The sequence below is a fragment of the Capricornis sumatraensis genome, chromosome 11 (assembly GCF_032405125.1).
Source record: "Capricornis sumatraensis isolate serow.1 chromosome 11, serow.2, whole genome shotgun sequence".
Taxonomy (NCBI): Eukaryota; Metazoa; Chordata; class Mammalia; order Artiodactyla; family Bovidae; genus Capricornis; species Capricornis sumatraensis.
This window is the reverse complement of record NC_091079.1, coordinates 42,644,302-42,716,390: the sequence shown is the minus strand read 5'-3', so window position 1 is coordinate 42,716,390 and position 72,089 is coordinate 42,644,302. Positions and strand designations below refer to the sequence as shown.

Below are 72,089 nucleotides of genomic sequence, written 5' to 3'. Positions count from 1 at the left end.
TTTTTTAATACGTTCAGTATTTGTGTCATTATCAAAATGGTACTTCAGTGTGTCTTCTGGGTTATAAAGATGACCCTTTAAGTGCAATTTTGAAGCCACAGCTTGGGTTTAAGTGTGGGATGGCACATAGATGTCAGCCCAGGTGTCAAGTGTGGTTAATATCTAATGAGGGTTGGGACTTCACCTTCCAGTGCAGGGGCTGAGGATTTGATCCTTGGTCAAGGAACTATAATAAGCTCCCACAAAAGCCTCTCATCAAAAAACCAAAGCATATTATTACAAACTCAATAAAGACTTTTTAAAAAGTGGTCCACATTAAAAAAAAAAGAAAAAGAAAAGAAAAACTAGTAAGCGTTGAAAAGATCTAGTCCATACCAGGGTTCAGTAGCTACTGGATAGTGATACATGTCATGGCGTGGGTTGGGGGAATGGCTACCAGGCACCCCTTATTTATTTATTTCAAATCTCAGATTTCTTTTATTTATTTTTTAGTTGTGCCATGTAGGATCTAGTTCCTGAACAGAGATTGAACCTGAGCCCCCTGCATTGGGAGTATGGAATCTTAGGCAATGGACCCCCAGGAGGTCCTAGGACCTCTAATTTAGATCAGAGGCAAGCTTGCACAGGTGAGGAATGTTGGCAAATCACCCAATGGAATGGGAAGGCACAGACAGCAAGAACAAGACAAGAATGCCCACTAGCATCACCACCATTTACCAGTGTCCTGGCGGCAGCAGTCAGTGCATTTTACAAGAGAAATCACAAGTGTGAGAACTGGAAAGAGATGAAACTACACCTATCTACAGATGGTAGAAGTGCAAGGGACTTTCCTGGTGGTCCAGTGGTTGGGAATTCACCTTGCGATGCAAGGGACATGGGTCTGATCCCTGGTCGGGGAACTAATATCCCACATTCATTGGGTTAACTAAGAGGGAAGCTCACATGCCTCCATGAAGATCCTGTGTGTCAAAATCAAGACCCGACATAGCCAAATAAACAAATATTTTTTAAAAAGAGAGAAAGCAATGCACGGATGTCAACTGAAAAGCGACAGGAAAGTCACTAAGAAAAAAAGCATATAAAGTTAATGTAGAGAAATTTATACTATAATATAAAGTCTGTTAGAAAATATCACTAAGAGAATACAGGCCTCACATAGGAAAACTAGACACCCCTAGCTGTTCCACAGGGGGGCAAGGCCAGGGGACTAATTCCAGTGCAAGGTCAACTGTGCATGACTTTATTGATGGTGGCACCATCGCAAAGAATCAGCCTGGCCCGCTGAGTCGCCTGACCCACCTAGGTCTTTGCAAGAGTGATAGACAGGTCTTAACTGTATTTTTGTGACTAAGCTGTACAGCTTACTTTTTTTCATAGTACAGCCTCACTTTTTATATTTAGTAAGTTCAGTTCAGTCACTCAGTCATGTCCGACTCTTTGCAACCCCATGGACTACAGCACCCCAGGCTTCCCTGTCCATCATCAGGTCCTAGAGCTTGCTCAAACTCATGTCCGTTGAGTTGGTGATGCCATCCAACCGTCTCATCCTCTGTTGGTCCCTTCTCCTCCTGCCCTCAATCTTCCCCAGCATCAGGGTCTTTTCAAATGAGTCAGTTCTTCACATCAGGTGGCCAAAGTATTGGAGCTTGAGGTTCAGTATCAGTCTTTCCAATGAATATTTAGAGTTTCAATCAATATTCAGGATTTCAACTGAATATTCAGGAATATTCAATCATTCATTCAGGATTTCCTTTAGGATTGACTGGTTTGATCTCCTTGAAGTCCAAGGGACTTTCAAGAGTCTTCTCTAACACTGCAGTTCAAAAACATCAATTCTTCAGTGCTCAGCTTTCTTTCTGATGCAACTCTCACATCCATACAGGACTACTGGAAAAACCATAGCTTTGACTAGATGGCCCTTTGTTGGCAAAGTAATATCTCTGCTTTTTAATATGCTGTCTAGGTTGGTCATAGCTTTTCTTCCAAGGAGCAAGCATCTTTTAATATCATGGCTGCAATCACCATCTGCAGTGATTTGAGAGCCCCCCAAAATGAAGTCTGTCTCTGTTTCCATTGTTTTCCCATCTATTTGCCACAAAGTGATGGGACCAGATGCCATGATCTTTGTTCTTTGAATGTTGAGTTTTAAGGCAACTTTTTCACTCTCTTCTTTCACTTTCATCAAGAGGCTCTATGGTTCTTCACTTTCTGTCATAAGGGTGGTGTCATCTACATATCTGAGGTTATTGATATTTCTCCTGCTAATCTTGATTCCAACTTGTGTTTCATCCAGCCCAGCATTTCACATGATGTACTTTGCATAGAATTTAAATAAGCAGGGTGACAATATACAGCCTTGACATACACTTTTCCCAATTTGCTACTAGTCTGTTGTTTCATGTCTGGTTCTAACAGTTGCTTCTTGACCTTCATACAGATTTCTCAGGAGGCAGGTAAGGTGGTCTGGTATTCCCATCTCTTGAAGAATTTTCCAGTTTGTTGTGATCCACATAGTCAAAGGCTTTGGCATAGTCAATAAAGCAGTATATGTTTTTCTGGAATTCTCTTGCTTTTTCTGTGATCCAACGGATTTTAGCAATTTGATCTCTGGTTCCTCTGCCTTTTCGAAATCCAGCTTGAACATCTGGAAGTCCTCGATTCACACAATGTTGAAGCTTTACTTGGAGAATTTTGAGCATTACTTTGCTAGCATGTGAAATGAGTGCAATTGTGTGGTAGTTTGAACATTCTTAGGCATCGCCTTTCTTTAGAATTGCAATGAAAACCGACCTTTTCCAGTCCTGTGGCCACTGCTGAGTTTTCCAAATTTGCTAGCATATTGAGTGCAACACTTTAACAGCATATTTTAGGATTTGAAATGGCTCAACTGGAATTCCATCACTTCCACTATCTTTGTAGTGATGCTTCCTAAGGCCCACTTGACTTTACATTCCAGGATATCTGGCTCTAGGTGAGTGATCACAGCATCGTGGTTATCTGGGTCATTAAGATCTTTTTTTGTATAGTTCTTCTGTATATTCTAGGCACCTCTTCTTAATATACTCTGCTTCTGTTAGGTCCGTACCATTTCTGTCCTTTATTGTGCTTTGCATGAAATGTTCCCTTGGTATCTCTAATTTTCTTGAAGAGATCCCTAGTCTTTCCCATTCTATTGTTTTCCTATATTTGTTTGAACTAATCACTAAGGAAGGCTTTCTTATCTTTCCTTGGTATTCTTTGAACTCTGCATTCAAATGGGTATATCTTTCCTTTTCTCCTTCGCCTTCGCTTCTCTTCTTTTCTCAGCTATTTGTAAGGCCTCCTCAGACAACCATTTTGTTTTTCTTTTTCTTGGGGATGGTTTTGATCACGGCCTTCTGTACAATGTCACGAACCTCCATCCATAATTCTTCAGGCACTCTGTCATTCAGATCTAATCCCTTGAATCTATTTGTCACTTCCACTGTATAATCATAAGGGATTTGATTTAAGTCATACTTGAATGGTCTAGTGATTTTTCCCTACTTTCTTCAATTTAAGTCTGAATTTTGCAATAAGGAGTTCATGATCTGAGCCACAGTCAGCTTCTGGTCTTGTTTTAGCTGACTGTATAGAGCTTCTCGATCTTTAGAGACGTCCTTCAAAAGGACTTATGCCAGCACTGTTGTATTCTTGGAGGGCACAAATAAATCCTTGTGCACACCAGGACCCAGGAGAAAAGAGCAGTGACCCCACAAGAAGAGACTGAGCCAGACTTGCCTTTGAGTGTCTAGAAGTCTTTGGTTGAGGTGTAGGTCGACAGTGGCCTGCAGTGGGGTCAGGGGCACTGAATAAAACAGTGCTGGCATAAAGTAAGTATACTCTTATGAAAAAAAAAAGAAAGAAAAGGAAAAAACAGTGACAGAGAGATGTGCCTGCCATGTAAGGTATAGCCCGGGCTGAGGCAGAAAAAGGAAAGACGACCTCAACAGAAGTCGGTTACCTTTATTCAGGCAAGGAGGGGTGACAGTTGGCCTAATGACCAGACTGAGCATGGAGAGGGATCAGGGAGGCTCCATATTTATAGGGAGGTTTGTGGAAGTGATAAGGGAAACGTTAATCAGGTGGGATGTTTTGGGTATTCTTTAGTTGAGATGGCATTTGTAGTTTTGCAGGGGGTGATAAGTCTTCTGGGCAGGTGTAATGGGTGGAAGGTTTCTGGACAGGGGGTGATAAGTCCCAGATAGATGCAACCGGCCTGGAGCATCAGGGCAGGACCTAAAGTTCTGTTTTGTTTTCTCCAAAGTTAAATGATTCAGCAAGGGCCTTTGAGACTGTTGTTTTCTTTTCTAGGCCCAAAAGACTCCTTCATTCTAGACCCTGAAATCATAAAAAAAATGGGAAAAGGGGCGCTGTATCTCTCTGGTTACTTTCTGCTGAATGGGGCAACAGTTTTGGGTCTGGAATGGAGGATCGTCCTAGGGCCCAGGGTCTCCTTTTTCTGAGCTTGGGGTGAGGCTCTTGAGAAGAAGAATGGTCTTGACCTGATCTCAAGAGATGGCCCGAATCCGTTCTTGGAGAAAGCTTTGAAAGAGATTGAAGAGACAGGGTCCAAATAAGAGGAATAGAATGGTAAGTACCAGTGGTCCCAGGGAAGGGAGCAACCAAGGGAGGGCCTGTTGGAACAGGTTTTCAGGACTGTAAAGGTTTTGTAACTCTTTTCTGTGGCATTCAATTCTGTCTCTAAGTTCTTTGACTCTGCCCTGGATTATGCCCGTTTCATTAACAAAATAGCAGCAGTCCTCTCCTAGGAAAAGGCAGATCCCTCCCTTTTCTGCATTGAGAAGGTCCAGGGCTCGCCTATTTTGTAGGGCCACAAAAGCTAATGAGTTAATTTGTCTTTGGATTGAAATGAAGGACTCCACTACCTGCTCCATGTCTTCATTAAGTTCTTGGGACAGCTTGTAGTAGAAATGGGCAGAGGTCGAGATGCCTCCAATCCCGGTGCCTAGGGCTGCTGCTATGCCAGTCCCAATCAGGACGGGGGCTATGATGGCTCATCTTTTCCTGTGGGAAAATTCCCCTTGGGGGTACACTATTTGTTCTACCTCTTCTTCTTTGAGGAATGTTAGGCCCGGGGTCAGGAAGACCAAGATGCAAGGTCAGCGGGGTCCAAGGGGAGACATGAATATGCATAGGTCCCGCAGAGAAGAAGATTCCTGGATTGATGCAATTATTGGTGCTGTTCCAGAGAACCCAAGTGGAACAGAAGGAGGGAGCGGAGTTTGTAAGAACAGTGTAGTTGGGACCAGAGTAGTTAATACAGGTTAGGTTTAAAGGGGTTGAGAGTAGGACATTGTCAGAGACTGGCCCAATGAGTTGTGTAGTTTTTGTTGGGAAGGGGAGGTATAGTTGCCCTGTAACAGTCAGGTTGAAGGTAAAGGAATCGCTATGTGCAGTGAGGGAGACAGTGACATGCATATCCAACCCTGGGGTGTGTGTTATGTGCACTGGAAGAATTGGAAGGAAGAGTTGAGACGGTGGGTAAGGTGTTGGTTGCCAGAGGAAGGTTTTAGGAGAGGCCATAATTGGGAAAGGAGGTCAGGCATTTATAAGGCTCAGGGGTTGCCTGTAACCAGGAAATTATGTTCTTTATGACTTGTTCTTGTTTTTTTTCCCGATTTTGATCTAGTACCCCACCCTTGTCTGTGTACCCCCAGTGGGTAATGGGATAGAAACATATGTTTCTTCCATTTGGCTTATGCCAGGTATTCACGAAACTCCTTCTCTTTCGTACTTTAACAGGGAGTAAGGATTTGGACTGCCCGCCCCCGAGGTTCATGGTGCATGGTTTTGGAGCTGTATTATAACATGAGGAATGTACATAGGAATAAACGTCATAGCAGGGGCAGGGAGTAGCCAGAAGGCTCCGGAGTGCAGCAGGGATAAGGAACAGAGGCGTCATGGGGCTGTTAGATAGGCAGCACAGAGGAAATAGCACCCTAGGAGTAGAACACAGCTAGCAATGCAGGCGATACCTGCAGAAAGACGAAGGATAGGTGGCCAGTCCTGAGGGGAGACAGTTACTAGGCCTATAGCAAGGATTAAGATTAAGCATGCAGTTATAGTTAGAGAGACAGGGAGAGGTCAGTTAGGGCGAGGGGCAAAAGGCCCGAAGTTGGTGGTTGTTTGAATCTGAGGAGGAACAGTGTTCATTAGGATGTAGAATGAGGCAGAGAATGAGAGTAAAGAAATCAATTTCATCTGGAGCCACAGTTGAGACTTCAGTGTAGTCAGGTCTTTGAAGGAGGTTCCTGTCGGGGCGCTGGTCCAGAGGTCTTGTAGCAGTTCGGTCGGGAACAGTTGTAGTTAAGGAGTGTCCAGGTAATTCAGTGTCCTCTCGGATGGTTGACAGAGGTTGTCACCGGGTGAATTTTAAGATAGGTCCTGTGAGGGAGACCTGTCATTTAAGGCAGGCAGTGCAGGATCGGAGGTGACCCGTTTCAGGGGAGAGAGGTGTACCCAGGAGGTGACCTTCTCGAGTTTAGCTACAGTTGGGGCAAGGAGGATGATTTTGAATGGTCCCTGCCACTTTGTGGTTAGGTCACCCTGGGATTATCAGACAGACAGACCATGTCCCCAGTTTGTAAAGGAGGCAGGGAGGCTTGGGGGTCAGGGGCAGGCAAGTTGTGGTTGACATATTTCCAGAGGGCATTGCAGAGTTCCACCAGCAGAGGGGAGAGTAGGAAGCTTGGTATGGGAGGAGGTTCAGGGTGGGGGGAGTCCAGGAGGGAGCATGGGCTTTCCATACATCACCTCAAAGGGGCTCAGCCCCAGGGGCTTTCTGGGCAAAGCCCGTATTCTGAGGAAAACAACTGGCGAAAGTTTAGTCTAATCAAGATGTACTTTGAGGGTTAGTTTGCTAAGGGTTTCTTTGATTATTCTATTCGTCCTTTCTACCTTTCCTGAGAACTGGGGACAGCATGGAATGTGTATTTTCCAGGGGATCTGTAAGAATTGGACAAGTTGTTGGGTGACCTTGGATGTAAATTCCAGGCCATTATCAGACTGTAGGGATGAAGGCAGGCCAAACTTGGGGATAATTTCTGTGAGGAGGATTTGGGCCACAGTGTGGGCTTTTTTGTTTGTAGTGGGAAATGCTTCTACCCATCCCAAAAAGGTGTCTACAAGGACCAGGAGGTATCTGACTCTCCAGACCAGGGGCATATAAGTAAAGTCTATCTGCCAATCCTGTGCTAGGAGGCTGCCTTGCATTTGATGGGTTGGAAAGGATGTCGGTTTAAGGTTGGAACTGGGGTTAGTACATTGACATGTTTGACAAGGGCGAGCTCAGTTCAGTTCAGTTTAGTCCCTCAGTCGTGTCCAATTCTTTGCAACTCCATGAATTGCAGCACGCCAGGCCTCCCTGTCCATCACCAACTCCCGGAGTTCATCCAAATCCACGTCCATCGAGTCGGTGATGCCATACAACCATCTCATCGCTGTCGTCCCCTTCTCCTCCTGCCCCCAATACCTCCCAGCATCAGAGTCTTTTCCAGGGAGGTGAGTCTTTTTCAACTCTTCACATGACGTGGCCAAAGTATTGGAGTTTCAGCTTTAGCATCAGTCCTTCCAAAGAACAACCAAGACTGATCTCCTTTAGAATGGACTGGTTGGATGTCCTTGAAGTCCAAGGGACTCTCAAGAGTCTTCTCCAACACCACAGTTCAAAAGCATCAATTCTTCGGCACTCAGCCTTCTTCACAGTCCAACTCTCACATCCACACATGACCACAGGAAAAACCATAGCCTTGACTAGACGGACCTTTGTTGGCAAAGTAATGTCTCTGCTTTTGAATATGCTATCTAGGTTGCTCATAACTTTTCTTCCAAGGAGTAAGCGTCTTTTAATTTCATGACTGCAATCACCATCTGCAATGATTTTGGAGCCCCCAAAAATAAAGTCTGACACTTTCCACCATTTCCCCTTCTATTTCCCATGAAGTGATGGGACCAGATGCCATGATCTTAGTTTTCTGAATGTTGAGCTTTAAGCCAACTTTTTCACTCTCCACTTTCACTTTCATCAAGAGGCTTTTGAGTTCCTCTTCACTTTCTGCCATAAGGGTGGTGTCATCTGCATATCTGAGGTGATTGATATTTCTCCCAGCAATCTTGATTCCAGCTTGTACTTCTTCCAGTCCAGCGTTTCTCATGATGTACTCTGCATAGAAGTTAAATAAGCAGGGTGACAATATACAGCCTTGCCGTACTCCTTTTCCTATTTGGAACCAGTCTGTTGTTCCATGTCCAGTTCTAACTGTTCCTTCCTGACCTGCATATAGGTTTCTCAAGAGGCAGGTCAGGTGGTCTGGTATTCCCATCTCTTGAAGAATTTTCCACACTTTATTGTGATCCACACAGTCAAAGGCTTTGGCATAGTCAATAAAGCAGAAGTAGATGTTTTTCTGGAACACTCTTACTTTTTCGATGATCCAGCGGATGTTGGCAATTTGATCTCTGGTTCCTCTGCCTTTTCTAAAACCAGCTTGAACATCTGGAAATTCACGGTTCTCATATTGCTGAAGCCTGGATTGGAGAATTTTGAGCATCACTTTACTAGCATGTGAGATGAGTGCAATTGTGTGGTAGTTTGAGAATTCTTTGGCATTGCCTTTCTTTGGGATTGGAATTAAAACTGACATTTTCCAGTCCTGTGGCCACTGTAGAGTTTCCCAAATTTGTTGGCAGGTTGAGTGCAGCACTTTCACAGCATCATTGTCCAGGATTTGAAATAGCTCAACTCGAATTCCATCACCTCCACTAGTGTTGTTCGTAGTGATGCTTTCTAAGGCCCACTTGACTTCACATTCCAGGATGTCTGGCTCTAGATTAGTGATCACACCACCATGATTATCTTGGTTGTGAAGCTCTTTTTTGTACAGTTCTTCTGTGTATTCTTGCCACCTCTTCTTAATATCTTCTGCTTCTGTTAGGTCCATGCCATTTCTGTCCTTTATCGAGCCCATCTTTGCATGAAATATTCCCTTGGTATCTCTAATTTTCTTGAAGAGATCTCTGGTCTTTCCCATTCTGATGTTCCCCTCTATTTCTTTGCATTGATTGCTAAGGAAGGCTTTCTTATCTCTCTTTGCTATTCTTTGGAACTCTGCATTCAGATGCTTATATCTTTCCTTTTCTCCTTTGCTTTTCACTTATCTTCTTTTCACAGCTATTTGTAAGGCCTCCCCAGACAGCCATTTTGCTTTTTTGCATTTCTTTTCCATGGGGATGGTCTTGATCCCTGTGTCCTGTACAATGTCATGAACCTCCATCCATAGCTCATCAGGCACTCTATCTATCAGATCTAGTCCCTTAAATCTATTTCTCACTTCCACTGTATAATCATAAGGGATTTGATTTAGGTCATACCTGAATGGTCTAGTGGTTTTCCCTACTTTCTTCAATTTAAATCTGAATTTTGCAATAAGGAGTTCATGATCTGAGTCACAGTCAGCTCCCAGTCTTATTTTTGCTGACTGTATAGAGCTTCTCCATCTTTGGCTACAAAGAATATAATCAATCTGGTTTCGGTGTTGACCATCTGAGTAAGGTTATCTAAATATTGCTGGTCAGCATTGGATATGGGTAAGTGGTTACGGAGGAACTGTTGGAGTGTCTTGAATGAGGGATGAAAAAGTGAGTGTAGATAAGAGAAGATTTCTCTGGTGGAGGGAGGGTCAGGCGGAGTCAGAGCTAAGATGACAGGGGACTGGAGGGAAGGATGCCTTCTGGTCTGCAGCATTGTTGTAGGATGATATGAGTCTTCCTTTTTGATGTCCCCTACAGTGGAGGATGGCGGCTTTGTTTGGCAAGAGTGCTGCCGCTAGAAGTTTGTGGATCAGGTCTGAATTAATAATGGAGGATCCTTGTTAGGTTAGGAAACCTCTTTCTCTCCATATAAGGATGTTTGAGTGAAGTATGTTATCGGCATATTTGGAGTGTGTGTGGATGCTAACCCTTAGATTTTTAGCCAGAGTTAAAGCTCTGGTGACAGCTATTAGTTCTGCCTGTAGGGAGGTGGTGGGAGGTGGTGTGAGGTGGCAGAGGTGAAGCTTCAATTGTCTGGGTTCCGTGGTTGTGACCAAGGTCCCCCGGATGATGGCATATCCTTCCGCAAAGGGTGGGGATTTTTGAGAGCTGCCATCAACAAACCAGTGTAGGGTATCTGCGTCTAGGATGGGCTGATCTGTTACATGTTGGAAGGGGTTTTGGGTAAGATCTACTGTTAGGCTGCAGCTATGTAGGAGGGAGTCTATTGCAGAGGACATGGGTAATAAGCTGGTGGGGTTAAGGGGAGATCAGGGGAGAAAGAGAGCTGAGGGTCAAGGAGAAAGGCATATAGGACCTGTACCCTGGAAGGGGGAAGGGAGAGGAAAGCCCGATGTGATAGCAACTCTCGGAAGGTGTGTGGAGAACAGACTGTTAAAGGGGCATGTCTAGAGAGTTTATTTGCTTCGGGTACGAGGGCTGTAATGGCAGCCATGGCCTGTATACAGGGAGGCCAACCCTTGGTCACCATGTCAAGCTGTTTTGATAGATAGGCTATGGAAGCCTAGGTGTCTCCAGCCCCCTGACATAGAAGTCCCAGGGCCTGTCTTTGGTTGGAATGGGCAAAGAGAAAGAATGGTCTGGTGTGATCTGGCAGGTGGAGAGTTGGCACTCACGGGAGGCTCTGGGTGAGCTGGCAAAGAGGATTGGCTGGAGAGGAGGGATTAAAGAGGGGCTCATCCAGATATCTTTTTGTTGCTTCATAGAGTGGTTTTGCAATGAAGGAGAAGTTAGGGATCCAGATACGGAAAAAGTTTAGGAGGCCGAGGATAGACAGGAGTTCCCTTTTTGTTTTTGGAAGTGGACAGTTAATCAAGGCCTGGATTCTATCTGGGGGAATAGTTCTTTGTTGATGGGATATGGAGAGCCCCAGGTAGGTGACTTTGTTTGGGCTATTTGGGCCTTAGATTGGGATACCCAGTAACCCCAGCATCCCAGGGCCCCAAGGAGTTTGGCAGTATGTTGGAGGCAGCGTCTTTGGAGAAGGTCATCTACGCATTGGAGGAGATGACTCGGGGCTCGGTCAAGTGTCTGTAGGTCCTTTTGTAAAGCCTGTCCAAAAAAGTGGGGACTGAACCCCTGGGGGAGAACTGTCCATGTTAGTTGTTGGGAAACGTGAGCCTCGGGGTCTTGCAAGGTGAAGACGAAAAGGGGTTGGGAGAGAGGGTGGAAGGGGATGGTGAAAAAGGCGTCTTTGAGATCTAATACTGTGAAGTGGGTTGCAGTCGGCGGTACGGTAGAAAGAAGAGTGTAAGGGTTAGGGACTACTGGGAATGTCGATGCAATGGCCTCATTGACTTTTCACAGATCCTGGACCAGTCTCCAAGAGTTTGGTCCCTTTGTTACTGCCAGAATAGGGGTGTTGTGTGCTGAATGGTTAAGAATTAAGATAGAGGCTTGAAGAAGTCTATGATAGGCTTAAGTCTCTTGTGGGCCTCTGGGGTGAGTGAGTACTGTTGTTGGGTGATTATAGTCGATGGGTCTTTTAGGGTAATGTGGACTGGGGGATGATGTTTGGCTATGGATGGGTGATCACTGTCCCAGACTTGGGGGTCTAAGGTGGGTAGATCCAAGGCAAGGTCAGGGATGAGGGATAGGGACCGTCCAGGTGCCATCTTCACGCAGAGTATAGAGACTGTATCGACGAGGGGGGATATGTAATAAAGACCCCAATTTGGATAACAAATCTCTCCCTAGGAGTGCCATCAGGCACTGAGGCATTATGAGGAATGAGTGTATAAGGGTTGATTTTACAAATTGACAGAGTAACAGAGGGCTGATTTTTGGCCTTAGGGGAACTCCAGAGACTCCCTTGATTGAGAGTTCTGAGTCTTGAGTTGGGCCAGAGTAGGAAGTTAAGAGAGAGAAAGTGGTTCCAGTGTCTACTATAAAAGAGGTCTTTTTTCCGGCCACTACCCCATCTACCCTAAGTTCTGAGCTCGTGTTCGGAACACAGGCCAGGGAGCTGGGACCCGGGCCCCATTACTGGAACAACTCTCATACGGTTGGGCTGGGGTTCTGGGGAGAAGTGGGGATCTCCCCAGAGGCACCAGGACGTCCCTGTGGACATTCCACTCTCCAGATCTGGGAGGTGGGGACCTCCTCAGGGGTGCCAGGGTGTCCCTGGGGACAGTCCATCTTCCAGTGTCCCCATTGGCCACAGGTTGGGCATGCTTTTGTGGGGGGCCATGGGTCTGGGCATGCCTTTGCCCACTGTCCTGACTGGTTGCATTGGAAGCAGGGTCGTGGTGGGGGGGTCTTAAGCCCTGTTCTGGGATGACTTGGGCCAGCCTGATTTCTTCCCTTAATTGCTGCCACCAAAAAAGCATATTTAGCTTTTCTCTCACGTTCTTTTTCTCTCTTAGCCTCTTCCTCTCTATTACTGAACACCTTGAAGGCTACTTCTAGGTCTCTTTGGGGGCTCTCAGGGTCCTTTTCTAGTTGTCAAAGCTTGTGTCTGATGTCAGGGGTGGGCTGGCTGATGAATTGAATGTGAAGGTCGAGTAACCCAGCAGGGGTGGTGATATACTTCTGGACTACCTCTGTGAGGCGTGCTAAGAATAAGGCTGGATTTTTCTCTGCCCCTTGGGTGATTTCTCTGACTTTATCATAATTGACATTGATATGAGTATTTTTCTGCATTCCTTCTAGAATGCAGGTAATCATATGACTGAGTCTCCTGATACCTGGGTCACTGGGCTGGTAAGTCCAGTAGGGATCTAACTGAGGCACCGCCTCATCAGCAACTGGGCTATCCCAGTCTTGGTTATATAAATGACCAGCATCTGGCTTTTGCTGCTAGCCAGATACGCTCTTTTTTATCTGGGGTGAGAGTGGCATTTAGGATATAATATACATCACTCCATGTGAGGTTATAGGCCTGGGAGAGTCTCAGGAATTCTTTTCTGTATCTGGTAGGATTTTCAGAAAATCATCTTAACTTTTCTTCTATCTGGCTCATATCTGACAATGAAAATGGCACATGGACTCGGGTGGGGCCCTCTGGTCCTGCCACCTCTCTCAGGGGAAACATGTGTTGGGTACATAACTGTGTGGCAGGAGGGGAAGGAAGTGGGGAGGAGGACTCGGGGAGATGGGGTAGCGGGGTCAAGGAGGAGTCAGGAGAGGTTTCCAGGCCAGTACGTGAGTTGGATGAAGGGGAAGGAGAGGGGTTGGCTGAGTGCGAGTAGGGAGGGGGCTCCTCCTCGGGTCGAACTCCAGGGGTGTGGAAGGTCACTGTCTGCGGTTAGTTGAGGAAGAAGAGCCCTTTTGCTTGGGAGGCAAGGTGCATAGAAAGACCTCGTGGGTGGAGCAGGCCTTGCATAGGGAGGGCCTGCTCCAAAGGACCCAAAAGCCTTGGGCATATGGGACCTCTGACCACTTGCCATTTCGTTTAAGGAAATTGATGAGATTTTGAAGAATGTTAAAGTCAAATGTGCTGACTTCAAGCCAGTGGTCTTGATTGTCTAATTGGTATTGAGGCCAAATCTGTGAACAGAGTTGTTTTAAACGGTTAGCTTTGAGTTCAGTGAGTGAGAGTGGTTTGAGATTTTTGAGAACACAGGCTAGAGGGGAATCTTTTGGAACAGACTGGCCAGACCCCATAATTGAAAGGCAAGCAGAGGCTCCTGTTGAGAGCTCGAGTAGTCACCCGTAGTCGCAATAGGAGTTATGAGAAGAGAGCTCTGTGTCGAGGTGGAGCATCCCCACCATCGCCTACAGAGTGGCCCTGGGCCAGGGGTCCCCAGGACCCGGAGAGGACTGAGTTCTAGGGCGCCTCTAGAACACCGTCCGGATCTTACCTTAATCTAGGGGCCGGCCTGGGTGAAGTGTTGCATGTAGAGCAGTCGAATGGCAAGAGTTCCCTATTCCGGAGGTCGTCAGAGAAAGAGGGAAAGGGGGTAGAGCCGAGGCCTGGGGGTATGCAAAGCATCAGTAAAGCCTTAGCACAAGGCTTGCACTGCTCAGGAAGGCACTGGGCTTCCCTGAGGGGAACTTGAGCCCTGGCAGAAAAGTGAGCTCGGGGGATGTTCACGCTCCCAGACTCCAAGAAAAGGGAAAACAATGAGAGGGAGGGAGAGTGAGAGAGAAACGAGTGCCTCGCCCCTTCCCTGGTTTCAGCACAAAGAATGTAAGGTATAGTTCAGGCCGAGGCAGAAAGAGGAAAGACGACCTCAACAGAAGTCGGTTACTTTTATTCAGGCAAGGAGGGGCGACAGTTGGCCTAACGACCAGACTGAGCACGGAGAGGGATCAGGGAGGCTCCATATTTATAGGGAGGTTTGTGGAAGCGATAAGGGAAACGTTAATCAGGTGGGATGTTTTGGGTATTCTTTAGTTGAGATGGCATTTGTAGTTTTGCAGGGGGTGATAAGTCTTCTGGGCAGGTGTAGTGGGTGGAAGGTTTCTGGACAGCGGGTGATAAGTCCCAGATAGATGCAACCGGCCTGGAGCATCAGGGCAGGACCTGAAGTTCTGTTTTGTTTTCTCCAAAGTTAAATGATTCAGCAAGGGCCTTTGAGACTGTTGTTTTCTTTTCTAGGCCCAAAAGACTACTTCATACTAGACATGGAGCGGGGTGGGTGCTGGGTAAGTGGAGTCTGTACTATGGCCGGCAGAGGCTAGGGCAGGCCACACACACATACACTCACGGACACCAGTACTGGTTGCAGCACCAATATGAGGGCAGATATTGGGAGGGCCTCGGGGAACACCGCCAGGCCCAGCCCTGCTCCCTAGCTCCCTCCCCACCGCCTGCAGGGTCACCGCTGAGCTTCCTGGCTCAGAGCCCTGTCCTCCCCAGTAAAAAAGACAGAGAAAGAGAACTAGGTACAGCATAGGAGCTTTCTGTCTATGCCTCAGCTGTGGCAAGATTTTAACCTGCTGCCTGAAAGAATCCCTGAAAACCACCCTGTGAGAATCAAGGAAGGGATGACTACTGGTCTATACAACCACCGTTGCATATATCCTGAAAATAATACTTTTCATTGAAGAAAAGAAAAAACAAGAAGAGCTTGAACACTTTCTCTGCTCCAGGAGCTCAAATTTACCTGCCAAAAATAAAAAGTAAACTCTAGATTGGGGGGTGGGGAAAGGAAAGGAAAGAAAACAGTGGAAAAGGAGAGTGAATATAGAAAAGTGGCCTTTATGTTGTTGTTCAGTTGCCAAGTCCTGTCCAACTCTTTGCAACCCCATGGCCTTACCAGATAGTAAATCAGAGTTAGAAAGTATCAAGGCCCATAAGCAAACAAGCAAACCAAGAAACAAAGTTGAAAGTTAGAAACACACAAATATACTTGAGAATTTAGAATATGATAAGGCATAATTTCAACTGAGTCCATTAAAATGGATTTCAGAAAGAAACGCTATGGGTATGACAAGTGTGTGCGTTAGTTGCTCAGTCGTGTCCAACTCTTTGTGACTGTCACGTGGACTGTAGCCCGCCAGGCTCCTCTGCCCACGGAATTCTCCAGGCCAGAATACTGGAGTGGGTTGTCATTTCCTTCGCTGGTGGGTTTGACTGGTAATCATTTAAAAAGGTAAAACTGAACCCACACTGCGCACCATGAATATAAACTAGAGACTGTGGAGCCGAAGCAACTTTTCGAGTGGCGCTAGTGGTAAAGAACCTGTCTGCCTGGGAAAGAACCTGCAGGAGATGTAACAGACATGGATCCAATCCCTGGGTGGGGAAGATCCCCTGGAGGAGGGCGCAGCAACCCACTCCAGTATTCTTGCCAGGAGAATCCCATGGACGGAGGAGCCTGGCGGGCTACAGTCCATGGAGTCACACAGAGTCAGACACAACTGAAGCGACAAGCACACTGTATGCAGGCATGCTAAGCGTGGTTAGATTCTGCTGGAGGGGTCCTGTCACTTGATCCAAATAATCAAAGCTCTAAAAGTAAACAATAAAACTATACACCATCAGAAGAAAACACGTGTGAATTCCTTCACTTTTAAAGTTGGACTGTGACAGGCCTTTCTAACCATGACTCAAATTCAGAAACCATGAAAGGAAACATGGATAAATTCAACTATTTTTTTAAAAGTATGTGTGACCAAAAAAAAAATCACAATCATAAAGCAAAAAGAGAACTGAGAGAAAATATTGAGTACACTTGTCACATTTAAAGGGTGAATCTGACTAGTATCTATATGCATACATATATATGCATATATGCTAGTAGAAGTCAGGAAGAAAAATCAATATCCTAGAAAAATAGGCAAAAAGCGTAAATTACAATTCACAAAAAAGAATTATAAATGATGCTTGAACAAATGATAAAATACCCAACTGATTACTAGAAAAAGGAAAATTAAAACTACTCCTGAAACCTGGTTTTCATTCATCATATTTTTTAAAATCCCTAAAGTTAACAACAGAGACTGTTGGCCACCCCGAGATCTGCACCTTTATACAGAGAACAGAAAGTGCAAATGTAGTGGCAAGAGCTTGGCATTAGCTCAAGTTATTCAGTCCATTTCTTCTTTGACCCATTAAACGCATATCTAGTCATCTCTCCTCCAGGTAGCCTGGAAGGGTATACACTGAAATTCATTCCATTCATTTCATCATTGTTTGGAATAACAAAAGGCTGGAAACCATCCACACCACTGAACACTATGAAGCATGAAAAACAAAGAAGAGCAAGGTCTCTATGTACTAATATAAAAGTATCATCAGGATATATTTCTAAAGGAAAAAAAAAAATCAAAGTACCAAACATTATATACAGTGCTATTTCTGTGTGTGGAACAAGTGAGAATTCAGAATATGAATATATATAAACACAGACACATACAAATATTAGTATTTATAAAAATGAGCACCAATTCAGTTCAGTCGCTCAGTCATGTCCGACTCTTTGAGACCCCATGAACCACAGCACACCAGGCCTCCCTGTCCATCACCAACTCCCGGAGTTCACCCAAACCCATGTCCATCAAGTTGGTGATGCCATCCAACCATCTCATCCTCTGTCATCCCCTTCTCCTCCTGCCCTCAATCTTTCCCAGCATCAGGGTCTTTTCAAATGAGTCAGCTCTTCACATCAGGTGGCCAAAATATTGGAGTTTCAGCTTCAACATCAGTCCTTCCAATGGACACTCAGGACTGATCTCCTTTAGGATGGACTGATTGGATCTCCTTGCAGTCGAAGGGACTCTCAAGAGCATCAGATCGAGATAAAACAAAATACTAAAAAATTACATGTATAGGTATGTGTGTGTGTGTGTGTGTGTACAACATATGTATATGTGTGTGTTGTGTCTGTGTAAAGAGAAAGCAGAAAAAATAGGGGAGAAGTAGGCAGAGCTTCAGTGGACAGGGGACACAAAGAGGATTTTGGAGGACTGGTAATTTGTTTTTCCTGACCTTAACTTTGAATCCTTTGGAAGACCCATTGAACTATATGTTTCTGATGTGCACTTTTTGGTAATAACAGCTTGTGTGTGTGTGTGCTCAGTCTCTCAGTCATGTCCAACTCTTTGCAACTCTATGGACTGTAGACTGCCAGGCTCCTCTGTCCATGGGATTTCCCAGGCAAGAATACTGGAGTGGGTTGCCATTTTCTCCTCCATGGGATCTTCCTGACCCAGGGATAGAACTCACATCTCCTGCATTGAAGGTAGATTTTTTACCACTGAGCTATCGGGGAAGCCCCAATAACAGCATACTTTAATAAATAAATTTATTGTTTTAAAATGATGGGGCCATAGAAAAAGTTTTTAGGCATCAGTTGGAAGGTGATGCCACACATCAAAGTTGTGACAATGTCAACCCTAAAAATATTAATGGATTTAATTGATTCAAGCGTGTTAATCAAAGAAAATTTAAGACTTAATAATAAGTCCCCCAAAATAAGAGAATGTGAACTATTGATGCATGTTACAAGTTGGATGAATTACGCTAAGTAAAAAAAAGTCCCCAAATGTTACCTGCTGTATGACTTTCTTGATAAGATGTGTTTGAAATGCTAGCATTCTAGAAATGGAGACCAGAGGAGTGGTTGTCATGGGTGGATGAGCAGGAGGAGGGGACGAGGTGTGGGACTGTGGAAGGTGTGGTTACAAAAAGGCAATTTCAAGGGATCCTGGACTGTGGTGTAAATATATGTGAGGAAACCGTATAAAACAAAACAGCACAGCAACTTCCCTGGTGGTCCAGTGGCCAAAGCTCTGTGCTCCCAAAGCCGGAGGCCTGGGTTCAGTCCCTGGTCAGGGTACTAGATGCCACATGCTACAACTAAAATCCAGCACAGCTGAAATTAATTAATTTTAAAAAATAGATACACACACACTCACAACTGAATACAAGCAGAATTCACAGAATCTGATAGGAGGTTGACTGTATTAATGTCAATATCTCAACTACAATATTGTACTATAGTTTTTATGGTTGTAAACTCAGTAACGGATACTCAGGATTCTCGCTGTATTATTTATTATAACTGAATATGAACTTACCATTGTCTTAATCAAAAATCAATTTCAAAAAATTGGTAACTAAAGAGAAAGCATTATCTTTAATGCTTCATTTTTTAAGCATTTCCAGCAGGCTCTGTATTTCAGGGAAAACAAATGAAGACAGATCTTTGCAGAAAAAGCTAGCTAACAATTTAGAAGGCATGATCAAATTAGAAAATCGTCATTTGGTAACACCTAACAAGGTTACTGACTCATACCAAAATGATGCCAATATTAAACATATTAGGAGTGTTTTAACTACTCGTAAGTGGGAAAATGTAACCATCTAATGAAGTAACCAGAGGTTTATTTCACTAAGGAGCAGACCATCACAGATATTTACATTTCCCGATGTGATACAATACAAATTGCACACTTCCTATGATTTGTCTAGATAAAAATGTTTTTGCATATGTCCTGTGAGATAATAGAAAACATATATTGGTCGCTGCCCTCAGTGCTTGGCACAGAGCTCCTGAAACTCTTGTAATTTCCCAAACGATAAGAGCAGGAAGTGCACTTTGGTTCTGTGGTGGTGACTCTGGGTGGGCTCCTGGATGACAGTTGATCACCAGAAAGACTGAGCCAGGATTAGAAGGGTGGGATTTTCAGCCCCACCCCCATTCTCCAGAGAGGGGAGAGGGGCTGAAAATGGGGTTATTAATAATCATTGTTTATACCTATGTCAGGAAAGGAAAGGAAAGTCGCTCAGTCGTGTCCAACTCTTTGCAACCCCATGGACTATAGCCTACCAGGCTCCTCTGTCCATGGGATTTTCCAGGCAAGAACACTGGAGTAGATTGCCATTCTTTCTCCAGGGGATCTTCCTGACCCAGGGATCAAACTCAGGTCTCCCGCATTGTAGACAGACACTGTACCATCTGAGCCACCAGGGAGGCCTCCATAAAATCCCAAAATATCAAGTTCAGGGAAATTCAGGTGGATTAACACATCCCAGGTGGGTACTTAGTCATGTCCCAGGTAGGTACTTACTAAGTCCCAGTCTCAGTCATGTCCTACTCTTTGCCACCCCAAGAACTGTAGCCTGCCAGGCTCCTCTGTCCATGGGATTCTCCAGGCAAGAGTACTGGAGTGGGTTGCCATGCCCTTTTCCAGGGAAAGTGACACACCACAATGCCTGAACTCAAGACCCTCCCAGACCTCACTCTGTCTCTTCATCTTCTGCATCCTTTATCACACCCTTTCTCTTAAAAACATCATAGTCTAGTGGAAGACAGGAACGTGTTCATCAGCAATTATGGCATGATAAACAGTCTGAAAGATAGGACAAATGCTGAGCTTCTATAGTTATCAGATCTCAAAATATATCTCTTCTGCCATAATACCTTTCTTTCATGTCATTTTCTATTTTCCAAGACCTTGACAATACACTGAGAGCTTATTGCCTACAGTCATAATAACATTTGAAGCACACTATTCAATTCAATTCAACAAATAATTACTGAGTACTTGTTCTATGCCAGGCATTGATCTAGGTTTTATGGGGAAAACAAAAAAATGAAGGGATAACAATTAATCTTCATGCAGCTTTCTGAGCCCAAAAGGGCATAAAGCATGTTAAAGTTAGATGAGCAAGAGAGTCATTCTTTCCTTTAGATTCCCCACTGTGAAAGAGAGATTTTTTTTTTTTAATAGCAAAACTTTTCCTGTTACAGAAAAAGACTATTTAATAAGTGTGGTAAGGATGCTAAATTAGGAATTTACCATTTTCCAAGCTCCAGTATAATCACTGATTCAGGCAAGGGTTACGGGCGGATGTTAAACTTACCGAATGCACCCACACCTACTTGAGTGGCTAAGATGCAGACACTGACAGCACTCAGTACTGACAAACATGAGGAGCAACAGGAATTCTCACTCATTGCTGATGAGGATGCAAAATGGTGTGGTCCTGCAGTTTCTCACAAAACTGAACATACTTTTACCATACAATCCAGCAACCACACTGCTTGGTATTTACCCACAGGAGCTGAAAGTTTTTGTCCACAGAAAAATTTTCACACAGATGTTTTTAGCAGCACACCTCATATTTGCCAACTAAGGTGCAACTCAGGTGTCCTTCAGTGGGTAAATGGATAAATAAACTGTGGTATACCCAGACAACGGAATATTACTCTGCAATAAAAAGAAATGGGGAAAGAATTTGAAAAAGAATAGATACATGTCTATGTATAACTGAATCACTTTGCTGTACACCTGAAACTGACACAATATCATTAATCAACTATGCTCCAATATAAAATTTAAAATTTTAAATAAAATAATCATAAAAAAGAAATGATCTCTCAAGCCACACACACACACACACACACACACACACACACACACACACAAAGAGAAAACTCAAATGCAAACTACTAAGTAAAAGAAGTTAATCTGAAAAGACTATGGACTGTATGATTCCAACTATATGACATTTTGGAAAAGGCAAAACTATGAATACAATGAAAAGATCACGGGTTGGAGAAGGGAGGGTTGAATACAGAGGATTTTTAGGACAGTGAAACTACTCCGAATGGTACTGTAATAGTGGATACATGTCATTATACATCCGTCAAAACGTAAGAATAGAATGAACCCTAAGGTAAATTATGGACTTGAGATGACGACGTGTTGATGTAGGCTCATCACTTGTAACCAACGCGCTACCTAGTGCAGGTGTTGAGAGTGACAGGGGAAGGAGTGTATGGAAACTTCCTGTGTTTTCTGCTCAATTTTTCTATTATCCAAAAACTGCTCTAAAAGTATAAAATCTACATATTTTTAAAATCATTAACTGAAAGATTGTTGGGAGCAATATAGTCCTGGGGTGACCAGGTGCCCCACCTACACCACTAGCAATTGTAAAGGGGAAAGGTGCCTTTTCCTTGGAGAAAGCTTGTGGGTCCACCGTCTCCAAGGGACCAAATTTAGCATCTCTGGTGATGAAACAGTCTGACACTAGACATTATGCCAGTTGAAGTAGGACATGCTCAACAGTAGGTATGATATTTCCTTACCAAAAACACTTAAACTGTATATGATCAAGGCTCTAAATCTAACTGGATGGCATCACATAAATGAGTTTAAGCTCCAGGGGTTGGTGATGGACAGGGAAGCCTGGTGTGCTGCAGTCCATGGGGTCACAAAGAGTCAGACACAACTGAGTGACTGAACTGAACTGAAATCTAACTTAAAATCTGCAAAGGGACGTCCCTGGCAGTCTATGGTTAAGACTTCAGCTTTCAACACAGGGGATGTGGGTTCGATCCAGAGTCAGGGAGCTCAGATCCCACATGACTCACAGCCAAATAAACCAAAACATAAAGCAGAAGCAACATTGTAATGAATTCAATAAACACTTTGAAATGGTCCACATCAAAAATCTTAAAAAATAAAATAAAATTTGAAAAAAAAAACACCAAAAAACTGGGAATGGAAGTCAAGTTAAATGACACCAAGAGAAAAGACAGACAAATAAGGAATTACAGGACCTTCTAGAAAACATGACAATGCATGACATTTAATTGGCTCTCTGGGAGGAGGAAATGTCAACCCACTCCAGCATTCTTGCCTGGAGAATTCCATGGACAGAGGAGCTTGGTGGGCTATGGGGTTGTAAAGATTCAGACATGACTGAGCAACTAAGCACTGGGGAAAATGGGGAAATTTAAATATAGATCAGTGCTAGATAATGCTTAGAATTAACATTAATCTCATGTGGTATGATAATTTCACTGTGGTTTCACATGATAACTTCCTCTTCAAGAGATGAGTGTAAGATACTTGTAGTGAAGGCTCATGTCTACAATGTACCTTGAAAGAGATCACCTACAGAGTGAAAGAAATAACAAGTAAATATGGTAAAATGTTTAAATTGTTTACATATAAGTTCTTGGAACACTTATGTACTATTCAAGATTTATGTGTGTTGAAAAACTGTTCATTATAAAAATAGAGGGAAGACTTCCTTGGTGGTCCTGAGGTTGGGAATCCACCTGCCAATGCAGGGGTCATGGGTTCAATTCCTGATCTGAGAAGACCCCATGTGCTGCAGGCCAACTAAGCCTCTTCACCACAACTACTGTGCCTTTGAGCCCTAAAGCCTGTGCTCCACAAGAGAAGCCACTACAATGAGAAACCCAGACACCACAACGAACAGTAGTCCCTGCTCACCGCAACTAGAAAAAGCCTGAGCATAGCAACAAAGATCCAGTGAAACCAAAAATGAATAAATTTTCATTTGTGACTGATCTGTGTAGATATATGGAAAAAACCACCATAATATTGTAAGGCAATTAGCCTCCAATTAAAATAAACAAATTAATTTTAAACAAACAAACAAACAAAATTGGGGAAATGATATACCCTGATCATCAACATGCTGAGATGGGTCAACCACTGTTTCCTAGTTTTTCCTAACCGACCTAGAAGTAAAATTTCAGGACACCCTCATAAGGGCTTATGCCTGCAAGTCACCTTAAATGTGTGCCTTCACAGGACTTACACCTTGACTCCAGCCCACTGTGGGATTTGAAAGTTTAGGATGCAGGTTGCCCACTGTCAGTAATGTACACATGGGTAAAGCACAGGCTCTATTATCTGACACTCATAGAGACCACAGAAGGTGTGGGAAGCCTTGAAAATACCAAGAACAGCTTGTAGCTGTTGATCTGAGCTCTGTTGCTTCATCCTGTGTAAGGAGGACTCCCCTGGAATGCAGTATTTCTGCAGAAATGACCCAGGAGCAAATGTTCATACCTGTTGCTCAGAGCCAGCTTCTCTGGGCATAATTTATTCTGCACCCCCCACCCACCTTCAATTAGGGGCTGGAGTGCCGGGAGCCAGCACGGGAGATCCCACCCATGGCAAAGGTCATGAGGAAGAGCCCTGACAGGCAAAGGAAGGTCAGGACTCAAGGCACTCCCCACTCCACCCATGACAAGGTCATGCAGGCAAGGACTCAAGGGGTCCCTTAGATCTGCTCGAGCATCTACCCCCGAAACCAAAATCTGTCTGTTATACTACACTCTTCTGACATTAACAGAGGATATCCCTGATGACCTTTCTCTGGAAAATTAACTTAGAGCTCCAGTTAATAGACTCCTGCATATAAAAGGAGTGTCTCAGGTCAAACCTCTCTGCTGGCAGACTAGCTTCTGTGACAGGATTATCCACACTCTTGCTACTATGTACATGATTATTTACAACCTCTCAACCATAAACAGCACAGAGAGTTTGGAGTATTTTGAAAGTCTTAGTTAGCATAGAGTTTTTCTAAAAATAAAAATCAGGGAGAGGGTGGGATGATTTGGGAGAATGGCATTCTATCACGTATACTATCATGTAAGAATTGAATCGCCAGTCTATGTCTGACGCAGGATACAGCATGCTTGGGGTTGGTGCATGGGGACGACCCACTGAGATGTTATGGGGAGGGAGGTGGGAGGGGGGTTCATGTCTGGGAACACATGTAAGAATTAAAGATTTTAAAATTTAAAAAATAAATAAAAAATAAATAAATTTAAAAAAATAAATAAAAATAAACATAAAAATCATGTTGGTGAAGGGTTTCATTGCTGAGTTAATGATTGCCACCAGGCCTCCATATCCTTAGGCACCTGGGAATATGTTAATCAATGTAATTGGAATGTAGAAAAAGAAATATAGTAGTTTTGATGTTAGCAATACTAGACTTTTGAGTTAATGAATTGTCTCTTTGTTATAAATCACTGTACTCCTCTTTCTTTGTTATAAATCGTTGTGTCCTTGCTATGTAAGGATGTAACTTTATCACTATCTTAAGACTAAGTAGATCTTAAGGGAAAACAAGTTTTCTGATTGACTAACCTTTATCAATAGAAAGAAAGATGGGGCCATAAAATGTTAATCGGTCTCCAGACCAGAAGATATTGTAAACAAATGTAAGACCCTTGTAAGAACAAAGATATGCAAAGAACACTGTCTTTAGATAAGGGTCAGAGCAGCTGACCCTGCGTGACTCTGTTTCTTACATTTATCTCTTTGTACAACTAAAAGTATAAAAGCGGCTCTGGAAAATAAAGAAATGGACCAGTTCCTGGAAAGACTGGTTTCCCCCGTGTCTTTTCTCCTTTTCTGGCTGAATTCCTATCTGGAGCACGGAGGTTTGCCAGGCCTACTAATTTTGCCTAGGCTTCTAAGATCTGAACGGGGAGGCACTTTGTGTCTCCACTCCTTCAGGAAACCAGGAAGACGCCTGTGGCCTACATAGGTGGTGCAAACCCCTTGTCTCAGGGTTTTATTGGTTCTCCGCATAAACCAAGTTATTCAGCCTCTTTTCTCCACTAATTTTCCTACTATACTATTCTTTCCTAATCTCTCTTTATATCTCTAATTAAATAATTCTTTCCTAATCGCTGACTCTGTCCCTGCTTCGAATTACCCTGGATCCACCGGGGCTGGACCCCAGCACTGGAAGTTGTGTCATCTCCAGGGTCTGCTTGATATTTTCTGGTTTTGCTTACTTTGGATGGCGTAAGGAAAGAGGCGGTGAAAGGACGTGGGAGAAAGCCAAGAAGGAGCCTAAGAAACATGCTTGGGGCACTACTGTGCACACCTGTGAGTTCATGGATTTGACCTCGTGACAGGATGCCTCATTTAGCAACAGCTGACACCAAGATTGCAACTTAGCTTAATCCCTGCACAAACCTGGCTCCCACACCCCCCTCAGCAGTGTCACAGTGGAGGCACAGTCTCAACAGCACAGAAAATCTTTCCATTCTGCCTTAGTGGGCCTCCTTATGGATGCCCAGCTGCAGACTTACTGTCATCACCTAAGAGTTGCGGGTGCAAGTGATCAAAATCAATATTTGTATGACACTTATACAGTTTATAGAATGCTTTGTTATATGCGCTCCTTCAATATTTTTAACATTTTGAGAGTCAGTTATTTCTACAAATACATCTTTCATGCTCTCAGCCAACACTCTAATGCAAAGGGCTCAGGAGGGTCTGAAAAATAAAAGAAGATCCTTGTGATTCCAAGTCCAGTTTACTGAACAAGAAACTATATGCAGGCAGTCAAAGGAGCACATATCCTGCACTCAAATCCAACTCCAACTCATACACTGGGTGCCCCCGAGTGCTGTCACTACCTGAGTCACATACTCACTCCACAGGAGCATTTTGGGACTTAGAAAAAACAAGGTAATAGAAAGATGTGATGTGGTTTAAACTTGCTAAGTGTTTGCTCACTATAACGCTTCATGATTTTTTCTAACTACCTGGTTACCATGACTGCCCAAGTACCACCTGGGAGTAATCATTTTTCTCACCAGTGCTTCCTACATCCAGAAGGAAGAATATACTTTACTTGTACTTATTCCCTTTGTCGCATATTCGAATGCTTTCTGCAGCCGGAGAGTGCAGTCTGTTAGTCAGTTCAAGGAACATTTAAACAATGAGTGATTGGAAAAATGTCAAAACTCCTGTCCTCAGGATGGTCCTCAAGCATAACAATCTGCAGCTGAGTTTTAATAATTTTCAGAGAAAGCTACTTGAACTTCAAGATAAATCATCTACTTTGAGGATAAACTTCCTTCCACAGAAAAAGGAAGAGGAAAGTTGAAATTTTGTTCTCCATGTAAGAATTCTGGAATGCAGATCCCCAACTCTGCTCCATGTGTGTTTATTTGTAATAGATGATAAGATAATGGTTGCCTCTCATGATTGTAACATACTCTACGTTGCCAGGGTTGCACCTGAGTCAAAGAGTCTATATAAGTTTGGCAAGGCAAGAATTTTCCATAGCTTCATCTCTTTCCTGAGTGAACACTTGAAATCTGCATGAACTCTTGGTGACTGTCAAGGTAAGTAGAAGTCTCTAAATTTTTCCAAGGATGATACCTTTCAGGATATAGTTAGTATTCTTAACAAATCCAAATTGTTAACAGGAAAGACCTAGAATGTCCTTTCTTTTCCTCTGTCTGAAAGGCAGACTTCAAATTTGCACTTGAGCAGAGCTCAAATGCAAATGCTGCTGCCCATTTTCTTATCTTCTACTGAAAACCGCATTCCCTGTCCCCAACCCTGGAACCAAGCTTTATATGCAGCAATTTCACTCTGCAATCCTGTGTTTCTTTGTCATCTCCTGGAACTGGACTCCCTGCTTCTCAGGTCCAGGGATCATAACTTAGCTTAAAACTCAATGCCTAGAGCCTGTGATACAGAGTGAAGTGAGTCAGAAAGAGGAAACCAGATATCATAGAATAACACATATGTATGGAATCTAGAAAAATGATGAACCTATTTGCAGGGCAGGAATAGAGACGCAAACAAGAACAGACTTGGGGACACAGCAGGAGAAGGAGAGGGTGAGAGAAATTGAGAGAGGAGCATTGAAACATATATGCCACCACATGTAAAGTAGATAGCCAGTGGGAATTTGCTTTTTGGTTCAGGGAGCTCAACCCAGTGCTTTGTGACAACCTAGAGGGGTGAGATGGGGTAGAGGGTGGGAGGGAAGTTAAAGAGGGAGGCGACATATGCATACTTACGGTTGATTCACTTGTGTATGACAGAAACCAATACAACATCATAAAGCAATTACCCTTCAATTTAAAAAAAAAAGACTCATGTTCAGTACATACTCATTGAAATCAACAAAGGCCCTGACGCTTTCCTGGGGATTTTTCTTTCTTTTTTTTTTTTTTGGTCCCGTTGGAAACACACACAAATATTTATAACAGTGTTCTGGCAATAATGCTCTTTTCTATCTTTTTTCAGGAGAAGGCAATGACACCCCACTCCAGTACTCTTGCCTGGAAAATCCCATGGACAGAGGAGCCTAGTAGGCTGCTGTCCATGGGGTCGCTAAGAGTCGGACATGACTGAGAGACTTCACTTTCACTTTTTACCTTCACGCATTGGAGAAGGAAATGGCAACCCACTCCAGTGTTCTTGCCTGGAGAATCGCAGGGATGGTGCAGCCTCATGGGCTGCCGTCTATGAGGTCGCACAGAGTCAGACATGACTGAAGCAAATTAGCAGCAGCAGCAGCTGTCTTTTCTCGGTGGAAAATTCTGGCTGGCCAGGGCTGACAGCAAAAACTTTGATGAAGCAAGAACAGATGAAGGGAGCCTGGGTCACCCACTCTAGCATCTTCACTTGAGTTCTAGAAAAATCCCCAAATTAATTCCTCAATGACTTGAAGTAGATGTAACACAACAATAATTCTTTCCACCAGACTCAATTTTTTTTTTTTTCTTTACTATATCTCTTAGTGCTTGGAGCTTAGCTGTAAGGTCACTATGTGGGTTCAGATTCCATCTTTGTCATTTTTGAGTGTGACTATGGACTAGTTGGCTAAGCCTCTCAGTAACACTGTTCTCTCAACTGTAAGACAGGGTGGCCCTTGGAAGAGCTAATTGAATCAATGCATGCAGAGACTTAGAACTTGGCTGGTGTGTCAGAAGATTCCAAATCTATTGCTGCTGCTTTTATGATGATGATGCTACTTCTTGTTCTTTCTTCAAGAAGCTCTGGTCTGGTTTTTTGTTTTGTTTTTTATCAAAGTAGTACAGTTGACTTACAATTGTATAGAAGTACAGCACAACTTACTATGTTGTGCTAGTCTTGGCTGTACAGCAAACTGACTCAGTTTTACACATATTCTTTTTAAAATATTCTTTTATGGCTTATCCCAGGAGATCAGATATAGTTTCCTGTGCTATTACAGTAGGACCTTGCTGTGTAGTATCCATTCTAAATATAATAGCTTGCATCTCCAGCCACAGATTCCCAGTCCATCTCTGTGCCTCCCTTGTGCCTCTTGGCAACCACAAGTCTGTTCTCTATGTATGTAAGTCCGTTCCTGTTTCATAGATATGTTCATTTGTGCCATATTTTAGATTCCACACATAAGTGATATCATATGGTATTTGTCTTTCTCTGTCTGACTTACTTCATTTAGTATGATAATCTCTAGTTGCATCCAGGTTGCTGGCATTATTTCGTTCTTTTTTATAGCTGAGTTGTATATACGTACCACTTTTTATTCATCCATTCATCTGTCAACAGACATTTACGTTGTTTCTATTTATTTCAGTTCAGTTCAGTTCAGTTCAGTCGCTCAGTCGTGTCCAACTCTTTGTGACCCCATGAATCTCAGCACGCCAGGCCTCCCTGTCCATCACCAACTCCCGGAGTTCACTCAAACTCATGTCCATCAAGTCAGTGATGCCATCCAGTCATCTCATCCTCTGTCGTCCCCTTCTCCTCCTGCCCCCAATCTCTCCCAGCATCAGAGTCTTTTCCTGTGAGTCAACTCTTCGCATGAGGTGGCCAAAGGATTGGAGTTTCAGCTTCAGCATCAGTCCTTCCAAGGAACACCCAGGGCTGATCTCCTTTAGAATGGACTGGTTGGATCTCCTTGCAGTCCAAGGGACTCTCAAGAGTCTTCTCCAAAACCACAGTTCAAAAGCATCAATTCTTCAGGGTTCAGCTTTCTTCACAGTCCAACTCTCACATCCACACATGACCACAGGAAAAACCATAGCCTTGACTAGACGGACCTTAGTTGGCAAAGTAATGTCTCTGCTTTTGAATATGGTATCTAGGTTGGTCATAATTTTCCTTCCAAGGAGTAAGCATCTTTTAATTTCATGGCTGCAATCACCACCTGCAGTGATTTTGGAGCCAAAAAAATAAAGTCTGACACTATTTCCACTGTTTCCCCATCTATTTCCCATGAAGTGATGGGACCGGATGCCATGATCTTCGTTTTCTGAATGTTGAGCTTTAAGCCAACTATTTCACTCTCCTCTTTCACTTGCATCAAGAGGTGTTTTAGTTCCTCTTCACTTTCTTCCATAAGGGTGGTGTCATCTGCATATCTGAGGTTATTGATATTTCTATTTATTAGCTATTATGAATACTGCTGCTATGAATATAGGGTTGCATGTATTTTTATGAATTATAGTTTTGTCTGAGAATATGCCCAAGAGTGGGATTGCTGGATCACATGATAATTCCGTTTAGCTTTCTGAGAAACTTCCAGTCTGTTTTCCATAGTGACTGCACCAACTTATATTTCCACCAACAGTGTAGGAGCTGTGGTCTGTTTTAATGTGGGTTTTAAGGATGACCACGTTAAACTTCTACATGAAATAATTGTGTAAGAATGTTCAAGTATAACAGAAGATGATTATCAAAAATCAAGGATACATCATCAAAAAGAAAAAACGCTCCATTATTTTATTTTTTAAAAGGTAGGTCTGGGAAAATCAGCTCCAGAAAAAGCCTATTTGGATGTTAAAGGTCTGGACTTCATTCAGGAGACCTCTGTCCTCAATCTTGACATTTCCTATTTTATTAGCTGGCTATGTGGCATTCAGTAAGTCTGGGTGCATGTGTGCTAAGTCACTTCAGTCATGTCTGATTTTTCGCAACCCCATGAACTGTAGTTTGCCAAGCTCCTCTGTCTGTGGGGATTCTCCGGGCAAGAATACTGGAGTGGGTTGCCATGCCCTCCTCCAGGATCTTCCTGACCTAGGAATTGAACCTGTGTCTCTTAGGTCTCCTGCATTGGCAGGCAGGTTCTTCACCTTTAGCTCCACCTGGGAAGCTCTTGAACAAGTCTACTCAATCTTTTTTGTCTCAGACCCCTCACTATAAACCAGTAGTAACTGTACCTGGTTTGACTCTGTCAGAGGGATATTATAAGGATTATGTGAAAATATAGAGCTTCCCAGGTGGTGCCAGTGGTAAAGAAACCAACTGCCAATAAAGAAGACTGAAACATGGGTTTGATCCCTGGTTCAGGAAGATCCCCTCAAGGAGAGTATGGCAGCCCACTCCAGTATTGTTGCTTGCAGAATCCCATGGACAGGGGAGCCTGGCGGGCTAAGTCCATAGGTCAAAGAGTCGGACATGACTGAAGAGACTTGGCACCCACACGTGCATGTGAAAATATAAAAAGATTTGTATTGCAAGAAATATTACTTCTATATTAATTTCTATTAGATATAAGATCATGAATTGAGTTCCTATAATATGCAGATGACACCACCCTTATGGCAGAAAGTGAAGAGGAGCTAAAAAGCCTCTTGATGAAAGTGAAAGAGGAGAGTGAAAAAGTTGGCTTAAAGCTCAGCATTCAGAAAACGAAGATCATGGCATCCGGTCCCATCACTTCATGGGAAATAGACGGGAAAACAGTAGAAACAGTGTCAGACTTTATTTTTTGGGCTCCAAAATCACTGCAGATGGTTATTGCAGCCATGAAATCAAAAGACGCTTACTCCTTGGAAGAAAAGTTATGACCAACCTAGATAGCATATTCAAAAGCAGAGACATTACTTTGCCAACTAAGGTCCATCTAGTCAAGGCTATGGTTTTTCCTGTGGTCATGTATGGCTGTGAGAGTTGGACTGTGAAGAAGGCTGAGCACAGAAGAATTTATGCGTTTGAACTGTGGTGTTGGAGAAGACTCTTGAGAGTCCCTTGGACTGCAAGGAGATCCAACCAGTCCATTCTGAAGGAGATCAGCCCTGGGATTTCTTTGGAAGGAATGATGCTAAAGCTGAAGCTCCAGTACTTTGGCCACCTCATGCGAAGAGTTGACTCATTGGAAAAGACTCTGATGCTGAGAGGGATTGGGGGCAGGAGGAGAAGGGGACGATCGAGGATGAGATGGCTGGATGGCATCACGGACTCGATGGATGCGAGTCTGAGTGAACTCCGGGAGATGGTGACGGACAGGGAGGCCTGGTGTGCTGCGATTCATGGGGTCGCAAAGAGTCGGACACGACTGAGCGACTGAACTGAACTGAGTAGAAAAATGACCATGTGACAGTCTGGAGTCTTGGTTTAGGAGTCATGCAATGTATGTCTTTCGCTGTGAAGCTTTTCTAGTAACTTGAGATCTACCTGTAGAGCAAATTAGATTTCCTGTAAGGAAGTGCCCTGCAAGTTGGAAAGATTCTTGTCAACATAAAATGTTTTCATTCTTATTACTTATATAACTTAAACATTCAACGATGGTAGCAGTTGTTGCCCAAATATGTATTTTGAAGAGCTGATGTCTCAAAGGTAAATTCCCCTGGACTAAGTGTTCTATGTGTGTTGCAATTGTGATAATGTCATGAATTTATCAGTTACTTTTTTCCTAATTAGGACGTTACTTTCTTCAGTGAATCAATATGAATGTGGTTCTCGACACCTCCATATTTTTGGGGAAATTTCTATATTATTTTTTAGAATCTTTATTTTACAAGATAATTCCCAAGAAGAAAAAGGATGTTACGGGAGAGATTGTCCTTATAACAGGAGCTGCAAGTGGACTTGGGAGGTTATTGGCTATCAAATTTGCCAGGCTTGGAACCATTTTAGTTCTATGGGACATTAACGAAGAAGGCAACATGGAAACGTGTAGAATGATCAAAGAAAAGAGGGATGCGAAAGTATTTGCCTACACGTGCGACTGTAGTAATAGACAAGATGTCTACAGAGTTGCTGATCAGGTAAGCTGACTGGTGTTCTTACCTCTATGCCCAGGAAAAGGACTGCATCTAATATGTGCTTTTGCAGAAAGTGGAGAAATTTTGTTGTACACTACTTTTCCTATGCCTTTCGCTTGAGTCTGCATGTCAGAAATCTGACTTTGTAGGGACTTCCCTGGCAGTCCAGGGGTTAGGACTCCACTTTTAGTGCCAGGGTCGTGGGTTCAATCCTTAGTCGGGGACTGAAGCAAAAAAAAAAAAGAACCTGAATTTGTGACCTCCAGAAAAGGAAACAAGAAAACAATGCAGCTGTAAATTTGATGAGCCTTTTGACCTGTTGCCAGCTGCTTTTCTGGTGACTCTTTGCCACCACAAGTCTGTAGAAACTAGAACTAGCCCTGTCTAGCTACCTGTCCTCTCTAGGTCCTTGTTCCTTGTTCATCAGTAAAATGAAAAGATTGGACAAGATGATCTTCAAGAGGACACAGTATTAGGTCTCTGTATTGTATGATTCCAGCATACACCACTGTCACCTAGAACTGAGGGTAGAAAGTAGGGAGGATGGGGAAGAAGCATATTTCTAGACTACATTTCCTCTTAGATTTAACTTATGGATGTTCGTTCTAACTTCACACTTGTCATCGTTCAGTCGCTAAGTCATGTCCAACTCTTTGCTACCCCATGGACTGCAGCATGCCAGTCACTAAGTACTGATAAATGCTTTAATTATAATAGGTATTTATTGTGTAATTACCATACCCTTTAACAACAGTCCAGCCCTCATGTGGTGTTTTAGCCATCTGCCGTGGGTGAGGTGCACTGAAGATAAACACAGACCGAGAGAGAGAGCAGAAAGCGTGTCACAATTCCGTGAGACTCACAGTTCCCTGGGGAGGACACGGCATACCACACAGGGCCTCCAGGGGACACACTGGGTGCATCAGGAGGCAGGTGAGAGAAAGGGCATGAACCAGAGCCTGCACCGCGGTTTCTCCAAGTTGGAACAGGTGAGGCAGGATCAGCCAGCTTAGGATTGACGAAGAGGAACCACGTGAGCAGGATCTGGGGCATAGGGGCTGCCCCTTGCCCTCTGATACCTGACGCTGGGGCCATTAGGACAGTGTACATACGGTAGCCTATGGGCTTCCTAGGTGGTGATAATGATAAAGAACCCGCCTGCCAATGCAGGAAATATAAGAAACACAGGTTCGATCCCTGGGTTGGGAAGATCCCCCATAGGAGGGTATGGCATCCCACTCCAGTAATCATTCTTGCTTGAAGAATCCCATGACAGAGGAGCCTGGCAGGCTACAGTCCATGGGGTTGCAAAGAGGTGCACATGACTGAAGCAACTTAGCACGCACATATGGTAGCCTGCAGCGAGAGCCTGGTGGGGAAGGTGCTGGACTTGTAAGCTTAATGGGCTGATCAAGATGGGGAATGCCCTGGCCTCTAGCCAGAGCCTCAAAACCAAGTGAAGATAGAGCAAGACAAAAAACTATATTACAAGTAGCTACTGTTCTGAGCACCTTATGCACATAATAACTCCTCTAACCAACACACACAGCCCTCTTGAGAGTATACTGTTAGCATCCTTGCCATTTACAAATGAGGAAACTGAAGAGTAGGAAGAGTGTGCAAGTTGCCCAAGATGCTGAAACCAGTCATGGGCAGAACCAAACATGCCCAGGACAGGAGTGGGGCGGTCAAAGTCGTTCTCTTCTCTGCTATGTGACCAGAAAGTGTCCACGCAACACAGTGTGATGACAGAATATCTGGGGGCTGTCCATCCCTCTGGCAATCTATGTAGACACTTATCTTCTGAACCCTCCTCTTCGTTTTCTGCTTCAAAGTCCTTTTTCAATTGTTCGTTGATTTATTTTGGGGTGCACTGGGTCTTTGTTGCTGTGTGTGGGTTTTCTCCAGTAGTGGCAACTGAGGACTGCTCTTTTATTGCAATGTGTGGGCGGTGGCTTCTCTTAAAGCAGAACACAGGCTCTAGGCCACAGGCTCAGTAGCTGTGATGCACAGGCTTCCTGCCAGGCATGTGGGATCTTCCCAGACCAGGGATCAAACCTGTGTCCCCTGCATCAGCAGGCATGGATTCTTCACCACTGGACAACCAGGGAAGTTCTTTGACTTCAATTACTATTGCCTCCTTCTTTGTTGGGATCTCATAGGATTTGCTCTTTATAATCCATCACCAACTAATGAGGATATAACCTAGGGATTATATATAGATCCCAGGGGTATTCTAGAACAGAACAAGTGGACTCAAAATCAGGTCTTATTTTGCCAAAGCAATGTGGCAAGAAAGGTTCACAGACGGAGGTCTTTGGGGCTAGCTCAGGGAAGGAGCCTGCGGGGGAGTGGCGGTCCCAGGACCACCACTAAGTCACAGATCAGGACTCTGAAATTTGCAGCGTCATCATATATAATCTTTTGTTTTTCAACTAATTTATTTTGATTGGAGGATAATTACTTTACAATATTGTGATGATTTTTGCCATACATCAGCATGAATCAGCCACAGGTATACATGTGTCCCCTCCATCCTAAACCTCTTTCCCCACTCCCTCCCAACCCCATCCCTCTTGGGTTGTCCCAGAGCACCAGCTTTGGGTGTCCTGATTCATCCATCGAACTCACACTGGTCATCTATTTTCTATATGGTAATGTATATGTTTCAGTGCTATTATCTCAAATCATCCCACCCTCATCTTCTCCTACTGAGTCCAAAAGTGTTTTTTACATCTGTGTCTCCTTTGCTGCCCTGCGTATAGGATTGCCAGTACCATCTTTTTAAATTCCATATATATGCATTAATATACAGCATTTGTCTTTCTGACTTACTTCACTCTGTATCACAGGCTCTGGATTCATATATAATATTTATAGTAAAGTGGGCACAATAACATTGTCTGCTCTAGTGATGACAGGAAGCCAAGGCATAGAGCAAATTAATGACAGAGTAGAACCAGGGTTCCATCCACCTGGAATCAAGACCCCTGCCACATCCCCAGCAGTGACCCACCAATGTGTCAGCAATAAAGACACCCTCACAGTCCTCTTTCTTCTATCAAAAGCACTGTAATTTCCATCACCCCCAATGAATCTTTCCCTCTTGTTTAAAATTTCCTTGCTGTATAGTAGAAAATGAGGCCAAAAACTTTAATCGAAAATTGTCTTTTCATCATTTGAATGTATCTTGGACTTTTCTTTGCTTACAGTCCTGTAAATAGAATTCTTCTAAGTCAACCATTTTATTAATATTGACTGTTCTGTATAATTTCCATTACTTAGTGACTCCCAAGAAACCCAAATAGTAATACTACCATTAGACTTTATCTACCAGAATGTCAACAAGCCATGGACATTATCCAGACCCCTGAAATTTATAGGAAACTTCAATAACAGCATTCTAAAGGTCTCAGTAAAGGGACTTTCCTAGAGGTCAGAGGTTAAGACTCCAGGCTTTCACTGTAGGGGACTTGGGTTTGATCCCTGGTCAGAGCCAAGATCCCATATGCCATGGGGCATAGCCAAAAAAACAATGATAATATTTTTAAAAGGGCTCAGTAATTTTCCAAAATTTGACTAAGGTAACTTTCTCATCTCCACCACAGAAACCCAGTACACAAATGAATTTTTTGTTGGAATAACCAGCGTCATGCCTTATTCCTAAATGTCCAGGTCCAATCACTTATTTATATTTGTTAGTGTGTCTGTGTGCATGTTCACATATGTGAGATTTGTTAGTTACAGAAGTAATCATTTTGACCACAGAGAAGTAAATCTAGGTAAAAAGAGCTTTTACTTTCTTGTATGTGTGTCGAAAACTGAGTGAGAATCACTGTGATTCTTCCCCAAAGCCAAAAGCTATCCTTCGGCAAAATCTTAACTTCTGAGAACCTCTGTTTCCTCATCTATAAACTGAGATCAGAACGCTTTCCTAAACTCGCAGTGAAAATTAAATCCTATTACCTAGATAAAGTTCTTCTTAGCTCTGGGTCCCTAAGACTGAGGGATCTTCTTGGACAGGATGATGGTGACCATTAGGTTTTTCTTAAATATTTAAGAAACAGAGACAGCACCTGGCATTCACCTCTGGCAAAAAGGGACAGTAACATGACAAAAATAGGAGGCAGAGAAAATACACTGCAACACCCAGTCATCTCTGCACACACACAAAGATAGGCAAAACTGGCAAATCAATCATAAAGCTACTTTAAATTTGCTGAATTTCTATGAGAGAGATAAAATAGCTGTGTTTAAAGAAACTACTTGAATAAAGTAAAAATAATAATAATAATGGCATGGAAAAATAAGTCACCTAACGTAAATGAATTATTTGCCTCGCTTCTGCACAGGTTAAGAAGGAAGTGGGCAATGTGACCATCCTCATTAACAATGCAGGGGTCGTGACAGGAAGAGAGTTCCTCAAAACTCCAGACCACATGGTGGAAAGATCATTTCATATCAACGCCATGTCTCACTTCTGGGTAAGTCTTCTCTTTTTTTCATTTTGTTTTGTTGGTGAATATGAGAATTTCATGTAGCTCTATAAATGGAAGTCACTCAGTCGTGTCGAACTCTTTGCAACCCCATGGACTGTAGTCCATGTGAATTGGCCTGGAGAATTCTCCAGGCCAGAATACTGGAGTGAGTAGCCTTTCCCTTCTCCAGGGGATCTTCCCAACCCAGGGATCAAACCCAGATCTCCCGCATTGCAGGCAGATTCTTTACCAGCTGAACCATAAGGGAAGCCCGAATTCTATAAACAACTAGTCAACCATTTATCTGTTGATAGACCATTTGTGAGTTCCCATTGATAGACTAAGCAGAACTCTTGGCCTATCCAGAGTTGGAGGCAGAGGTGGCTATGGGCTTGATGGCCAAAACATCCTTTGTTTACTGGTATTATTGTTCAATTGCTGAGTCATGTCCGACTCTCTGCGACCCCATGGACTGCAGTATGCCAGACTTCCCTGTACCTCACCATCTCCCGCAGCTTGCTCAAACTCATATCCACTGAGTTGGTGATGCCATCCAACCATCTCATCCTCTGTCGCCTCCTGTGTCTCCTCCTGCCTTCAATCTTTCCCAGCAACAAGGTCTTTTCCAGTGAGTCCATTCTTTGCAACAGGTGGTCAAAGTATTGGAGCTTCAGCTGCAACATCAATCCTTCCAGTGAATATTTAGGTTCGATTTCCTTTTGGATTGACTGGCTTGATCTCCTTGATGTCCAGCAGTGGCAGACATTCCTGGTCCACACCACAGTCTGCTAGGTGCCTCCATGCTTTTGCTGTATGACTTTGAACTTCTTTCAAAATTTTATGGGGAACCAAATATTTCTTGTAAATTGACCCAACTGAATATTCTTCTAAAGTCTTGAAGTCTTTTAAGTTGACACTACAGAGTAACACAGTTACTGTTGATATTAAAAGGTTGTCCCAAAGGTAATTTTTAAAAATTGCAAAAGGCAATGCAGGTGGAAAAACAAAGTCCAAGTAATTGGCAAACCTGTCCAAAGTTCAAAAATACTAGTTCTTTTTTTTTTGTAACAATAAAGTTATCATTTATTGCAATTCAACTGAACACATATTTGCCGTCTTCATAACCTGAGCTATTTTGTGGAAATAGTGATAACTGATCTAATCTATAACCAGGGGGAAAACATTTAAGAAGTACAGTCATCGAACTTTTGCATAAGAAAAATGGAATCTTACAACAAATACAATAAAATAAAGACAAGCAAATCTGACACCTGTTTGTATTACACCCCACATGTGATCAAATCAGGGAAAATAGATACATCTATTTATCAAACACATGTCATTATTTCACAGAGTTACCTTGATTGTACATATATGTAAACCTTTATTTGTATCTATGTCTTTGATTAAAATGATATTCCCAAAGTTTCATTGATGTTTTTAATGACTAAATGCTTCCTCAACATTTACTTGCATTCCTTTCTCTTCCCTTTAATGGTGGGAATCTGTACATCCAGAACAAATAATGTCTTTATAATATAAATATATCTTCTAGAATGTCTTTAAAAAGCCCTCCACTGACACATAGGGCTAGAAATACAAACAGACCCTTGAAATATCCAGTCCCCTTTTCCCTGTGAGGAAAACATTATTTTCAACTGGAAACAGAAAAATGATAGCAACATAAGAGATGCCAGTTGGATCCCTCGGTCAGGAAGATCCTCTGGAGAAAGGAAATGGTAACCCATTCCACTATTTCTGCCTGGGAAATCCCATGGACAGAGGAGCCTGGCAGGCTGCAGTCCATGAGGCCACAAAGAGTCAGACATGCAAACACCAGGTGTTAAACAAAAATTTATTAAGTGAGCTTGTAAGGTGATCACATACTTGAGCAGAAAGAATAATAAATGAGTAATGAATATTGACACAGTGTGTTTATATTTTCCAGACTTGTAAGGCCTTCCTTCCTGCCATGCTTGAAGCTAACCATGGTCACTTAGTCTGCATTTCAAGTTTAGCAGGAATCGTTGGGATCAATGGGCTGTCAGGTGAGTGCTCCACCGGTGACTTTGTATCTCCAACTCACAGCACCCAGAAGTCAGGACTCTTCTAGGCGTGGAGAACTCTTCTGCACCAAGGGGAAGTCTCTAGTACATTTGGCTCTGTTTGTAATGCCAGGATTCCTTCCCATTTCCCAAATTTGAATTCCACATGTAAGAGATATCATATGCTATTAGTCTTTCTCTGTCTGGCTTACTTCACTTAGTATGCCCATCTCTAGGTCCATTCATGTTGCCGCTCCCCTCCTCTATATGAAATAACAGTGGCAGGACTTCCCTGGTGGTGCAGTGGTTAAGAATCTGCCTTGCAATTCAGGGGATGTGGGTTGGATTCCTGGTCAGGGAACTAAGATCCCACATGCCATGCAGCAACTAAGCCCATGCACCACAATTAGAGAGTCCACAAGGAAAGACCCCGCATGATGTAACTGCAACCGGAGGCAGCCACATACATATATTTTAAAATAATAAAATCACTCTCTTCTTAATAAAAAATAACACACAGAGAAAAAATGAACCTATTGGCTTTGTACTGTTCTTGGGTTAAGAGAAACTGAAATCGTTTTCATTTTGTTGTTTGTATGCTGGAGAAGCTCTGCTGCTGCTGCTAAGTCACTTCAATCGTGTCTGACTCTGTGTGACCCCATAGACGGCAGCACACAAGGCTCGGCCATCCCTAGGATTCTCCAGGCAAGAACACTGGAGTGGGTTGCCATTTCCTTCTCCAATGCATGAAAGTGAAAAGTGAAAGTCAAGTCACTCAGTTGTGTCCGAACCTCAGCAACCCCATGAACTGCAGCCTTCCAGGCTCTTCCACCCATGGGATTTTCCAGGCAAGAGTACTAGAGGGGATGCCATTGCCTTCTCCAGGAGAAGCTCTACACAGTCACAAAAACAAGACCAGGAGCTGACTGTGGCTCAGATCATGAACTCCTTATTACCAAATTCAGACTTAAATTGAAGAAAGTAGGGAAAACCACTAGACCATTCAGGTATGACCTAAATCAAATCCCTTATGATTATACAGTGGAAGTGAGAAATAGATTTAAGGGCCTAGATCTGATAGATAAAGTGCCTGATGAACGATGGAATGAGGTTTGTGACATTGTACAGGAGGCAGGGATCATCCCCATGGAAAAGAAATGCAAAAAAGCAAAATGGCTGTCTGAGGAGGCCTTACAAATAGCTGTGAAGAGAGGCAAAAAGGAAAGGAGAAAAGGAAAGATATAAGCATCTGAATGCAGAGTTCCAAAGAATAGCAAGGAGAGATAAGAAAGCCTTCTTCAGTGATCAGTGCAAAGAAATAGAGGAAAACAACAGAATGGGAAAGACTAGAGATCTCTGCAAGAACATTAGAGATACCAAGGGAACATTTCATGCAAAGATGGGCTTGATAAAGGACAGAAATGGTCTGGACCTAACAGAAGCAGAAGATATTAAGAAGAGGTAGCAAGAACACACAGAAGGACTGTACAAAAAAAGATCTTCACAACCAAGATAATCATGATGGTGTAATCACTCATGTAGAGCCAGACATCCTGGAATGTGAAGTCAAGTGAGCCTTAGAAAGCATCACTACGAACAAAGCTAGTGGAGGTGATGGAATTCCAGTTGAGCTATTTCAAATCCTGAAAGATGATGCTGTGAAAGTGCTGCACTCAATATGCCAGCAAATTTGGAAAACTCAGCAGTGGCCACAGGACTGGAAAAGGTCAGTTTTCATTCCAGTCCCAAAGAAAGGCAATGCCAAAGAATGCTCAAACTACCACACAATTGCACTCATCTCACACACTAGTAAAGTAATGCTCAAAATTCTCCAAGCCAGGCTTCACCAATACATGAACAGTGAACTTCCAGATGTTCAAGCTGGTTTTAGAAAAGGCAGAGGAACCAGAGATCAAATTGCCAACATCCGCTGGATCATCGAAAAAGCAAGAGAGTTCCAGAAAAACATCTACTTCTGCTTTATTGATTATGCCAAAGCCTTTGACTGTGTGGATCACAATAAACTGTGGAAAATTCTGAAAGAGATGGGAATACCAGACCACCTGACCTGTCTCTTGAGAAACCTGTATGCAGGCCAGGAAGCAACAGTTAGAACTGGACATGGAACAATAGACTGGTTCCAAATAGGAAAAGGAGTACGTCAAGGCTGTATATTGTCACCCTGCTTATTTAACTTATATGCAGAGTACATCATAAGAAATGCTGGACTGGAAGAAACACAAGCTGGGATCAAGATTGCCAGGAGAAATATCAATAACCTCAGATATGCAGATGACACCACCCTTATGCCAGAAAGTGAACAGGAACTAAAAAGCCTCTTGATGAAAGTGAAAGAGGAGAATGAAAAAGTTGGCTTAAAGCTCAACATTCAGAAAATGAAGATCATGGCATCCAGTCCCATCACTTCATGGTAAATAGATGGGGAAACAGTGGAAACAGTGTCAGACTTTATTTTTGGGGGCTCCAAAATCACTGCAGATGGTGATTGCAGCCATGAAATTAAAAGAAGCTTATTCCTTGGAAGGAAAGTTATGACCAACCTAGATAGCATGTTGAAAAGCAGAGACATTACTTGGCCAACAAAGGTCCGTCTAGTCAAGGCTATGTTTTTCCAGTGGTCATGTATGGATGTGAGCGTTGGACTGTGAAGAAGGCTGAGCACCGAAGAATTGATGCGTTTGAACTGTGGTGTTGGAGAAGACTCTTGAGAGTCCCTTGGACTGCAAGAAGATCCAACCAGTCCCTTCTAAAGGAGATGAGCCCTGGGATTTCTTTGGAGGGAATGATGCTAAAGCTGAAACTCCAATACTTTGGCCACCTCATGCAAAGAGTTGACTCATTGGAAAAGACTCTGATGCTGGGAGAGATTAGGGGCAGGAGGAGAAGGGGACGACAGAGGATGAGATGGCTGGATGGCATCACTGACTCGACGAACGCAAGTCTGAGTGAACTCCAGGAGTTGGTGATGGACAGGGAGGCCTGGAGCGCTGCGATTCATGGGGTCGAAAAGAGTCGGACACGACTGAGCGACTGAACTCAACTGAACTTGACGCTGTATAGAGCTATAGGAGTGGAGTGGCCACAGAAAATGACTTTAAAGTATGCTTTCTCTGGTAACTTAGATGGTAAAGAATCCGCCTGCCAATGCAGGAGACTCAGGTTTGATACCTGGGTCAGAAACATCCCCTGGAGGAGGGCATGGCAACCTACTCCAGTATTCTTGCATGGAGAATTGTGCACTTAGGACACGACTGAGTGACTAACACTTTCACTTTGCACCCAGAATAAGCCGAAAGGGAAGGGAGTTTCCATTTTCAAAATAATTCCATGAATTAACTTGTCAAAGTCTGTTGCTAACAGCGCCTCACTCTGTTTCAGATTACTGTGCCAGCAAGTTTGCAGCTTGTGGCTTTGCGGAGTCGCTCTACTTTGAATTAAAGCTACTACAAAAAAGTAAAATTAAAACCACCATTGTTTGCCCCTATTTTATCAAAACTGGAATGTTTGAGGGCTGTTCAACCAAGTAAGTGAAATCTTACAGTAATCTTTGCTCTTATGATAATCTTCCAATATAGGTAATTATCATCTTTCATTTTGAATTTTTGAAATATGAAAAGTAAAATAAAAGACATTGGTTGAATGCCTGAGTTAGTCAAAGAAAACATTCAACCTGCATTAAATTAATGAGTTTACTCCATTTAAGGACAATAATATGGTTATGAGCATATGGTATTGTGAAAACATAAACTTAAATTTCTAATCAGAATATTACAATATAACAGAAAAGTTGGTAGTGAGAAGTTATTAAAATCTTTAGCATTGTTGTTGAAGATAATTTTTTTTCTAAAAAGAATGCTGAAGTAAAAATCATCCAAAAGATAAAATATTTTGAAAGATTGACTGATATATGTGGGGAAGTATTGGAGGATGATATAAGTTTATATTTGGTAGAATAGACCAAGGAAGAAACAAACACAAAGACTTTTATACAAAGGAGCCAATCAGTGGAGTATATTGAAAAATATAGACATGGTCTAGGGCCAGTGTAGTTATTACAATTGCTAAAAAGGGGATTGACAGGAACCAAATGCTATGAATCAGCTATATCTGTAGGAAAGAGAGACAGCCAACAAAAAGCTGTCTAAAAAGCAATGAGGCTATTTAGAGTCTAAGGAAATCATAAAATTAAATTAAAAGTCTCAAAACAGGTGATGGAGTTGACAGTACAGCAGGGAAAAAGCTCTCACAAAGAAACATCTACCATGCAAGTCAAAATTAGCAAAGACAATCATTTAAAATATTTGGAGATTGACCAAAGAGTATGCAATCCATTGAGAAGTATTTATTTAACAAAACCTACAGAAATTTGGTAAGAATTCTGAGAGGCCTTGGCACTGGAACCAGGAACTACACTCATCCTCCATACAACAGCTCTGCCTTGCAGAACAGCTGTTTCAGGGGCTTGGCAAACCAGTGGTAATTCCCATGTCTCTGGAGGGGCTTACAAGTGGCTTGGTGGTAAAGAACCGGCCTGCCAACGCAAGAGCCACAAAAAACTCGAGTTCGATCCCTGGGTAGGGAAGATCCTCTGGAGGAGGAAGTGCAACCCACTCCAGTGTTCTTGCCTGGAGAATCCCATGGGCAAAGGAACCTGGTGGGCTGTAGTCTGTAGGGTCACAAAAAGCGACTGAGCATGCAGCATGCACGCACACACCCCAGTCCCCAGAGAGGGAGAACTCCGCTGGATAGTTGGGCAGCACTTGAATACTGAAAGATCCCGATTTCTGTGGAAGGCCTCCAATGAACGGATACACTCAGTCAGACAGTGTTTGCTCCTCCACCTCCAAGGTAGGAAAGGCCTGGGGAGAGGCTATTGTTGAAGAAAGCAGTTCCTCTTCCCACAGCTCTTTGTTGTTGGAGCAGCAGTCATGTGGCAAAAGACCAATGTGTGGTAGACCTATACGACAGTAAAAATTAGCAGACCCCAACCCCCAGGTTCTGGGTGCTGGAAGACCCATACAGGCTGGTAACAGCAGCTGGGTGGCAGCATCACTTCCTACCATTCCCCCAGACTCGGTTTGATATCTAAGGTGAGAAACCCAGTGAAGAGTCATTTTCTCATCACCCAACTCCTGCTTCATAACAGGAGTTCTGACACACAAGGTCACAGTCAGCAGCAAAGACTGGCATCTTTCTCCCTCTGCCATTGGATAAAACCATAAATCAGAACACTTCAAAAAAGAAAAAGAAAAATAGCACTACCAGCTAGCACACTATAGCATAAGAGGTAGATAGGATACAAATAGAGGCAGACCAGCTAGAGGCTTAAGAAAAAGAGGCAGTCAAAGACTGCCTGCTTAAAACCACAGTTTTCCTGGATGGAGTCCTTCCAGGAATGACATCAGAAGCCACACCTTGGAGGAGAGATAGACCTCATGGAACTAGTTTCAGCCAAGTGACTGAGGAAATAAACAAGCAAACAATCGCAAAGGACAGTTATCCAGAGTTGCTACCATATGTCATCTAAAATGTTCAGTTTTTAATAAAAAAGTATGATAGGCAAATACACAGAAAAGTGTGACCCATACATGAGAAAAACCCATAGGCAATGGAAATTGCTTTGAAAAGGACCCAGATGTTGGTCTTAGCAGACAAACTTCAAAGCAGCTATTTTAAATCCATTCAAAGAGCTAAAGAAATCCATATTTTTAGAATGGAGATGTTTCATCAAATATTAATAAATACAGATTTTTTTAAGCAAATGTAAATTCAGGATTAGAAAAGAAGAGTAAATGAAAAGGAAGATGCACTAGGGCAGCTCAGCAGTAGATTTGGGCTGGCAGAAACAAAAAAGTGAACCTCAAGACGAACGAACAGAGAATATGCAAGGAAGAGAGAGCGTAAATGGGAAAAGAGGAACAGATCGTCAGAGAAAGCTGGGACACCTTTAATCATATCAACATACACACAGGAGAGTAACAAAGAAATAACAGAAAAGATTAGAAAAAGCATTTAAAGAAACGATGGCTGAAAACCTCCCAAATTTAATGAAAAACATTATTTACATATAAATGGCAACCCACTCCAGTATTCTTGCCTGGAAAATCCCATGGACAGAGGAGCCTGCCAGGCTACAGCCAATGGAGTTGCAAAGAGCTAGACACAACTAAGGGATTGAGCACACACACAAAAATAGAATTTTGAAGAGGGGTGTGGTTCAAGAAATACAGAAGCATAATGTAAAAGTATAAAATGTCAAAGTAATGTCTAATGGGAGCTTCATTACATGCTCATCCCATTTCAACTCCAGTTAATTTTGCAAACATCTGAGTTTGCTTACAGTAGTGACAATAGTGTGCCTAAAATAAAGCCACATTATACATGCTCAGGAGCATTTTCCTTTGGGTAAAATAATTTTGCAGTTCCACTTCTTAATAGTATACAGCTATCTGATGTTTGGGCTGAAAGAGAGAAAAGAAAAATATGAAAAAAAATCTCAAAGCACTTCCCTCCCTAGATCTAGACCATCACAGAGGAGAAAATCAATAAAGGCCAGGAGTTCACTCCAGGAAATTAGAGACGCTAGCTTTTGTTTACTCACTAAGTCATGTCTGACTCTTGTGACCCCACAGACTGTAGCCCACCAGGCTGCTCCATCCATTACATCTCCCAGGCGAGAATACTGGAATGAGTAGCCATTTCCTTATCCAGGTGATCTTTGCGACCCAGGGATTGAACACGCATCTCCTGGGGCTCCTGCATTGCCAGCGGATTCTTTGCCACTGAGCCACTGGGGAAGCTGGAAACGTGTTAGCACTGGTCCCAATATGATCATGAGAGAAGACACAAGGCTTTTTCCAATATTTACACATGATTTGCATACTTATAGACATATGTTGATGACCTGATATCTAAAATTTAATAATTAGTGCTCACCATGGCAGCAAAAAAATACCACTTTAACAATATAACTTTTTGTGATTTTTTTATTCCAGGTATCCACTTTTGTTGCCATTGCTGAAACAGGAGTATGCTGCCGAAAGTATTGTAAATGCTATTTTAGAGGAGCAGTTGTACTTGATAATACCCAGATTCTTGCATATTGCATTGTTCCTGAAACAGTAAGTGAATAATGACTTCTCTATCATTTTGGTTGTTTGTGAACAAATTGCTCTCATCATTGCTACCTCTTTTACCAGAAAACAACCTTGTATCTTTCTTAAGGTTGAAGGAAGAATAATATCTAAATAATGCCAGGGCAACTTATCGGACTAATTCTAGCTGTGCTTGGTTATTCCAGACTTTGAGAAAATTCAGAAACTGTTGGTTCTTACAGAGTGCTAAGTTGCTCCAGTAGTGTCTGAGTGTTTATAACCACACAGATATAGCCTGCCAGTCTCCTCTGTCCATGGGATTTTCCAGGTAAGAATTCTGGGGTGAGTTGCCATTCCCTTCTCCAAGGGAATCTTCCTGACCCAGGGACCAAACGCACATCCCTTATGTCGGCAGGTGGATTCTTTACCACTAGCACCACCTGGGAAGCCCTCTTAGAGAATAGAAATTATTAACTTCAAGAAAAATAAATAGAACCCCAATGACAGGAGGTGAATTCTATCAGTTCAGCTGACATAAAATTCTATTTTGAAAACAAAGGACCAATAAACTCGAGTGCATTGCCAAAAAATATTAAGGATTTTTGGCAAGTTCCTCACTTCCTCTGGTGAAAGAGGACCTGCAACTTCATGCTTAAAGTTCCAGAGTCTTTGTGAGTGCATTTAGGCCAGGCCCACTATCTTCTCTGAAGAGAAGAAAGAACAGCGTGTAAGATTCATCGAGTGTCTACTTGGGCCAGACTCGGCATGACAGCCTTACGTGGTTTATCACACTTCGAGTAACTGAGGCTTAAAGACAGGAAGTCATTTTTGCAGGATTAAACAGCTAATGGGGCTTCCATGGTGGCTCAGATGGTAAAGAATCTGCCTGCAATGCAAGAGACCTGGGTTTGATCCCTAGGTCAGGAAGATCCCCTGAAGAAGGGTATGCAACCCACTCCCAGTATTCTTGCTGGAGAATCCTATGGATAGAGGAGCCCTCAGGCCCCAGTCCAAGAGGTCGCAAAGAGTTGGACACAACCGAACAACCAAAATACACTTTGCGGCCTGAGCACTGGGACTTTTCAAAGCTCTGTAGACAGCATTCAGTGCCCGTGATGCAACATTTCTGCGTTTGTCCCTCTCTGCAGTGACATGCACAGTGTGAGGCACAAGAATTCACACGTAATCTTTACAAAGATATTTCTCTTTTGTTTATTTATTTGTTTGGCCGCAATATGTGTTATGCGGAATCTTAGTTCCCCCGCCAGGGATGGAACCCACACCTCCCGCAGTGGAAGCCCAGATCCCTAACCATTGTGCCACCAGGGAATTCCCTGAAGATGTCTCTTTGACTCCTTCTAAAGCATTCTGAATTTTTTTCCTCTGCTTTTCTCTAGAATAATATCTCCAAACATGATGATCACAATGGCTGAGTACCTTGGAATGGACATTTCCCTGGCTTCATTTATAGAACGAGAGAAATCAGGGGAATTTCAGACCAAAACCGGGAGGAAACAACAGTAGCTAAAGCTCCAGATGTGGTAATAAGTGTCATGAGGAACAGCCACCGGAAGTCTTGTTCACGCTCAGAGCACTCCAGCCTTCGAGCAATGACCGAGGCTTCCAGAAGTGCTCACCGGGACATAGCTGACACTCTCACAATCTCCCTAGGCATTCACATTACATACTCAACAGTTTCCTGTCACTTTTTAGTCTGATTTAAAAAAAAAAGAAACACTGCAGCCATTCTAATGTCAGAGAACTCAGAGAATACAGTGTATTAATAAAAACATATTAATGCAAACTAACCTTAATTTAATTTTTAAATAGAGTAGATGATACTTTTAGAAAAAGAATAACTATAAATAGACTTTTAAAATTGCAGTTTTAGGTTGATAATTTTTAAACATTATATGTAAAGAAAATTTTTAGTACAGCTGTTAAGAAAAATAACACTTTTCTGTGTGCCTATTAATTCCTACTGGAGCTGGATGACCATATGAAGATCCTTAGGGAGGCACTGAATCTGTTTATTCAATAAAATAAGTCCACAACTAATCGTGTTTGTTTGTATCTGAATATGCCTGTAATTCTTAGCTTCTTTATATGTTATGATGTTTCCAGGTGGCACTAGCAGTAAAGAACCCATTTGCCAATGCAGGAGACATAAGAGACTCAGGTTCAATCCCTGGGTCACAAAGATCCCCTGGAGAAGGGCATGGCAACCCATTCCATGTAGCCCTGGCAGGCTACAGTCCATGGGGTCACAAAGAGTCAGACATGACTGAAGTGACTTAGCACACAGTACCCACATGTGCTCAGTCATGTCTGAGTCTTGTGACCCAGTGGACTGTAGCCTGCCAGGCTCCCCTGCCCAAGGGATTCTCCAGGCCAGAACACTGGAGTGCGTTGCGTTTCCTTTTCCAGGGAATCTTCCCAACCCAGGGAATGAACCCACATCTCCTGCATTGGCAGGCGGGTTCTTTATCACTAGCGCTAGCTAGGAAGCCCTCTTCTTCCTTACTCCACAGGGAAAAAAGTACATATTAGACTCTGTACTGCTGGTTTGAAGAAGAGACTTATTTTTATAATTCAGTCAATAAATTAGCCTTAACTGTGATGGGTTTGCGTACACGACATGAGCCACCTCTGTTAAAAATGTATATACTAATTCAAATGTGCACCTCATCTGACAGCCCCAGCAAACACTCCTAAGTGACTCTGTTGAGTTCAGAAATGTACTTGAGCTGAATCACAGGACAGTAATCTAGCTTTGTCTCTGACAGGTCAAGAGCGAGTGATAACAGCAAAACCAAAAAAAAAGAAAAAAAAAGAAATATAAAGTATATATTTCCCTCATAGCTCAGTTGGTAAAGAATCTGCCTGCAATGCAGAAGACCCCAGTTCGATTCCTAGGTCGGGAAGATCCACTAGGGAAGGGATAGGCTATTCACTCCAGCATTCTTGGGCTTCTCTTGTGGCTCAGCTGGTAAAGAATCCACCCACAATGCAGGGGACCTGGGTTGAGAAGATCCCCTGGAGAAGAGAAAGGCTATCCACTCCAGTATTCTGGCCTAGAGAATTCCATGGACTGTATAGTCCATGGGGTCACAGAGTCGGACATGACTGAGTGACTTTCACCTTTATTCGTTAACCAAAAAGTGAGCATTCAATATATACAATCTATCCTATTATTTGGGGCTTCCAGGTGGCATTAGTGGTAAAGAATCCACCTGCCAATGCAGGAAACGTAAGAGTTGTGAGTTTGATCCCTGAGTGGGGAAGCCCCCCTGGAGGAGGGAATGCCAACCCACTCCAGTATTCTCACCTGGAGAATCCCATGGGCAGAGGAGCCTAGCGGGTGTCCATAGGGTCGAAATGAGTCAGACACGACTGAAGAGACTTAGCTTGCATGCACATCCTATTATTTGGAACATAGTATTTTTACAATTACGCAAATAAAGTTTAATTTGCAATAAATTAGAGGAAATTTTTGAACTAAAAGAGGAATAAAAATTCCAAAATGCAATAGTTTTCAGGAAATAGGTTATCTTTTAACAGTTCCGTAGGTAAAAATCTTTATAAATTTTTGACATCTCTGCCTTCTTAAACCAAGCATTCAAACAACTATATACATTTTTCTTAAATTTTCATAAATTCCCATTAATTTTCCTTAATGTCTAAGGAGAATTAACATATTTCTGTCTATCTGGGTTGACCCCCAGGAGTGGCTTTTGAATGGCCATTTATCTCTAAGTACACTAGTCCCCACACCCCTACTGGGCATCACCTTCAGCTTCACTCAGTGAGGAAGGGTCCTGCTACTTCTAATTGGGCCCCTCTTATTTTCAGTGGTCAAGCTTCAGGAGGGTCTTTTATGCATTCACTTGTTCATTTGTTCTGCCTTGTTTGCTGAGAGTACCTACTCTGTGCAGCAGGCTTCCCCAGTGGCACAGTGGTAAAGAACCTGCCTGCCAATGCAGGAGACACAAATTCAATCCCGGGAGAAGAAAATGGCAACTCACTAGAGTATTCTTGCCTGGAAAATTCCATGGACAGAGAAGCCTGGTGGGCTACAGTCCATGGGGTCACAAAGAGCCAGGCGTGACTGAGTACACACACACCCCACATACATTCTGTGTGGCACTAGACACACAGCAGCAAATAAGGCAGTCACTTAGTGAGGGAGGAGATATTTGTGACAACTTTCAGCCACACAGGGGCTTCGGTTTTGTTTGGTCTTGCCTGTTTTCTAGTTAATGTCGGAACTCTGGTTTCTCATCTTGTAGGTTGACAAGGTTTAGAAACTGCAGAGTCTGTTTCTCTGAGCTCTTTCATTTAGGTTGTGGGTAAATGCTAACCTATGTTTTGTTTTTCTTCAAGAGACTGTTCCCTGAGGTTGGCATCCTAGTTCTGTTCCCCTGGTAACCTGGTTAAGAGTCAAATGTCATATATGTTTCTAAGCAGTGCTGCTTATGAGGAAAAGGATCACTGATTGGTAACTTGCAGCAGACTGAGAGGAGCTGTGGATGCATCTCAAGGGCGTGATGGGGAGGGATGACTGCCTGAGGCTGAGTAGGGGAATCTGGTATGTGGGATGCTGTAGGCAGTGCCCATGTCAGCTCTGTGGGGCAAAGACCTTGTCAAGCCCTACACTCGCCCTGTCTGCATCTCCCCAGAGCTGGCCCAAGAAGATTGTTGATGTCTGTGCTCAAACTGTCTGGACGGGGGGACTGCCACCCCTTTCCCACTCCTCCTCTCAGCCTCAGAGTGGACCCCTGTCCCCTGAGTCCGAAGGTGGAGTTGAAACTAAAAGATTCCCTCGGGGCGTGGGGGGGAAGCAGGCACTGAACTTTCTCTTCCTATTTCAGTGCTTTCTGAAACATGAAAATATATAACAACTGTTCGTGTAATTATGTTCCACATTTTCAAATAGAGCAATGAAATCTGTCCAGTAGAAGCAACAAAACTGAATTGATTATTGAGTCTGAAATCTGGTCACATCTATTATTTCCTTCCACCAAGTTCTCAAAAACCACAGTTACCCTAGCCCTTTTCACGTGATGGCTCCCCTCACCCTTTCCCTGTACTTAAAACACTTTATGGGGATGTTTTGGGAAGTGAAGATTCATGTCAGCATGTCACCCCCTTCTGATGTCTGTGTCAGAAGTTTTCTCTATCTCTTTTATAATTTAATAAAACTTTATTACACAAAAGCTCTGAGCGATCAAGCCTCATCACTGACCTCAGATTGAACTCTTCTCCGGAGGCCAAGAATCCTGGTGTCTTTTGTGGTTCAGCAGCAACCTTTCATGTTAGGGGCTCATCTGGGATTCTTCAGGACAAGGTAAGGATGCTTGGAGCTCTAGTTCCTTGTTCTCCTAGCAAACATTTTTTCTGCTGTACTTTACTAACTCTATAGTGCACTTGTGTGAATGAATGACACGCCCTGCAAGTGAGGGGAGCAAGTGAGGAGCCCTGCTCTGCCATTCCATGGTGACCTCATACGGCTTATGGCAGAAATCCGGACAGGGGTTTATACCAAACTGCCAATGGACTTCCCTGGTGTCTCAGATAGTAAAGCATCTGCCTACAGTGCAGGAGACCCGGGTTCAATCTCTGGGTTGGGAAGATCTCCTGGAGAAGGAAATGGCAACCCACTCCAATATTCTTGCTTGGAAAATCCCATGGACTGAGAAACCTGGTAGGCTACAGTCCATGGGGTCGCAAAGAGTCAGACACGATTAAGATGGTAAGCTACAGTCCATGGGGTTACAAAGAGTTGGACACGACTGAGCACTTACTTTCCTTGAGAAGTGAAGATTCATTTTTCCAACAGGAAAATATTATAATTGATAGTTACTCTCTCCTTGCAAAGCAAAAGTCCCTCAGTCATCTAAGACTCCATGAACTGTAGCCTGCCAGGCTCCTCTGTCCATGGGACTCTCCAGACAGAATACTGGAATGGGTTGCCTGCCCTTCTCCAGGGATCTTCTCAACCCAGGGATCGAACCCAGGTCTCCAGCATTACAGGCAGATTCTTATTCTTGTTTTAATTGGAGGCTAATTACTTTACAATATTGTGGTGGGGTTTGCCATACATTGACATGAATCCTCCATGGGTGCACATGTGTACCCCTGTCCTGAACCCCCCTCCCACCTCCTTCCCCATCCCATCCCTCTGGGTTGTCCCCGTGCACTGGCTTTGAGTACCCTGTCTCATGCATCGAACCTGGACTGGCGATCCACTTCACATATGATGATATACATGTTTCAGTGCTACCCTCTCAAATCACCCCACCTTCACCTTCTCCCACAGAGTCCAAAACTGTTCTTTACATTTGTGTCTCTTCTGCTGTCTCGAATATAGGGTCATCATTACAATCTTTCTAAATTCCACATCTATGCATTCAGTTCAGTTCAGTTCAGTTCAATCGCTCAGTTGTGTCCAACTCTTTGTGACCCCAAGAATCACAGCACACAGGCCTCCCTATCCATCACTATCTCCTGGAGTTCACTCAAATTCATGTCCATCGAGTCGGTGATGCCATCCAGCCATCTCATCCTCTGTCGTCCCCTTCTCCTCCTGCCCCCAATCTCTCCCAGCATCAGGGTCTTTTCCAATGAGTCAACGCTTCGCATGAGGTGGCCAAAGTACTGGAGTTTCAGCTTGAGCATCAGTCCTTCCAAAGAACACCCAGGACTGATCTCTTTTAGGATGGACTGGTTGGATCTCCTTGCAGTCCAAGGGACTCTCAAGAGTCTTCTCCAACACCACAGTTCAAACGCATCAATTCTTCGGTGCTCAGCCTTCTTCATAGTCCAACTCTCACATCCATACATGACCACTGGAAAAACCATGGCCTTGACTAGACAGACCTTTGTTGGCAAAGTAATGTCCCTGCTTTTGAATATGCTATCTAGGTTGGTCATAACTTTTCTTCCAAGGAGTAAGCGTCTTTTAATTTCATGGCTGCAATCACCATCTGCAGTGATTTTGGAGCCCCAAAAAATAAAGTCTGACACTGTTTCCACTGTCTCCCCATCTATTTCCCATGAAGTGATGGGACCAGATGCCATGATCTTCATTTTCTGAATGTTGAGCTTTAAGCCAACATTTTCACTCTCCTCTTTTACTTTCATCAAGAGGCTTTTGAGTTCCTCTTCACTTTCTGCCATAAGGGTGGTGTCATCTGCATATCTGAGGTTATTGATATTTCTCCCGGCAATCTTGATCCCAGCTTGTGTTTCTTCCAGTCCAGTGTTTCTCATGATGTACTCTGCATAGAAGTTAAATAAGCAGGGTGACAATATACAGCCTTGACGTACTCCTTTTCCTATTTGGAACCAGTCTGTTGTTCCATGTCCAGTTCTAACTGTTGCTTCCTGATCTGCATATAGGTTTCTCAAGAGGCAGGTCAGGTGGTCTGGTATTCCCATCTCTTTCAGAATTGTCCACAGTTTATTGTGATCCACACAGTCAAAGGCTTTGGCATAGTCAATAAAGCAGAAATAGATGTTTTTCTGGAACTCTCTCGCTTTTTCGATGATCCAGCAGATGTTGGCAATTTGACCTCTGTTTCCTCTGCCTTATCTAAAACCAGCTTGAACATCTGGAAGTTCACAGTTCACGTATTGGTGAAGCCTGGCTTGGAGAATTTTGAGCATTACTTCACTAGCATGTGAGATGAGTGCAATTGTGTGGTAGTTTGAGCATTCTTTGGCATTACATTTCTTTGGGTTAGTATACTGTATTGGTGTTTTTCTTTCTGACTTACTTCACTCTGTATAATAGGCTCCAATTTCATCCACCTCATTAGAACTGATTCAAGTGTGTTCTTTTTAATGGCTGAGTAATGTTGCATTGTGTATATGTACCACAGCTTTCTAATCCATTCATCTACCGATGGACATCTAAGTTGTTTATTGAAACAGTGCTGTGATGAACATTGGAGTACATGTGTCTCTTTAAATTTTGATTTCCTCGGTCTGTATGCCCAGCAGTGGGATTCCTGGGTCGTATGGCAGTTCTCTTTCTAGTTTGTTAAGGAATCTCCACACTCTTCTCCACAGTGGCTGTACTAGTTTGCATTCCCACCAACCGTGCAAGAGCGTTCTCTTTTCTGCACACCCTCTCCAGCATTTATTGTTTGTAGACTTTTTGATAGTGGCCATTCTGACTGGTGTGAGATGGTACCTCACTGTGGTTTTGATTTGCATTTCTCTGATAATGAGCAATGCTGAGCATCCTTTCATGTGTTTGTTAGCCATCTGTATGTCTTCTTTGGAGAAATGTCTATTTAGTTCTTTGGCCCATTTTTGGATTGGGTCATTTATTTTTCTAGTATTGAGCTGCTTGTATATTTTTTATATTAATTATTTGTCAGTTGCTACATATGCTATTATTTTCTCCCATTCTGAAGGCTGTCTTTTCACCTTACTTATAGTTTCCTTCATTATGCAAAAGCTTTTAAGTTTAATTAGGTCCCATTTGTTTATTTCTGCTTTTATCTCCATTACTCTGGAAGATGGGTCATAAAGGATCTTGCTGTGATTTTCGTCAGAGAGCATTCTGCCTATTTTTCCCTCTAGGAGTTTTATAGTTTCCGGTCTTACATTTAGATCTTTAAGCCATTTTGAGTTTATTTTTGTGTATGGTGTTAGAAAGTGTTCTAGTTTCATTCTTTTACAGGTGGTTGACCAATTTACCCAGCATCACTTGTTAAAGAGATTGTCTTTTCTCCATTGCATATTTTTGCCTCCTTTGTCGAAGATAAGGTGTCCGTAGGTGCATGGATTCATCTCTGGGCTTTCTATTTTGTTTCATTGATCTATATTTCTGTCTTTGTGCTATGCAGGTATGAGCCATCAAGGAAGAAAAGTTTTCCTAATCCAAGGCAATAAAAATAGTTATGTTAAAATGTTAAATATATATATATGAAAACAGTGTTAATTATGAATTCAGTTCAGCCATTTTTAAATTAAATGCTTGGGGCTTCCCAGGTGGCACCAGTGGTAAAGAACCCACCTGTCAATACATGAGAAATAGGAGACATGAGTTTGATCCCTGGGTGGGAAAGATCCCATGGAGGGGGACGTGGCAACCCTCTCCAGTATTCTTGCCTGGAGAATCCCACAGACAGAGGAGCCTGGTGGGCTACAGACCATGGGGTCGCAAAGAGTCAGGCATGACTGAAGTGATTTAGCACAGCACATTAAGTGCTCGAGAAAATTTACAGGCTGAAGAGATAGAAGTTTTGATACTCTAAAATAGATGGCTAGACTCCTCCATGGGTTTGGAAAATGAGAGCATTTTCTTTTGCATAACTTCATTTTTTAAAGTAGCCATTTATTCTCCTTCATATTGGAAAGGAGGTAGATTTTGACTTAACATAATAAAGAACTATCTAAAAATAACAGCGGATTGAGATAAAAATGACTTCAGTGTGACTTCTGAAAGACGGAGTTTCCCATTTCTAAAAACCAGAGGAAGTTAATGACTAAACTATCTGGATCCGTTCCAATCCTCAAAAAAAAATCTCTAGTCAGGGCTCATTCTTATAATTAATCTTTATTGAGATCCAAATATTTGTCAAATTACTGAATATACTTTTGACTCACAATTAAGACTTGATGAGAAAAAGAAAATAAGAGACTCTGAGGGTTAAGAACCCACCTGCAATGCAGGTGACTCGGGTTTGATCCCTGAGTCAGAAAGTTCCCCTGAAGGAGGGCCTTGCGACCTGCTCCAGTATTGTTGCCTGGGAAATCCTAGGAACAGGGGAGCCTGGCAGGTTACAGTCCAGGGAGTCACAAAGAGCTGGACACGACTGGGAGACTACAACAACAACAAAGACGAGAGTAGTAACACAGCACATCTCCAAACACTGCTGGAAGAACTCCATTGCAAAAATGTATGGAGAGTTCTGAGCACAGTGCCTAGCACACAGTTAAGGCTCAGTTAATTCCAGCTCTCCATAGTTTATTACCCACAACGAGAGGCAGACACTGTCGTCAAGATGGCGGCCCTGTGTGGAGTCTGGCCCTGGTGCCACCGATTGCAACTGTAACTCTGGGCAAGTCACCCTCTTAGGCTGCAGGTGTCCTGTCTGTAACACAAGTTAATACACGGAAAGATCTTAGACAAACACTCAAGTTGCAAGCATTCCACGAGTGTTAGCTTTGAATATCTCTCATTATCATTATTTACTTCTTACAACAACCAGGACAGGTGTGTGTTATGATGCTCGCCTTACAGAGAAGAAAACTGAAGCTCCAATAGGTTCAGCAGCAGTTCACCTAGCATCACACTGCCACGGAGGGGTGGACAGGGTTCTCAGCCTGGCTGCGGCCCTTCTGACTTCAAGGCCCAAATTCAAAACCGCTTACTGTTCCTGAATGAATACAATGCATATCTGACCTTGCTGAGTGGATGGTGAGGGGCCCACAGCCCCTAAGTCATATCTGCAAAAGCACAAGTCAAAAACTTATGGATTTAACTGATTTCCAACATCCTTCCCAGCTAGTGCGTTAGTCGCTCAGTCACGTCCAACTCTTTGTGACCCCATGGACTGTATCCCGCCAGACTCCTCTGTCATGGGATTTCCCAGACAAGAATACTGGAGTGGGTAGCCATTCTCTTCTCCAGTGGATCTTCCCCACCCAGGGATCAAACCTGGATCTCCACATTACAGGCAGATTCTTTACCGTGTGAGCCACCAGGGAAGCCCAACATCCTATAAACCCAGGTGAAAACTGGATAACATCACCTGCGGACTTTTCTGCTACCTAATTTCACTGCAGTTTCCACCATATAGGCTGACATCCTTGAACTGGTCCAGACCAAGGAAACAGATTAACAAACACGTGGTGATCTGTGCTGTTGCCACACAATGTCAGTCTCTGTCCACAAACCACAGGAAGAAGTCCGTTTCCTCCTCTGTTTCTATGGAGCCGGGGTCCAGGGCCACTTGTGCCCACTGGTCTGCTCCCTCTCCTTCCCGTGCACCCTGGAAACCCCCTCCTCGGGAACAGCCATATTGCGGCAGAGGTCAGGTGGACTCCTAGTGTACCTAGAAGCGGCCAGTGCCTGGGAACAGAGATAGGATAAAGGAAGGCCCCTGAGGGTGGGAGAGAAGTCAGGTTCACCATCAACAGCTGGTCCTCACAGGAGCTAGGATGTCCCCACTCTGGGAGACAGAGCTCTCCACCTAGTAAACCTAAAGGGGTGCTTCTCCACATTTTATTGTCATTTTTCACATGGTAGAGACAAAATTGTGGCAGCCGATGTGTAAAACCCACAAGTACGAACTGGATAACATGGAAGCTGCCTGTGAATGACATTCTTGAAGAACATGTGACTCTACTGATAAACTTTCAAGGAGTCAATGAAGCCTAAAGGTGAAATGATTGCCTGTCTTGGAACTTGAGGTTCTATGTGTGAGGGGTGTACCTGGGAGATGGTGGGAATGGGTGTGGTGGATGGAATGACATGGGGTAGGGGGTGGTGAAAGCCTGGGTGTGGGGTGGTCATGTACCCTGAGTGTGGGTGCAATTAGAGACATCACATGATCAGCTGGGGCTCCCTAGTGCCCCTGCATGGGGGCGCCGTCTGTGCACCTCTGGAAGCCAGTGGGTGGACCCACAGGGAAGGTTCACAGGGTCCCTGCCAAGCACCGGGTTTTGCAATTTGATGAAAAAAAATCCTCCTGTGCACCTGGCATTTCAAACCCTGCCTCAGTCCTGCCATAAATAAGAAATACTGCAAGAAACCAGGCACACGTGAAAGCTTGTGACATATGATGAGATTTGGAGTTCTACCTGCTTCTCAGAGATTTCATCAGCCAAAAACACTGCAGATTATAAATCCTTAACAAGACAGAACCTGGTAAAGAATAACACCAAGCCGCGTCTTCTCCACAGGCTAAAGTCTAAAAGCTGCTCAGTGGTCCCCAACCTTTTTGGCACCAGGGACCGGTTTTGCGGAAGACAATTTTTCCACAGACCAGAGACAGGGGGTGATTTCAGGTGGATTCAGGCACATTACATTTACTTTATTTCTATTATCATCAGGTCACCTCCACCTCAGATCATCAGGCATTAGATCCCGGAGGTGGGGGACCCCTGATAAGTGACAAAATATTCACCTGAACATTGTCACCATTATCAGCAACAATAAAAAGAGAATGAATATATAACATAAAAGAGTTGCCATGGTTTTAGTTGGGTGAAAGAATCACAATTTTTTTTTTTCTAAGTAAACCTTTTCTTGAAATAGAACATCTATTCAGCAAGGTACAGCCAGTGCATATAGCTTAACACATATTTTCATAGTGAATGCGCCTGTGTGACCTCCATCCAGATTATAATGTTGTGGACAATAGAGGGCCCTCTAGAATCCCCTTCGAGCCATTTCTGTTGTTACTCCAGTTAGGTAACCACCATTCTGACCTTTAGCACCAAAGATAAGTATTGCTGGTTTTGATAATACTAAAATGTTAAGAAAGAAAGACTGGTATAAGTCAATGGTCTTCAGACTTGTTTGAACAACCCCTAACACTTTTAAAGTCTTCCCATTTGGCTCAGTGGTAAAGAATCTGCCTTTCAAGGCAGGACACAGGAAACTCAGGTTCGATCCCTGGGTCAGGAAGATCCCCTGGAGGAGAGTACAGCAACCTACTCCAGTATTCTTGCCTGGAGAAGCCCATGGACAGAGAAGCCTGCTGGGCAACAGTCCATAGAGTCCTAAAGAGTCAGACATGACTAAGCAACTCAATAACAATAAAAACTTTTTAAATTATTTATCTTGAGAAGTGGTCAAGATGGCACAGTAGTAAGACCCTCCTTACACTGGGAGGAGGATGAGAGGAGGATCTCACTTCCTCCCACGGGTACACCAAAATTACAGCTATTTACAGAGCAACCATCAGGAGCCCAACCTGAAGACTAGCAGAAAAGATCTACAACTAAAGACATAAAGAAGGAACCACAAGGAGATGGGTAGGAGTGGTGGACATGCAGTGTAATTTAAATTATAATTACAGTTGCGGAGGTTCTCCCTATAGAGCAAGAGGTCAGAGTCCTGCCTGCATCAGACTCCCCAGATCTAGGGTCCTGTACCGAGATAAGCCCCTGGCATGTTTGGATTTGAAGACCAGCAGGGCTTACTTCTGGGACAGCCAAAGGGTTTGGGAAATAGACTCCACTCTTAAAGGGCAAATATAAAATTTCAGATGCTCCAGGACCCAGGGCAGAAGCAGTCAGTTGAAAGGAGCCTGAATCAGATTCACTTGTTGATCCTGGAGAGCCTCCTGGACAGGCAGGGGGCAACTGCAACTCCCACTGGGGAAACAAATTGTGGCAGCAGAGCTCATTCTACCACAAGGACATGGAAGCGAGCAAGCACAATGTTGGAATCCTTCCTCTAGCTCATTACTGCCAGGACAGGTCCCACCTGCCAGCAGCTTGACAGTAGCTCAGGGACCTCTTGGGCCCCTCAGCCAGAGGCCCCAGGATCCAGCCTCACCTATCAGTGGGTGAGCATTGGCCCGGGACTACAGCAGCCAGCTATGTCTGGACCCAGCCCACCCATTAGCAGTCCAACACTAGCTTCAGGACCCCTTGCCCCACAGTCAGTCACTCTGGGACCTGGCTTCACCAGCCAATAGACCAGCACTAGCCCCAGGATGACGCAGGCTTCATAGCAAGTGATCCAGTCCCACCCACTGGTGGACCAGTGGCCTCTGCACTAGTCAGGACCTGACAACTAACCAGACCAACACCAGCACCTACCAGCATGTTCACAGTAGTCAGCCTGTCACAACAGAAGGGTCCACACAGCCCATACAGAGGACACCCCAAGAGCATATAGCTCTGATGACCAGAGGGAAATGCACCACTGGGCCCCAAAGGACATCTACATACAGCCACTTCTTCAAGATCAAGATAACCAACTTACCAAATACAGAGAATTAGGCAAAAGGAGGCAACAGAGGAATATGTTCCAAGAGAAGGGACAAGATAAAATCACAGAAGAACTAAATGGAGTAAACAGCCTACCTGACAAACAGTTCAAGGCAATGATAGTAAAGGTGCTCAAAGAACTCCTGAGAACAAGGGATGAGCAGAGTGAGAAGTTATGCTTCTAACAAAGAGTTATAAAATAGAGGAACCAACGATGAAGAATACAATAACCAAAACGAAAAATGCACCGGAAGGAATCAGTAGTGATTGGATGGTACAGAGGAAGGGATCGACGAACTGGAAGATGGAGTAGTGGAAATCACTCACGTTGAACTGAAAAGATAGAAAAGAATAAAAAGAAACAACAACAATTTAAAAGACCTCTGCGACAACGTCATGCATACTAAGATGCACATTGCAGAGATTCCAGAAGGAGAGGAGAGAGAGAAAGAGGCCAAGAACATATTTGAAGACATAATAGGTGAAAACTTCTCTAACCTGGGAAAGAAAAGAAAACAGACACCCAGGTCCAAGAAGCACAAAGAGTCCCAAAGAAGACCACAACAAGACACATTGTAATTAAAATGGCAAAAATTTAAAATAAAGACAGGATGTTAAAATCAGCAAGGGAAAAATGAGTTTCATATAAGGGAACTTCCATAAGACTATCAGCTGACTTTTCAGCAAAAATCTGCAGGCCAGAAGGGAGTGACACGTAATATTTAAAGTGATGAAAGAAAAAAATAATAATAATAAAGTGAAGAAAGGGAAAAACCTACAACCAAGAATACTCTCCCTGGCAAGGTTACCATTCAGGTAAATGGGCAGTAGACCTAAATAGATATTTCCCCAAGGAAGACATACAGATGGCCAAGAGGCACATGAAAAGATGTTCAACATTGCTAATCACTGAAGAAATGCAACTCAAAACCACAATGAGATATCACCTCACTTCAATCAGAATGGGCATCAAAAAAATCTATAAACAATAAATGCTAGAGAGGGTGTGGAGAAAAGGGAACACTCCTACACTGTTGGTGGGAACATAAGTCAGTGTGGCCACTATGGAAAACAGTATGGAGTTTCCTCAAAAAACTAAAAATAGAGCTACGATCATTCAGACTCACTCCTGGGCATATATCTAGAGAAAAACTGTCCAAAATGATACACACACCTCAATGTTCATTGCAGCACTATTTACCAGAGCTAAGACATGGAAGCAACTTAAACGCCCATCTGCAGAGGAATGGATAGAGAATATGTGGTACATATATAAAGTGGAATATTATTAAACCATTAAAAAATAAAAGCATGCCATTTGCAGCAACACAGATGGACCTGGACATTGCTGTTCAGTCACTAAGTCATGTCTGACTCTTTGCGACCCCATGGACTGCAGCACCCAGGCTTTCCTGTCCTTCACTATCTCCCAGAGTTTGCTCAAACTCATGTCCATTAGTAATGCCATCCAACTGCCTTATCCTCTGTCACTCCCTTCTCCTCATGCCCTCAGTCTTTCCCAACATCAGGGTCTTTTCCAGTGAGTCAGCTCTTCATATCAGGGGGCCAAAGTATTGGAGCTTCAGCATCAGTCCTTCCAATAAATATTTAGGGTTGATTTCCTTTAGGATTAACTGGTTAGGTCTCCCTGCTGACTTTCAAGTATCAGAAGACTCTCAAGAGTCTTCTCCAGCACCACAGTTTAAAACCAAGCCTTCTTTAAGGTCCATCTCTCACATCTATACATGACTATTGGAGTCCCTTGAAGGGACTTCCTTCACTTAGGATGATAATGGAAATTATGATGATAGATGATAATGGCAATTGTCATCCTAAGTGAAGTCAGACAAAGAAAGACAAATATCATATGATATTACTTATATGCAGAATCTAAAAATATATATATACAAAAATGAACTTATTTTAAAAAACAGAAACCAACTCACAGACTCAGAGACTGAACTTACGCTTACCAGAAGGAAAAAGATAGCGGGAGGGATAGCTTGGGAGTTTGGAGTTGACAAGTACACACCATTATATTTGAAACAGATAACCAACAAGGGCCTGATATATAGCACAAGGAACTCTGCTCCATATTCTGTAATAACTTAAATGGGAAAGGATTTGAATAAAAATAGACACTTTTATATGTGTAACTGAATCACTTTGCTGTACACCTGAAACTAACACAACATTGTTAACCAACTATACTCCAATATGAAACTGAAATTAAAAAAACAAAACCTCACTTCTAAATTCTAGCACTAAGGTAGAGAAGGCAGGAAGCATTATCAGGAGTCAGGCACCTGGATAAAGAGGCACTGCCCCCTTCTGCACTGTGCTAGCATTCCTATGCCCTTGAGCATCTCCTCCTCTGGGGCTATCCATTCTAGAATTATCCAACTGTCACCCCAGAAGGGTCAGCATCCCAGGGCAAAACATGAGTAAAATTCAGAGAGGATGAGAAGTACCCCCACTTTTCAGGCAGTAGGGGCAGCTTGATTTGAGAGAGCCAGCAGAGCACAGACTAGTCTGGGGCAGATTGCTTTAGGAAAGAGCTGCATGCAACTTCAGTTGCTCAGTCATGCCAACTCTTTGTGACCCCATGGACTGTAGCCTGCCAGGCTCCTCTGTCCATGGAATTCTCCAGACAAGAATACTGGAGAGGGTAACTGTTCCCTTCTCCTGGAGATCTTCCTGACCGAACCTGGATCTCCTGCACTGAAGGGCGATTCTTCACCACTAAGCCACTTGGGGAGCCATCTACACCCAATACAGGCAGCTAATGCCCTTCACTAGCAGTTTCCTGACCAGAGATAGAATCAAAAGGGAAAGAAATCCAAGAAGAGAACTGCAAAATGAAGAGGAGAAGACATATCAATGTCATGAGACATTGACTGTGTCTGAACTGCCTTCCAACATGACACAAGCAGCCTTGGCATGGCAAACCAGGTCAAATCTACATAAACTCATCACAATGCCACCCATACTATGTTTACTCAGAGGAAAAGCAGGGAGGCGTTGGAGGTGATTATGATCTTGGGATAAACAGAAGGGCAGAAACAAACTGGTATCAACTCACCTCTTTGCCTTTTTCTGTGAGAGGGGTCTAAGGAGTGTTCGGCTGTGTGATCAGCCCTCCTGAGAAACATGGTACCAGGCAATTCTGATAAATGTGGCACCAGGGGATTCCAGTCCTGTGTCGGTTCTATCGCCGTCTTTCCCCAGGCCTGGCTTTCTGGAACTTCTGAGTTTCTGTGGTATACAGTTCCTCTGCCCAGCCAGCACAACTGCCCCCCACCTCCTTCCATCTTGGACTGCTTATCCACATGTATTGTTCTTCCTACTCATTCAGAGTCAAACGTATTTGTGGCCTACTTCTGTCTTGGCTGACAATGCTTTTCTCTGTTCATGGAACAAGCCAATGTATTTAGAAGCTAATTTTATTCTCTGAGAATTTTATAATTTCCTTTGACCATCTCCAGGCAGTATCCCAAAATAGTACATTTTGGCAATACTAATATATTTTGAATGTGTCACCTAATCTCCAAAGGCAATCTCTTCTCTCTCTCTTTTTGGAGATTTGGAATTAAAACTATTTTTTTCAAATGATAGTTGATTTGGGGCTTCTCTGGTGGCTCAGATGGTAAAGAATCTGCCTACAATGCAGGAGACCCAGGTTTGATCCCTGAGTCAGGAAGATCTTCTTGAGAAGGGAATGGCTACCCATTCCAGTATTCTTGCCTGGGAAATCCCATGGACAGAGGAGCCTGGCAGGTTATAGTCTACAAGGTCGCAGAGAGTCAGACACAATTGAATGACCAACACTATCACTCTCTCTCCGATAGTTGATTTACAATGTTGGGTTGACAATCTGTTCTTAAAATGAGTCTTTTCTAAACAGAAAGTATGTCCATTTCAATCATTATTTTGGTTTTTAAGATTACAAAATAATGCACGGCATTTGTAGAAAGTCTAATGATAAGAAACATACAGATGTAGAAAACAAACTTATGGTTACCAAGAGAGAAGTGCAGGAGGATAAATTGGGAGATTGGGATTGACATATACACACTACTACATAGACACAGATATATAATGAGATATATATCTCATTATACATAAATACACATATATAGCTATCTATATAACATAGATAACTAATGAGAACCTAGTGTATAGCACAGGGAACTCTACTCAGTACTCTGTAATGACCTATATGGGAAGAGAATCTAAAAAGAGTGGATATAGAAGCATATATAACTGAGTCACTTTGCTGAATAGCAGAAACTAACACAGCATTGTAAATCAACTATACTCCAATAAAAAGTAATTTAAAAAAAGAAAGAAACATATACCCTAACTCAGGAAGCCTCCCTTAATGGCCCTCACTTGATCTGGTCCCCTCCTAGGGGTAACCACTGTGAACATATGTGTTTCCATCTGTATTCATACACACACACATGCACACAAACAGTGCCATCTTAAATTTAAATTTCATGGAATAAGACTGTATTTTTTTCTCATGTAACATACCCTGGAGATCTCTCCCTGCCAGTATATAGAGTTCTAACTTCATTCTTTTTTATCTTTACATCACTTTTTTATTCAACAATATATCATGGAAATATTTACACATCATTATGTGTAGGTTTTCCTGCATTTTTTCAAACTACATTTTTTTTTTCTAATGGATATTTTAGGTTGTTTCCAGTTTTCTCCTGTTAACCTAGGCTGAAATAAATATCTTTGTGTGTGGAGAGGAGAATTACCCTATCAGAAATGTTTGAGATATGAAATTGGTGTATGCTTTTTTTCCAATTATTTTCTTTTTTAATTAATTTATTTTTTAATTAAAGGATAATTGCTTTACAGAATTTTGTTGTTTTCTGTCTAACCTCAACATGAATCAGCCATAAATATACATATACCCCATCCCTTTTGAACCTCCCTCCCATCTCCTTCCCCATCCCACCTCTCTAGGTTGATACAGAGCCCCTGTTTGAGTTTCCTAAGACATACAGCAAATTCCCACTGGCTATCTATTTTACATATGGTGATGTAAGTTTCCACTTTACTCTCTCCATATATCTCACCCTCTCCTCTCCTCTCCCCATGTCCATAAGTCTATCTACTATATCTGTTTCTCCAATGCTGTCCTGCAAATAAATTCTTCAGTAACATTTTTCTAGATTCCATATATATGCATGAGAACATGATATTTATCTTTCTCTTTCTGACTCACTTCACTCTGTGTAACAGGTTCTAGGTTCATCCACCTCATCAGAACTGATTCAAATGCAGTCCTTTTTATGGCTGAGTAATATTCCATTGTGTATATGTACTACAACTTCTTTATCCATTCATCTGTCAATGGACATCTAGGTTGCTTCCATGTTCTAGCTATTGTGATTAGTGCTGCAATGAATGATGGGATACATGTGACTTTTTCAATTTTGATTTCCTCAGGGTATATGCCTAGGAGTGGGATTGCTGGGTCATATGGTGGTTTTATTCCTGGTTTTTTAAGGAATCTCCATACCGTCTTCCATAGTGGCTATATCAATTTACATTCCCACCAACAGTTCAAGAGCATTCCCTTTTCTTCACACCCTCTCCAGCATTTATTGTTTGTAGACTTTTTGATGATGGCCATTCTGACCGGTGTGAGGTGATCTCATTGTTGTTTTGATTTGCATTTCTCTAATAATGAGCTATGTTGAGCATCTTTTCATGTGTTTGTAAGCCATCTGTATGTCTTCTTTGGAGAAATGTCTGTTTAGGCCTTTTTCCACTTTTTGATTGGGTTGTTTGTTTTTCTGTCATTGAGTTGTATGGGCTGCTTATATATTTTGGAGATTAATCCTTTGTCAGTTGTTTCATTTGCTATTCTTTTCTTCCATTCTGAAGGCTGTCTTTTCACCTTGCTTATAGTTTCCTTTGCTGTGCAAAAGCTTTTAAGCTTAATCAGGTCCCCATTTTACTTTTGTTTTTATTTCCATTACTCTAGGAGGTGGACCATAGACAATCTTGCTTTAATTTATGTCATCGAGTGTTCTCCCTATGTTTTCCTCTAAGAATTTTATAATGTCTGGTCTTACATTTAGATCTTTAATCCATTTTGAGTTTATCTTTGTGTATGGTATTCCTATGTGTATGCACATTAGGAAGTGTTCTAATTTCATTCTTTTACTTGTAGCTGTCCAGTTTTCCCAGCACCATTTATTGAAGAGGCTGTCTTTGCCCCATTGTATAATCTTGCCTCCCTTGTCAAAAATAAGATACCCATAGTTGCATGGGTTTATTTCTGGGCTTTCTATCTTGTTCCATTGGTCTATATTTCTGTTTTTATGACAGTAGCATACTGTCTTGATGATTGTAGCTTTGTAGTATAATCTGAAGTCAGGAAGGTTGATTTTTTCCTCCATTTCCATTCTTCTTTCTTAAGACTGCTTTGCCTATTTGGGGTCTTTTGTGTTTCCATATGAATTGTGAAATTTTTTGTTCTAGTTCTGTGAAAAATGCCATTGGCAATTTGATAGAGATCACATTGAATCTGTAGATTGTGTTTGATAGTATAGTCATTTTCACAATATTGATTCTTCCTACCCAGAAACATGGAGTATCTCTCTACCTGTTTATGTCATCTTTGATTTCTTTCACCAGTGTCTTATAATTTTCTATGTACAATTCTTTTGTCTCCTTAGGTAAGTTTATTCCTAGATATTTAATTCTTTTTATTGCAATGGTGAATGGTATTGATTCCTTCATTTCTCTTTCTGATTTTTCATTGTTAGTATATAGAAATACAAGTGATTTCTGGGTATTGATTTTGTATCCTGAAACTTTGCTAAATTTTAGCTCTAGTAATTTTCTGATACTATCTTTAGGGTTTTCTATGTACAGTGTCATGTCATCTGCAAACAGTGAAAGCTGTACTTCTTCTTTTCTGATCTGGATTCCTTTTATTTCTTTTTCTTCTCTGATTGCTGTAGCTAGGACTTCCAGAACTATGTTGAATAATAGTGGTCAAAGCGGACACCCTTGTCTTATTCCTGATCTTAGAGATAATGCTCTCAGTTTCTCACTATTGAGAATAATGTTTGCTGTACGCTTGTCATATATTGCCTTCACTGTGTTGAGGTAGGTTCCTTCTATGCCCATTTTCTGAAGAGTTTTGATCATAAATGGGTGCTGAATTTTGTCAAAGGCTTTTTCTGCATCTATTGAGATCATCATATGGTTTTTATCTTTCATTTTGTTAATATGGTATATCACATTGATTGATTTATGTATACTGAAGAATCCTTGCATCCCTGGAATAAACCAAACTTGATCACGGTATATACACTTTTTGATGTGTTGCTGAAGTCTGTTTGCTAAAATTTTGTTGAGGATTTTTGCATCTATGTTCATCAGTGATATTGGCCTGTAGTTTTCTTTTTGTGTGTTGTCTTTGGTTTTGGTATCCGGGTGATGGTTGCCTCACAGAATGAGTTTGGAAGTATTCCTTTCTGTGCAATTTTTTGAAAGAGTTTTAGAAGGATAGGCATTAGCTCTTCTCTAAATGTTTGACAGAATTTTCCTGTGAAGCTATCTGGTCCTGGGCTTTTGTTCTGGGGAGATTTTTTAATCACAGCTTCAATTTCAGGGCTTGTAATTGGGTTGTTCATAATTTCTATTTCTTCCTGGTTCAGCCTTGGAAGATTGAACTTTTCGAAGAATCTATCCATTTTCTTCCAGGTTATCCATTTTATTCCATATAGTTTTCATAATGGTCTCTTATAATCCTTTGCATTTCTTCATTTTCTGTTGTAACCTCTCCTTTTTCATTTCTAATTTTGTTAATTTGATTCTTTTTTCTTGATGAGTCTGGCTAAAGGTTTGTCAATTTTATCTTTTCAAAGATAAGTTCATTCTTTTTGTCTGCCTCAAAGAATTCTATCATATGACTACACTATAATTATTGGAAAAGATATGTATTTAAGGAGTTTCTGTTTTTTGCCACTGCAAACAAGCTTCACTGAGAATTCCCTCTGAGCAAGTGTCAATACTCCTATGTGATTGATCCCTAGATGTGGTCTGCCCTCACACCAAATCCATAAGCACACCTGTGTTCCCACACCAGCATCATTTCTGGGTTTTCACCTAACTTTGTAATGTCTCCATATCAACGGATGCAACAAAAGGATATTATTTTCCAATGTGCATTTTCCTGAATACTAGTGAAATGTAGCATCTTTTCAGAAGTTTTCAGTCACTTGTATTTATTGCCTATGAGTTTTCTGTGCATATCTTTACCCATTTTTTTCTACTGCCTTACTCAGAGTGGTTTATACAAAGTCTATAAATTATAACTAATTGTCAATTCTTTATGTGAAAATATTTTTCCTAGTCTATTGCTTGCTATTTTACTTTGCTTATGATATTTTTTTTACTGTATGATAGTTCATACTCTTTATGGAGTCAGATTTTAAAAATTGTTGGTTTCCAGTGGCAGAAGTAACAAAACAGTGTTTGTATATTTTATTTCAGTACGTTTAGTGCTTTGTTTTTCTTGTTGTATCAAGACTCGTACTCCATGTGGATGACCTATATCCTATTTCCACTCTTTGTGTTTATTTACTGGATTGCAGTTACTCGGGGATTTTGTTGGGAAGAATGACTCATTTCTCCAGTGCCTTCCCTGAATGTGTTTTAGGTTAAGGTATCTTTTGCTCTGATTTCTGGAAATAGGATCCATCTGCTTACTGACCTCTCGTCAGTCCCCACTGAGACAGCCTTTCTTTTTTTCTAACACTATTATGTTCGAATTCACTTTAACATCTTCCCCTTCATTTCACAGGAATTTTGGAAGAAAACAGGAATAAATGCCTATACTCATCCTGCCATCTTGAATGGAAACATCTGTGTGTGTCTGTTCTAAGAAAAATTTTTACTGTGAAATAAAAGCATATAATAGAAAATTTGGAAAATACAAAAAGACACAAAGAAAAAATAAAATCAACCAAAATTCCACTATTCAATAATAATAATAAAAATAATGTTAAGACATTGGTGAATTCACTACCAGCATTTGTAATGCATGTAGACAAAGTTTTCATAGAAAAATAGGAACATATCATATATTGAGTCTTATACTATGATTTTTAAACTTATATCACATGAAGAGTATTTTTCTATATCCTTGAGAATAGGATTTTATTTTAAAAAATGACTCTAAGTACTCCATCTGCACATATTTCTTAGAAATTAAAGATCAATTTATTTTTAGTAATATATGTGTTTCCAGAAAAAGTAATACATTTCCATGAGTCAAAGCAGTCAAAATGCTCCTCACAGTGGCCAGTTTTCCTTCCTGGAGTCAACAAATGATATCCAATTATTTTCTAAAGATTAATGTCATAGATGGAACAGGATGAGAGGTTACATATATTTCTAGCTCCTGAAACATACTTGCTCTCCAGTAATGTTTCATTTACATCACTGCCATATGAAGACATTCTCTCTTTTTCTTTCCAAATATTTGTCAATTTGGCAGGCAAGAAATAATTTAATATGCATTTTTCTAAGAATAAAGTTAGAGCATTTTCTTTCATGTGCTCATCAACCATTTTACATCCACCATCAGAAACTGTCTGTTCCTAGACTTTGCCACGAAGGACCCTTTAAAGGTAATTATAGTTTTCACACTTCCAGTCACCTATGAATTCTCCCCATACCAAGTCAAAAGGAGGCCTTTTCCAAAGGCAGTGCTTCTAGTTCCCTGAAGGGCATCATCAGCGGAGCCCACTGCTGATGTTGTTTTAATGAGCTTTCTAATAATGCTGGAGACTTCTTTCTTGAGGTCTACTGTGAACTACTGACCAGAAAGAAGAGGGACAGTGCAGAGAAACCATGAAGATGATAGAAGGCTGGCGTTTCCCAGTGCCCCCCTGACAGGGACAGAGTAAAGGGACAAAGTAAGTGATCCCACTCACAGACTTCCCTGTAGCTCAAACGGTAAAGAAACTGCCTGTGATGCAGGAGACCAGGGTTCGATCCCTGGGTTGGGCAGTTCCTCTGGAGAAGGGAATGGCAATCCCCTCCAGTCTTCTTGACTGGAGAATTCCATGGATAGAGAAGCCTGGCGGGCTATAGTCCATGGGGTCACAAAAAGTCGGACACAACTGAGAGACTGACACACACAAGTGATCCCACTAGGGGATTGGCAGTAGAAAAGATATGGGAGAAACCTTTAAGTTAATGATTACTCAAAAAAAGCAGGTTTGACCACAAAACCAAGCAGGCTTGCTTAGCAACAAAACCATGACACAGAAACACAGGATGTACCTCCAAACAATAAAACGATGGTGACATGAGCCCCACATCCTGCCCAGTGAGCTCAGTAAGTTAGGACACGCTCCTGCACACATTAAAAAACAATCATTTGCGGCCCTAGCCTGACCACGTAGGTGCAAGAAATCTTCCCTGCCCAACCCAGAGGAGAAGCTGATGATGGAAGCATGGCATTCAAGAAAGTCAAATTCATCTATTCAAGAAATTCATCTATTCAAGAAAGTCAAAGAAGTTTCCCCCCCTCCCTTTTCCTTTGATTATAGAACTGTAGCCCAGTAAGTTCTCAGCCTGATACCTTTTCTCCCGCCTACTTGTAGGCCTCTCAAGCATCCTATTCTAATAAATTGCTTCTTATCTATCACTTTGCCTCTTGCCAAATTTTTTCTGTGCTGAGACATAGAGGACCAAGGGCTCTTCAGAGTCCCCTGAAATGCCATCCAATGGTTTCACCCCCCTCTGAACTCTTGCAGGCTGGCTACATGACCTGGAGTCCATCACCCAACTTTTATGGGCCCTGGCCTGTAAGCCGGAAGGGTTAATTTTGAATTTATGTTGGATCTGTTTCTATGACCTTTACTCTCATCTTGCCACTTTTGTCACTGCAAGCATACATAATGGCAGGGAGATAACCTAAGCTACTCACCTGTGAAGGACTGTTAGGGAGTGAAACTAACAAATTCCCCCGCCTGAAGCTTGCCATTCTAGGGGATATTGGCAAGGACTAAATAGTCTTTTTACTTTGTTTCCTCACCCCTCCATCTCTGATCCATAAAAATCCTGGCAACCAAGCCCCAACAAGATGGTTATTTTGAGGCACTAGCTTACCATCTTCTCAGTCAACTGGCTCCCATATAAAGTCTCTTCTTAGTCCCAAGGCCTCGTCTCAGAATCACTGACTTTCCGTGCAGCAAGCAGAGTGAGCTTGGACGTGGTAACAGCCTGCTCTCACTCCCCACGGAGTCAGCCCCTCATTTGATGGGTTCTGTCTCTGAGTTAGGAAGGCTCTTCTGGCCAACTGCCTCTCCTCATCCAGGCTGAAGGAGCCCCCTCTTCCATGCACTTGGGACACCTCCCTGCCTGTCTCTATCACCTGCACATGTGTACTTCCTAACTGTGTCTCATTGCCTCCCCCAAAAGCTCTGTGGTTCCCCCAGCCATGCAGAGCCCCCTACAGCACATGTCCTTGGGTGACGCCTGCCAACATGAAACCAACACACACACCTGTCCTATTCACCCTCACACAGAACAGCTCCTCACCGCCTCTGGAACACACCATTCCCCCCTAAGCACTGAAAAGGCATTCAATGCTCTCCCCTACATCTACTCCTCCAGGTTTAAACCACCCGCCTGACTCTTCTCACAGCCAAATAAAGAACAAATGTGCAGTTCCTCACATTGTAACCCAGCAGGACCCTGTGAAGCCTGCCTCAAACAGGCCTTCCCCCATATCCTCTGCTGCAGCTCCCATCTGAAGGACCCAGACAGCAGTATTGGATGCAAATCTTCTGAGCTGTTTTGCATTTGTGAAAATCCCCACCAAATAGAAGATGTTAAGTACCTAACCACCATGAGCACACAGCCTCAGGCCTCCTGGAACCTAAGGACTGATCTCGCTAACCTCTGTGACACGACCCTGTGACCTCACCATTAGCCCATCAGAGAACTGTGCTCAAACTGATCATCCTGGGACCCCTCTCCCCACCAGCCCTTATAGATAGCCAATGGAAACTCAAATTGGGGCTCCGCAGTAACCTAGAGGGGTGGGAAAGGCTGGGAGGTGGGAGGGGATGCAAGAGGGAGGGGACATATATACACCTATGGTTAATTCATGTTGATGTGTCAGTTAGAATAGGAAAAAGGAGTCCAGAAGGGCGGTGGCTAAAAGACAAAGAAGGGGAAAGTCCAGGAAAACGGAACAAAGGAAGGTCTGAGGACCGGAGTGAGAATCTCAGGTAAAACAAACAGCTCTCCTGGCAAGCCCAGTTTACACGGGGTAGGCTCAGGGGGAGGAGAAAAAACATGTAAAAAGAGGAGCCAAAATTGATCTGGCTTCTCTTCACATCTTTAGGGTTGGCCCACCCTCATGACTCAAGG

The 72,089-nt window shown here is 42.7% G+C and overlaps 1 protein-coding gene across 1 annotated transcript; it reads left to right on the top strand.

Moving 5' to 3' along the window:
* The first annotated feature begins 31,739 nt into the window (after positions 1-31,739).
* On the top strand, positions 31,740-47,219 carry LOC138088605 (short-chain dehydrogenase/reductase family 16C member 6). The gene is made up of 6 exons (XM_068983924.1): positions 31,740-32,060; positions 36,410-36,541; positions 38,484-38,583; positions 41,980-42,124; positions 45,597-45,722; positions 47,093-47,219. The coding sequence occupies exons 1-6, from the start codon at positions 31,740-31,742 to the stop codon at positions 47,217-47,219; spliced, it is 951 nt and encodes a 316-aa protein (XP_068840025.1).
* Positions 47,220-72,089: the final 24,870 nt, after the last annotated feature.

Coding starts and splice junctions, on each gene's coding strand:
- LOC138088605 (XM_068983924.1), top strand. CDS start 31,740: ATGAATGTGGTTCTCGACACCTCCATATTTTTGGGGAAATTTCTATAT. Junction 32,061..36,409: donor TCTACAGAGTTGCTGATCAG/GTAAGCTGACTG, acceptor GCTTCTGCACAG/GTTAAGAAGGAAGTGGGCAA. Junction 45,723..47,092: donor ATTGCATTGTTCCTGAAACA/GTAAGTGAATAA, acceptor GCTTTTCTCTAG/AATAATATCTCCAAACATGA.